General features: G+C 38.0%; 2 protein-coding genes and 1 pseudogene across 2 annotated transcripts; 2 read left to right on the top strand and 1 right to left on the bottom strand.

The window, feature by feature from the left end:
- Positions 1–19,708: 19,708 nt before the first annotated feature.
- LOC134378958 (olfactory receptor 2W1-like) lies at positions 19,709–20,656 on the top strand (annotated as a pseudogene).
- Positions 20,657–48,927: 28,271 nt separating this feature from the next.
- Positions 48,928–49,845, top strand: LOC134378620 (putative olfactory receptor 2W6). Its single transcript, XM_063097914.1, has one exon. It carries the CDS (start codon positions 48,928–48,930, stop codon positions 49,843–49,845), a length of 918 nt encoding a protein of 305 aa, XP_062953984.1.
- Positions 49,846–60,532: 10,687 nt separating this feature from the next.
- On the bottom strand, positions 60,533–71,709 carry LOC134378957 (zinc finger protein 737-like). Its single transcript, XM_063098240.1, has 6 exons — positions 71,464–71,709; positions 70,931–71,138; positions 65,862–65,950; positions 65,407–65,533; positions 63,627–63,743; positions 60,533–62,088 (listed from the first exon to the last, which is right to left on the bottom strand). Exons 1-6 carry the CDS (start codon positions 71,707–71,709, stop codon positions 60,533–60,535), a joined length of 2,343 nt encoding a protein of 780 aa, XP_062954310.1.
- Positions 71,710–72,089: the final 380 nt, after the last annotated feature.

Here is a 72,089-nt window from a genome sequence, read left to right as displayed (position 1 = left end):
GGAGCTAGTGTTGAGTGAGTTCAGAAGCGGGTCCCCGAATGACTGGGGAGACCCCCTGAGGCGGGGAGCTCTGGCATTTGTGGTGGTGGTGGAAATAGCTGGGGTCTCTTCCAGGTTACCTTCTCTCTGTCTGGTTCCTGGCCAGTCCCCGGGGTGGGGCTGAGACTGGATGACCTCTTCTGCTCTCTGTGGTGCCGTTGCCTTTTTCTGCACTTCACAAGAATCTCCTCACTCTTCCGGTGCTCTGCACTGTGTTTCCTCAGGTTCCAGTCAAAACATATTTGTTTTTCTGTTGTTTTGGTCTAATTTTTTTTCCTATTATTTTGTTAAAAAAGCTTTTGGTGCCTTTTCCCTTCTCTTCCTCTTCCAGAACTCTCATCATATGGGTGCTTGAACACTTAAAGTTCTCTATAGATCTCATAGATTTTCTTCATTTCTTTTTCTTCTTCTTCTTTTTTTTTTTTTTTTTTGTGTGTGTGTGTGTGTGTGTGTGTGTGTGTGTCTGATTGGGTGTTTCAAAAGCCTATCTTTAAATTCAGAAGTTCTTTCTTCTTCTTGATCTAGCTTGTTGCTTAATCTCTCAGTTGCATTTTTCATTTCTGTTAATGAATTCTTCAGTTCCAAGATTTCTGTTTGGTTCTTTTTTATATCTATCTTTTTTTTGAATTTCTCCTCCAGATCATGAATTGTTTTTCTGACCTTGCTGTGTTGTCTATCTGTATTTTCTTGCATCTCATTGAATTTCTTTAAGATTATTATTTGGAATTCCCTTTCAGGAATTTCATAGATTTTGTTTTCTCTGGGATCTGTTTTTGGAGAATATTGTATTCATTTGTGGGTGTTGTGCTTCCTTGTTTTTTCATGTTTCTAATATCCCTACATTGATGACTGGGCATCTAGTGGAACAGTTTCTTCTTCAAATTCTCTGGAGTAGCTTTGGAAGGGAGAGGATCTTTCTTGCAGATGTGTTCTATAGTGTCAATTGGGCAAGGTGTTTTAGGTTTGGTTCCAAGTAGCGTAGTACAGTGCAGTAGTGTAGTCTCCATGTGATTTCTTCCACTGTTTTTCTCATCAGATCCATCTGTGAGTGCCTCTGTGACCTAGGTGCTGGAGTGCTTGGCAACCTCTCGCTGGAGTGGGCTATACTGGGTTGAGTTATTGGGGTCATGGATGAAGTCTTGGTCTTTGGGGAAAAGCATGGGGTTGATCTTCACCTCCTCACCTAGAGTGGGTAACTCTGGGCAGGCTCACTGATGTCCCAGTCAGGATCCTGTACTGGAGTGGGTGATGCTGGGTGGGGTCACTGGGGCTTTGGGCTGGGCCGTTCACCCCCAAAACAGGTGCTGGAGCCCTCTGTAACTCCTTGGCTGGAGTTGGTGACCCTAAGTGGGTTGCTGCCATGATCTAGGACTCCTGACAGTGATTCTGAGGTGCACTGAAGCAACTCAGCTGAGGATTGCAACATTGAGTGAGGTTCCTGGGGTCATCTGTAGGACTTATAGCCTCCAAGAGAGATGCTGGGGCACTCTGTAGCACCCCAGCTTGAACTGGCCTCTCTGGGCAACATCACCAGTGTACTGGATGGTACTCTGCACTCAAAAGAGAGATGCTATGGCTCATTGTAGCTCTGCTGTTGGGGTGGGCCACTCTGGGTGAGATCACCATGGCTGTGGATGGACTCCCTCACTCCTGAGATGGACACTGGGTTGCTCTGCAGCTCCTCAGCTGAAGTGGGCCACCGTGCATAAGGCTGCTATGGGCTGACCCCTGTGCCACCAAGAGAGACACTGAGTTGCCATGCAGCTTCTCAGCTGGAGTGGACCACCCCATGTAAGGTTATTGGGGTTGTGGGCAAGCACCTGTGCCCCCAAAAGACATGCTGGATCACTCTGCAGCACCCCAGTTGGGGGTGGTTAGCCTTGAGTGGGCTCACTGGAGCTACAGATGGGACTCTTTGCCCCTCGGAGAGGTGCATGGTTTCTCGACTGAAGAGAGCAGGGCTACTTGAAGTGACAGGAGACCCTTATTGGTCATATCTTTGTCTCCAGAAAGTGTGAGCACTGGCTCCCTGTGTCCTGGGGTGGCCTTTGCACTGTTCTGGACTGCTGGTTCCCAAGAATACAGGGTGCCCCATTGGCTCTGGTGGCAGAGTTATGGTGTGGGGGCCTTAGGGTTGTGGAGATGCTGGGGCTATTGGGCCCCAGGACAAAATGCTCTTGGATGTGGCTCTGATCTCACAATGGCAACATCCTGCAGCAGTCTGGGACCTGGGGAATGGGGAAGCTCAGCATGAGCTTCAGGGTAGTGCATATATAATTAATCCCTCTCTCAATTAATACAGTTGTGTGGACTCCCTGCAGCTCCCCACACTGGGCTCATGGCCTGCAAGGGCAGCTTGGCTCCTTTGAGCTTGAATTGCAGACATCTGCAATGCAAGTGGGGACCATTTGGGATTCCCTATGCCTACCATTTTTCCTTCAATAAAGAGTTTCCTCTGGCTCTGAGCATATCTTGGTTGGGCACTTCACTTGTCCTTCTGTGCTAACGTTGAGTTCCTAAACCTTAGGAAATCTTCCTCACTCTTTTGTTAAATTCTGGTATTTTCTTCAAGAAACTCTATTCAATGTGTGACTATCCATCTGTTGTTTTGGACTTTCTTTGCATCACAGATGAGAGGTGAGCACATCTAGTCATTCATCTTAAACTGCTGAGAGCACTTCTTAATATGCTCATTTGCTCTCCTTATAAATATTCCAGAGCCACTCCTTGATAACACATTAATCCCTTAACCCATCAATCCTTAAATAGACAAATCCATTCAAGAAGGCATAGTCCTCACAATTCAATCACCTGTGAAGGGCCCCATTTTTCAAATACCATACTGGAAATTAAGTTTCAACATGAGCTTTGGAGGGTACAAACATTCAATCCACAGCAAGGCTAAATCAAGAGGATTCCTTGATATTTTGGCTTCTGGTTGTGTCCTTCCAATGGGAATCATCAGCTGTGGATTAGAGAGTGATTGAGTAGCTAATCTGGAATATGTTCCCCAAGTTCTCTCTCAGCTGGAACACATGAGATTACCTATGTTGCTCTACCTACAGCCACAGCTCCTGGAGGTAGCCATCTACATGCAGATACTCTCTGATTTCCAGTACATCAGGTCTTGGGTTGATAACAGGCTCTACACTGTTGCTAGCTTCAGGGTAGCGCACATGTAACACACCAATAGAAATCCCTTATTGGAGTTCTTAAGTCCTTTTCACGCCTTTGTAAATACTTCCTTTGCTAAACTTCCCTTAATATCTCAGTCAGAGTGTGCCACCTAATTTTCTGCTGGATCCATAGCTGACATAACTTCACATTACAAACAGATTAAGGGCATTTCCTACTTTATGGCTTTTGAATTAGCATTCTCTATAGACCATTATCTCTTAATTTTCAGCAAAAGGCTTGAAGTTATATTCATATTTATTTTGCTTTGTAAGTCTCCTCTTCTGGGATGTAAATTTGATGACAACACTTAGGCTTAGTGATCCCAGTCTTTCCTGGGGTATAAAATCCAGAGTGGAGTGCCTTTGGGGGTCCCTCAGCTGTGGTACAGAGTGCACATAGAGAGAAGATTTCATGAGCCCTGGGCAGCTTTCCTAAACCTTGAAGGACTGGCTCACCTTAGATCTTAGGCTCTGTTGATTCTTGCTGCCCATCTGTGAGTAATAAAGTTGATTTGCCTGGCTTGCAAAAGTGTTCAGTCTTACCAGACTAGACATAAGAATGCAAGTGGTAGAGTATGACTGCTGCGACAGCTGGGTCTGCTTTGAGCACCTTCCAGAGTCAAGAACACTTGCAAAAATCTGGCAGCTAGATTTGTACAAAACCTCCTGTGAGACTTCGGAACATTATCAGAAATCGGTGAGGTGGTTAGAGTCCACCCCTGGGAATGGTAACCAGTGCATGATGTTCCCCTCCCAGGGACTGACACCCTTGCATGGTATTCTGCTTCATATTCATAAAATAGAAACTAAAGGAAACACTAAGAGAAATAGACACATCAAAATAACTTTAAGTTGAAAAAATTGTATGGCTACAGAAAACCATAAAATATATTCAGTAAGGAAAATCTTCTAGAAATATACTGAACACTACACCCTAATAATAAATATTAAATCTTCCCTTCAAATGTACATGGAACATTTATAAAAATTGATTGTATTAGGCCACAAAGAAAAAAACTTCAATACATTCCAAACAGCAGAAATAAAGCAAACATAATTATAAACATGGCTCATAATCGTTTGCAATAATCAAATTGCTAAAGACTGGAAACAACTCAAATATCTATCAATAAAAGACTCATTGAGTAAACTGTGTTATATTCTCATAATTACCAAAGAGCTGTTTTAAAAGGGTAAAAGATTATCTTCATACATGAGTATTGCTATGAAGAGATCAAAGACATATGGTAAAACCAAAAAAAAAAAAAAAAGCAAGTTCTGAACAATCTATAAAGTCTGCTATCTTTTATCTAAGGAAGAGGGAAATACACACACACACACACACACACACACACACACACATGCACACATGAGCCATTACATACACACACTTCAAAAAGCTCTTGAAAAAATGGGCAGAAGATGTCATCGAGATGGCATAATAGACAGTCCCCAGCGTTACTGTTTCCCAGGACTGATCAATATACAACTCTTAAAAAGCAAGACTGCCAATCTGGGACTGCTGGAGCTCAGGGGGAAGAGAAGGAGAGACCCACAGAGATCGTGAAGGTGGGAGAAGCTGTGGTCAGAGAAAAAAAGGGACTGCTCTGGCTGTTTTGAAACCCTGGCCACTTCAGAGCTGGCCCCAGTGAGGGGCAAGATACAGTTGTAGCACACGGAACAGGAGCTGACAAAAGCCACAGCTGTGCCCTTTGTGTGAAGTTTTCGGAATTGTACAGGGGAGAAGAGGGCCTCAGTAATCACCATGGCAGCCCCTAGGCCAGCAAGACCACTGACAGGGTTCCTGTAGATTCATGTAGGAGTGAGGGGCTGCAGCTGACCAAAGATAGGAGCCACCCAGAGGCCGGTGAGTCATCTCAATGGAGAGTGCATGGCTCCCGTGCATGGCTTACCCCATGAGAAATGTTTAGAGGGCAGGGGTAGGCTGGTCTGCCCAAGGAACATTGGGGCATGGCATAGGCAGCTGATCTTCCTTCCAATTGGCACTGGCCCACTCAGTGGAGACTGGTCAGGGAGATGGAACTGCAGGGGGTGCAGTTTGCTGGAAAGACTCAGTCCCAGGTGAGAATTTCCACACAGCCCAGGTGTATCTGACCTCACAAGACCTGGAAGTGACTAAAAGACCAACAATTAAAATCTGAGATGCACAAAAAGCCTTCCCCAGAGAGTCAGCAGCAAAGCAGCAATTTAGCTCAACCACAGGACTCAAGTGCTAGTCCCCACAAAAAGATCCCCAAAGAACAACAAATTAGTTCCAGTGCAGAGTCAAGCAGTGGTGGTAGATAATAATCTAACATAGAAAAAAGAAACACATAATAAGAGACAGAGCTCTGATATTAACCAGTAAAGATCTAACACCACCACAAAATATCTGTAAAACATAGAACAGGTAGCAGTCTCCTCAAATGCCCAGGCATCAACATAAAGACAGAAAGACTGAAAAAGAACAGAGAAATATAATACCAGCAAAAGAAACAAACCAAGCACCAGCAGTGGACCCAGAAGAACAGTGGATTTATGAAATGTCTGACAGAGAATTCAGAATAACTCTCTTAAGGATGTTCAGGGAGTCACAAGAAAATACAGATAGAAAATTAAGTGATATGTGGAAAACAATCAAGGAGCAGAATAAGAAATTTGACAAAGGAATTGAATCAATTTTTAAAAAATAGAAATTCTACAAATAGAGAATACATTATCTGAACTGAAAAACTCAACAGAAAGCTCCAACAGCAGACTTAATCAAACTGGGGAAAGAATCAATGAGCTCAAAGATAAAATATATGTAATTATCAAATCAGAGGAGCAAAAAGAAAAAAAATAAGAAAAAATGAATCAGAAATACAGCAAATGTGGGGCCTCTCAAGTGAAATAACCTCTGCATAATTGGCATACCTGAAGGATAAGAAAAAGGAAGAGATGTAGAAAGCACATTCAAGGAAATAATAGCTGAAAATTTCCCAAGTGTGGAAAAAGATGGCATCATCCAGGTGCAGGAAGCTCAGAGGTCTCCAAATTTGATCCGACAAGGAACACCCATGGTACATCATAATCAAATTATCAAAAACCAAAGACAGAGAAAGAATACTGAAAGCAACAAGGGAAAAGAAATACGTGACATTCAACAAAGCCCCAATATGTCTCTCAGTGGATTTCTCAGTAGAAATCCTACTGGCCAGAAAAGAATGGGATGATATACTCAGAATGCTGAAGGAAAAAGACTGTCAGCCAAGAATTCTCTGCCCAGCAAAACGAACCTTCAAATGTGAAGGAGAAATAAAGTCTTTCCCAGACAAACAAAAGCTAAAGGAATTCACCAACACTAAACCTGCCTTACAAGAAATGTTAAAAGAATTTCATCACTCTCAAAGAAGATGATGCTAAGGAGTAGCAAGAAAACATTTGAAGGTGCGTAGATCATTAGTAAACTAATTTCACAGAAAACCTCAGAATACTCCAATGTTGTAAAAGGAATGAATAAACCACTTACATCCTTAGTATGAAGATTAAAGGACAAACCTAACAAGAGAACAACAAATACAATAACCATGTAAGCGATAGGAAGTATTAAAAGATGTAACTTGAAACAACAAAATGTCAAAAAGTGGGGAGAATGATGCCAAAGCATAGAGTTGGCTTTGGTTCTTCCTTTTTTCTTAGATATCAAAGTTAAGTTATTATTAGTATTAAAAATCTATTATAACTATAACATGTTTTTTGTAAGCCTCATGGTACCATAACACAAAATCTTATGAGACATGCTAAAAATAAATAGCAATCTTCTTCCCTCCCCCCCCCGATTTGTGTGTGTGTGTGTGTATGTGTGTGTGTGAATTTATATATTAATGTTTAGCTCCCTCCAATAAGTGAGAACATGTGGTATTTCTCTTTCTGTGCCTGACTTGTTTCACTTAATATAATTCTCTCAAGGTCCATCCATGTTGTTGCAAATGGCAGTATTTCATTCGTTTTTATAGCTGAGTAGTATTCCATTGTGTAGATGTACCACATTTTCCGACCACAATTATTTGAAGTTGATACAACAAGCAAACAGAAAGGACATTGTTGGGGGGGAGGGGGGGAGAGAAGGGAGGGAGGTTTTGGTGATGGGGAGCATTAATCAGCTACAATGTATATTGACAAAATAAAATTAAAAAGAAAAAAAAAAGAAAAAAAAACATTAAAAAAAAAAGAAAAAATAAAGATACACTGTGGAGATCCAGGAAAAAAAAAATAATAAAAATAAAAAATAAAAAATAAAATAAAATAAAAATAAATAGCAAGAAATCAAAATATGCTTCTAGAGAAAATCACTCAATCACAAAGGAAGATAGTACGATCAGGGGGAAAAAAAGAATCAACAAAACAAACAGAAAAAAAGTAACAAAATGGTAGTAACAAGTCTCTATATATCGATAATGACTCTAAATGTAAATGTATTAAATGCCCCAATTAAAAGACAGAGTGGCTGGATGGAGTATAAAACAAGAACCAATCATATATTGCCTATAAGAAACTCACTTAAATGATAAAGACACATACTACCTGAAAGTGAAGGGATGGAAAAAGATAGTGCATGCAAATAGAAACCAAAAAAGAGCAGGAGTAGCTATACTTATACCAGATAAAATAGACTTCAAGCCAAGGAAATTTTTTCTAAAAGATAAGGAAGGTCATTAAATAATAAGGGGATCGACTCAACAAGAGGACATAATAACCCTAAATAATACACACCTAAATCTGGAGCACTCAGCTACATAAAGCAATTACTATTAAACCTAATGGGAAAAATAGACTCCTCCAACACAATAGCAGCTGGGGACGTTAACACACATCTGTCAGCAGACGACACATCATCCAGAAAGAAAATTACCCAAAAAACATCAGAATTAATCTCTACTCTAGGTCAGTTGGACCTAACAGATATACAAGGAACATTTCATCAAGCAGGCATAGAATACACATTCATCTCAGTAGCACATGGAACATTCTCTAGAATAAGCCATATGTTAGGTCACAAAACAAGACAACAAATATTAAAAAATTGAAATCATATCAACTACCTTGTCCAACCACAATAGAATAAAACTAGAAATCAACACCAAAAGGAACACTAGAAACCACACAAATCCATGGAAATTAAACAAAATGCTCCTAAACAGTGAATGGGTCAAAGAAGAAATCAAAAAGGAAATTAAAATATTCCTGGAAACAAAATAAATGAAAATACAACATATCAGAACCTATGGCATACAGCAAAGGCAGTTCTAACAGGGAAAATGATAGCAATAAACACCTACATCAAAAAAAGAAGAAAAACTTCAAATAAACAACCTAACATTGGACCTCATGGAACTGGAAAAACAAGAACAAACCAAACCCCAAATCACTAAAAGGAGAGAAATAACAAAGATCAGAGAAAAAATAAATGGATTAGAATTTTTTTAAAAAATACTAAAGATTGATGAAACAAAGAGTTGTTTTTTGAAAAGATAAGCAAAATTGATGTCTTTAGCTAGACTAATGAAGAAAAAAAGAGAGAAGACTCAAACAGATAAAATCAGAAACAAAAAAGGAGACATTACAACTGATACTCCAAACCACTACAAATAACTATATGTGAATAAACTGGAAAATCTAGAAGAAAAAGTTAAATTCCTGGACACACACAACTTGCCAAGATTAAATTATGAAGAACTAGAAAATCTAAACAGACCTATAACAAGTAATGAGATTGGAGCAGTAATAAAAAGTCTCCCAACAAAGAAAACCCTAAGACCAGATGGCTTTACTGCCAAATTATAATAAACATTTATAGAATACCAATTCTTCTCAAATTCTTCCAAAAAACTGAAGAGAAGGAAATACTTCCAAACTCATTCTAAAAGGCTAACATTAACCTTATACCAAAACTGGAAAAACAATAACAACAAAAAGAATACAGACCAATATCCCTAATGAACACAGATGCAGGGATCCTCAACGAAATACTACCAAGCTGAATCCAACATCACATTCACAAGGTCAAGTGGGATCCCACCATGATCAAGTGGGATTCATTCCAGTGATGTAAGGATGGATTAATATATGCAAATCCATAAATGTGATACATCACATCTACAGAATGAAGGATAAAATCATACAATCATTTCAATAGATGCAGAAAAAGCATTTGATAAAATCCAACACACCTTCATGAAAAAAAATTCAACAAATTAGGTATAGAAGGAATGTACCTCAACACAATAAAGGTCATATATGGCAAACCCTCAGCTAATATCATACTAAACGGACAAAAATTGGAGACATTTCCTCTAAGATCTGGAATAAAACAAGGATGCTCACTTTCCCCACTCTTATTCAACATAGTACTAGAAGTTTAGCCTGTGCAATAGACAAGACAAAGTAATAAAGGGCATCCAAATAGGAAAGGTGGAAGTCAAAAATCCCTATTTGCGGGTGACATAATCCTATACATAAAAAACATAAAGCCTCTGCCAAAAAATTGCTAGAACTAATAAACGAATTCAGTAAAGTGGCAGGATACAAAATCAACACAAAAAACCAATAGCCTTCATATAAGCCAACAATGAAATAGCATAAAAAGAATCAAGAAAGCAATCCCATTCAAAATAGCTACCAAAAAAAGAAATACCTAGGAGTAAGTTTCATGAAGGAAGTGAAAGATTTCTACAGTAAAAATTATAAAACATTGGTGAAAAAAATTGAAGAGGACACAAATAAATGGAAAGATATCCCATGTTCATGGGTTGGATTGAAAGAATTAACATCATCATAATGTCCATATTACCAAAGCAATCTATGCATTTAATACAATCCCTATCAAAATATCAATGGCATTCTTCACAGAAATAGAAAAAAGGACCTTAAAATCTGTATGGAACTACAAAAGACCCATACAGCAAAAGCAATCTTGAACAACAACAAAAAAAAACAGTAGGATGCATCACACTTGCTGACTTCAAAATATACTATGAAGCAATAGTAACCAAAACAGCATGGTACTGGCATAAAAACAGACAAATTGACCAATGGAATAGAATAGAAAGCCCTGAAATAAACCCACACACTTACAGCCAACTGATTTTTGACAAAAGTGTCAAAAATATACAATGGGGAAAGGACGGCCTCTTCAACAAATGGTGCTTGGAAAACTGGATATCCACATGCAGATGATTGAAAGTAGACTGCTATCTTTTACCATACACAAAAATCAGTTCAATATGGATCAAAGACCTAAATTTAATAAGACCTGAAAATATGAAACTACTAGAAGAAAAACATAGAGGAAACATTACACAAAATGGAGTGGGCAGAGCTCTTTTGAGAAAGACTACAAAGGCACAGGCAACTAAAGCAAAAATACATAAATGGGACTATATCAAAATAAAAATCTTCTCCACTAAAAAATACAGGACACTGTGAACAAAATGAAGAGACATCCTATAGAATGGGAGAAAGTGTTTGCAAATTACACATCAGACAAGGTGCTAATATCCAGAATACATAAGGAACTCAAACAACTCAACAGCAAAAAAAAAAAAAAAAAATCCAATTTAAAAATGGGAAGAGGACCTGAATAGATATTTCTTAAAAGATGACATACAAATGGCTAACAAGCACATGAAAAAAATGCTTAAAATCGCTAATCACCAGGGAAATGCAAACTAACACCAAAGTGAGATATCTTTTTACTCTAGTTAGAATGGCTATTATCAACAAGACAAAAAACTGGAAATGCTGGCGAGGATGTGGAGAAAAGGGAACCCTCCTACATTGTTGGTGGGAATGTAAATTGTTACGGCCATTGTGGAAAACACTATGAAAGTTCCTCAGAGAACTAAAAATACATCTATCCAATGACCCAACCATCCCACTACTGGGTATAAACCCAAAGGAAATGAAAACAATATATTGAAAAGATCTCTGCATTTTCATGTTCATCACAACACTATTCACAATAGCCAAGAGATGTAATCAACCTAAATGTCAGTCAACAGACGAATGTATAAAAAAACAAACAAACAGAGGTATATATACAAAATGGAATACTACTCAGCTGTAAAAATAAATGATATCCTATCATTTCCGGCAACATGAATGGAACTAGAAACCATCACGTTAAGTGAAGTAAGTCTGGCACAGAAAGACAAATACCATGTGGTCTCATTCATATGTGGAATCTTAAAAAACAAAAAAACAAAACAAAACAAAAAAGTGGTTCTTGTAGAAGAAGAGAGTAGAATAATGGTTACCAGAGGCTGGGAGGGGAGGAGGTTGGGGGTGAAGACAAGGGGTGGACTGACAGGTACAAAACTATGCTATCTATCCTGAGTGAATCATTGTGAAGTATACGCATATATTGAAACAACAAACTGTACTTCCCCCCAAAATAAATAAAATTGAAAAAAAAAGTTCATGGAGAAATGTAATTAAAAGATAATATAGTTCTTTCCATGAACTTTTTAAAGATCCTTCATATACACACACATACATGCACACACATACTAAAGTCTAATTTTAAAAATGATTAAACATAAAGGAAGAAGGAAAAAGAGTAAGAGATGAAAGCTAATTTTTTCTGAATGTGCCATCTTTAATGGCTTTGACTTTGTGATCATGTAAATGTTTTAAATAATTATAAAATAAAACTAAATTAACACACACATACAAATTCCTAAAAATCAATAAAATAAATGACTCTAATGGTATATCAAATTGGTGTTTTAACCACACAGAGAAGACTTATTACAAGTGATTGTAAAACACAGTAATTTGACTATATTATCTCCAAGGGTATCCCTAGATATCCTTGTTCGGTTGCCCAGAGTGAGAGCCTGACCTGAGCTGCTCAGAGGCCAGGAGTGTCCCTCCTCATCCTTCTAAGGGGCCAATGCCAAACCATGGGCCAGAAAGAGGGTGTGTGCATCACGGCACCTGATCATTTGTGGGACTTAAACTAACTAAATAAATAAGGCCAACTTTACCTGGAAAAAAACAGTCTGCTATCTTATGCAGGCAGCGTTCATAGGACCACAGAACAATTACAATAGTAACATCAAAGATCACTGATCACAGATCACCAAAAAATATATAATAATGAAAAAGTTTGAAATATTGTGATAGTAACTAAAATGTGGAACAGAGACAGGCAGTGAGCACATGCTGTTGGAAAGATGGGACCAACAGACTCGCTCCATGCAGGGTTTCCACAAACTTTCAATTTGTAAAAAACACAGTATGTGCAAAGACCAATAAAGCAAAGTGCAATAAAACGAAGTATACTTGTACTGTGTTTGTCTCTTGGCAAGATTTTTATTGACTGCCATGCTTCCCAGCAACAAATATGTAAATAAATCAAAATTATTTTATTTAACTTCCTGTGACCATAAATCTTTAAATGTTCAAAATCTTCTTCTGGGTTATTATTAAAATTATTAATTGTACAAAAATTGATGAAAACACAAAAAATATTTACAAACTGTAATAAATAAAAATAATTGTGTCAGTATTGATATATTAATGAGAAGAATGGGGTAGGGTGTCTTGATTAAAGGTGGGCTGCCTGGCACCAACATTTTGAGTTGTCGCTTTGGTGTACCAATGGTTTTCACACCTTGGATGATGTGTAAGATCAGTAGAAGTGGGAGTTATGCCCTTTTTTGTACAGGAGGAGAGAGGTTTTGTGAATGTGAAGGTCAGAAAGAGAACCTGTCTGACCCATCACACTTAAGAAGATTTCTTTCATTTCCTTAAGAAAATGTTAGGGATAAGAATGAATAGAAGAGGAGAATCTGGAAGTTTTTTTTCTTAAAACTAACTTTATAACCTTAGGAAACTCTCTCTGCATCCCAGTGTATATACTCTTATTTAAGCCCATTATCTTGGACTATGGCCCTCTTGTATCAAGCCATACAAATATTTATAGCAATTCTTGCATTGTTTTGTAACTATTACTTATAGAACTGATAAGCCTTTAGCCAACGTAATCATAAATTCCTTGAAGGCAGTAATGGTCCTTTCTTGATTCACCATCACATAATGCATATCCGTGACCCCTAGTAGACACTGCATATTTTTAATGATTTGGATGAATTTTCTGTGTTCATTCAAATGTTTGTAAACAGAGCTAAAATCAGCTTAATATATTTTTTTAACTGAAGGACAATGAGTAAAGATGAGTTAAACAGAATATCCCATGCCTTCAGGGAGCACGTCCTAGAAAATGTCTGAATGCCTCATTGACCTGCATTATTACCTTTGTGGGTCACTAGTCCCAAAGGCCTTAACAACACCTAGAAACTACATCATCAGCTTTCTTATATATACTGCACAAATCATGTCTTGCTCACCACATTAACCTTTTTCTAAGGTTAGCCCTTGGCTTGGGCAGCAAAATGTTTCTGCCACCTACAAAATGCCCAGCAAACAAGTAATTATTAAAATCCCATATGCCCAGTATGGGAAAATGCAATACAATATAATAACCTTTATTCCATATTTCCCTTTCATAAAGTCATCTCCAGATTTTTCTGCAAGAAGCTCACCTCTGATTGGACCCAATTAACCACCGAGACAGTATATATTGACTGGTTCACACAAGGAAATTCATAATGACTTAGGTTTAAGGATAAAAGCAACCCTTCTAATGGAGCCGACCATAACAACTTGGGGAAGTGGTGGACCAAGAAAACCACAGTAGAAAACAGACATAATGACGTCTCCCTGTGCAGGTAAAATGATTAATTCTTTCAATATCTGTCTTTTTTAGAATCTAAACAATACATTATTGAAATTCAGAGAATCACAAGTATCTAGGGAAAATGAAAGGCCATTTTGAATATAATTGGCTTTATTCATAACTATTCTTAATTTTCTGCCGCCTGTTAAACAAAAACCTTTCATAAATGGGTAAAAGTTGAAGAGGCTATGACACTTAATTGTCGTAAAGTGATAAATTTTAAAGTGCAACAACTACTAGAAGTCAAATGCACATATACACACTCCTTGGCCAGTTTTAATCCCATTATATTAACTGACTTACTTGTGTATCTTTGCAAATACATATATTTGCCTACCTTACAGTAAATATTTATTTACATTTTTAAGAAATTTGCTGACTTATTATTGAAGTAGTTACATAAAAATAATATGGCATATCAAATTTTCAAACATCATTATAAAATTTTTACTAATTACTAGTTGGCAACTTTTTTCAAGCAGTACCTGGGTATAGATGCCAATAATTTATAAGTCTAAATATGTACCCACCTTACTGAATTACATTGACTCATTGTACAACCATTAAAGACACCAGTTCATCCAGGATCCTGGCATTTCTGGCATTGTCCTTTGCACTAACACCCAGCAAAAGTTAAATAAAGCCCCCATTCTACTTTCTAAAGGCATCGCATCACTCTCCACTGTATTTCCAAAAAATATTTACTATGCGAGAAGGATTCTATTGCTTTTGAGAACTTTTGTTTAAAACATTGCTCCTGATGAGTTTTAACTTCCTCTCACAATTGAGCCCCTGTGGCCACTGTCCTCCCAGTCTGTACTTCTGTGAGAAATAGCTTCTTGTTCATTAAGGACTATTTCTTATCTACTTAACAGAGGACCAAGCCTATTACTCCTTTATTTTCTAAAATGCCATTAATAAAAGTGGGATGTACTTAATAGGACTTTCATAAAGTATTGGGAATAATATAGGAGGATTATACGGCAAGATAAAAAGGAAAACATTGTCTAATGAATATTTGACTTCTTAAAATTCCTTAGCAATCCCTACCACAGAGCTTTGCTCTCTGGTTGGCTGTTTTATTAGGTCCCACCTGCCCCATGATTTGAAGGACCTTATTCACTCTTGGTCTCAACTTCTATACCAATCTGCCTTTGTCTCTGTCTCGAAGACCTCCATCTCTCTCAATTGTAGTGTCTGTGAAGGAATAACATACAAAAGCCTGTCATTATCACTTCGAGAAAAGTATTTGTTTGGCTCTAACCATCTTTCATAAACACTAGAATAAGGGGGAAGGACGGACTTGCCTTTCATTGAAATGGTTATAAATTGTTGTCTTAAGTAAAAGAACACCTTTTCTGCTGCTCCATCCTTCAGAATGCAGACGCAATTAAAACAATTCCAATCTTCCATTTTTTGCCAATTTTTTCCATTACATCCTTTAAAGAGCGTGCAATCCTGATTTATGTGATTATAAGGAGCATATATTTACTGTCTTATCATTAAGAACCTTTCTGTATTAAAAACGCTTGTTTCTAGCTCACACTTTTAGAATTTAATTTATACAAATTTTTCTACAAATCAGTGATTTCTCTTTTATTTTTATGTCTTGAATAGAACTGAACAAGTTTATGCTTTAATGAATTAATTTTGAAATCAAAACATAGTACACTTTTAAAAACTATCTAGGTAGAAGAGTAATATGGAAAGGTTTTTAAAGGAGAAGTTACTTCCATGGCCCAAAATCCTGAAGTAATATTTGATGCAGGTCTTAGAGTAATTGTGGAGAATATTTCCTAGTACCAATAAGTACCCATTTATGAATATTTGAGTACATTCCCAGCACTGGAATAATTTCATTACTTGTTTTCACTATCCTTATTCCCAAATTCCAAATCATTGTATAGAAGTTATTTCTACTAGGTAATTAACTCTTTGTCAAATTCATCCTGTTCAAAATGGGTTGGGCTGAAGCATTCTTTGGCAGCTCTTTTTATTATGTTTTATTACCAATCTCTATTCTTCATAGACAAATTTCTTCAGAAAAAAGCATTGCCATGATAACTGTAGTATACTTTAAAATATTTTATCATGCAATTAATATAAGTGCATTTATTCATTACATTATGCTACATTCTATGGGTATAAGTTGTTCTAATCATTAAGTACACACTGCTAGTTGGGGAAGTCAATTACCCTTTAATGGGGAAGGCTATCCTGCAAGACAGCTACCACAAGTTCTTCAGTTATCCATCTCTTGATCAATTGATGCCTGGGTAAGTCACATAATAATGAACATTTAAATAGGTTATCATTATAAATTAGTGGTACCAAATATATAAAGAATGTCTAAGACATTTTAGAAACATTCCCTATTCTTGTATGAAGGGCATTAGAAGCTAGCAAGATGCGTAGCCTGAACCTTAGGAGTAGTGCTCAATACTTGTTCCCTAAATAGACCTCTGTCTAGCCATGGATGAGTTCAACTTTCTTGATGCCAAAATGAAAGTAACTAAAATCATGCCTCTGTTGTCTCACCTTCTTCAAATAAACCTTCTTTGCAAGATGGCATTTGAGTATCTTAAAGGACAGAGAGCTGACACTTTATTAAATTTACAGAGTGGATGACATAAACTGTCTTATGTCCACTTGCTAATGTCTGCTTAACGAATCTTTGTATGAGTGGCAGAATTTGGTCAACACTTTCGTTATAACCTGGACACAAGATTGGTGGGAGGGGGGAATGCTAACCCCACACTCACCTCAAGTTTTTCAGGGACTACAATTATTTACCAGAAATGACTTGGAAGTTGAGTATGACTAAATTGGCTTGGGTTAGTTCAGACACATTTCTCTCATTAATACTACTTATTCTTTTTTAAATTTATTATACCTACTTTCTGCCTCCTGTAGTAATAAGGATCTGAACTAAAACGTTTGAGTAAATATTAACAAGACATTTCACTCTGTTGTTTTACATTGGCTGAAAGATGTACACACACATCCCCCTAAAATAAGAAACAAAATTATCTTTATTTTAAGATAACAGAATTCACTCCATTTTAAATACAAAAAAATCTTATGAAAATGATTAGAAATACCTACAGATTAGGTGAGAAGGAAATATACAAAATAAATATTTAAAATCTATAGCTTTACTAAAAACAATAAGCAATGAGCAATTAAATAAAATATATCAATAAAGATAAATTTAATGAGATATGTAAAACATTTTTATTAAAAAACATTATTAATCTTTACCAAAACAAGGGAAAACTTGAACAAAATAACACATGCCATATTCTTCAAAAATAAAAATAACTTTTAAATGTAAACTTAAATGCAGACATTTCAAACAATTTTCTGTATTTTGCTTACATTGTAACAGATTGATTTTAAGATTTACTTAAACAAATAACAGCTTAGAAGAGTCAAGCCATTTTTATAAAAACGAGTAATAAGGAAGTATTTGCTCTGCCAGGCATTAAAATACTATCAAACATAATTATTAAAAGTTTGAATTGCAGATGACTGAAACAAAATAGGCAGCCCCAAAACAGACCCGAGATAATTTTACATATGATTATTGAATATAAAAAGAGTAACATTACAAATTAAGCCTATTTCATAAACAGCCTGAAAAAATTGAAAATTGATGAAATATCTAGAAACACTGGTCAAATGAAATCCATACCTCAAAAATATACATTGACATAAATTTTAAATGGATAAAAAAGTGTGGAAAAGATTAATGCATAAAAAGGAAGTAAATGTGTACTTGCCTATTTATTTTCCCAAGTGGAAGGATTTTCTAAGCAAACAATAAAAAAATTACAATGAAAACAATAAACATTGCAGCATAAACTTAATGGAAACACTTCTGTTGGTCAAAAGACACCATAAACATTTAACAAAATCCAAACCAGCAAAAATTTACACTATCTATAACAGACAAATCAGTGCTATCCTTTACAAAAATCAAAAAGAAAACCTCTAAAACTCAGTGAAAAAAAAATGAGCAAACATAATAAATATATAAAAGACAGAAGAAGTAAAAAATGGCTAAATCCAACAAATGTTCAGTGCCACTGGAGTCAGAGGAGTAAAAACTATGAAAATAGTAAGATTTTTTTCACCTATCAAACACACAAAAAAATTTTAAAAGTAAAAATTATGCATGTTGATAAAAAAAAAATGGTGATGGGCATACTCCCACGTGCCAATCACGTCAATCAAAATGGTGTGATGGTTCCAAATCAAGTGAAAAACACATAACAAGGAGCATAAAACATTGTCACCCATTAGCCCAAGGATTCTCTATGTTGAAGCCTACCCTTAAAAACTAACCAGAAAAATGTGCAATGGTTTGTGATATATTTTCTTCATTATGGTTTTCACAAACAGCCACAAACGGAAAGATGATCCATGGGCTAGGGAAAGTGTTGCTTGAATCTCCTTCTCACACACCATTGGGTTGCAGATTGATGTTCCGGAAAAATAGAATTGAAAGATAACATGAATCTTTCCATGACCTTTTTAAGTACCCTTGTATATATCTAGCAGTCATTCAAGATTGCTGCACGGGGAGGGGATATCTTCCAACTAAACAGCTCAGTTTGAGGGTATTTTGAACTGATGGAGTTGACAGAGGGCTAGCCAAAGTGATTTCTGCCACAAAGACTCTTCAGATCATCATTTCCTATGACAGTATGGGTAATTCACTACGACCACACCTCCCAGGATACAATATGCCACCTGCAGTCTATATCATCAACTCCACTCCCGTTCCAACTTTATATCTTACCATTTCCAAAGTGCACAAAGGACATTTGTAAAAGAACCTTACACATTAGGAATCATAGACACAGTGCATAGGTCCCATGCCCTTTTCCACACACCTATGGAAATGGTTGAGATATGAAAAAGAAGTTCATTCACTCCAAAGTAAAATACATATATTTTAAATATTTAATTAAATAGGAAATACAGTATTAGACAACTGCAATACCTATGAATTCTTAACAGAAGTAAAAATAAAAATTTAATAGCATATTATATATACATATAAACATATATATATTAAATGCATGTATGTGTTTTTAATATGAGACTGTACTTGTATTTTAATATATTGGATATAATGTGTGGTGTATTCTCCAAAAGCAAAAGTGTCTAGGGCTTTGAAAGTTCTACAAAAATAGTCCTGGACATACTGATCAAAGAGACAAGGGTAGGCAGAAGGGAGTTCAGAACACTAGTTGGGCTTCTATAAAGAGCAATCAATAAACATGAAGAGGGTCTCCCAGTTCTCACACTCACTACCGCTCCCATTGGGAAGTGGCAAAGCAGCTCTGCTCCCAACATTTCAAGCCAGTTGTTTTACCATGTTTCATAAGAAAAAATGTATGTATTATTTTTAGATATTGATTCTCAGGTTGGCCTTTTCGGTTCTGGCAGTAAGGTGGCAGATCACTTTAGCTAACCAAATGACAGAACACAATTCTCTATGCAGCTTGTTTTTTGAGCACAAAGTGTCAGGTAAGATGTTTTTCATAATTTCAGTGCTTTGGGGAAGAATGGGGTACTATTCTTTCACAATATTGAGTCATCTACGTGAACAATAAATATTTTATAATCAATCATTTTCACTTTCTTCCAACGAAAGGGTTCCTTCGTTACCCTTTTCTACGGAAATCAAGAATTGAAAACAATGATCGCATTGAATGCCAGCTCAGGTGCTGGCTTCATCTTGCTGGACTTTCCCAATCAATCCCAACTAGAGCCCATCGTCTCTTTGGCCGTCTTGCTCTTCTATCTCATAACTCTCCTAAGTAACACAGCAATTATTCTTGTGTCTTTGCTGGACAGCCGACTTCATACGCCAACGTACTTCTTCCTTGGTAACCTCTCATTTGGGGGCATTCGTTATACAACTAGTGTTGTTCCCCAGATGTTAGTAAATCTGTGGGGACCAAACAAATTGATTACTATGTGGGGTGCATTCTACAGTTCTTCTTTGCCTGTGACTTTGGTGCAATAGAATGCCTTTTATTGGCTGTCATGGCCTATGACTGCTATGCAGCAGTCTGCCAACCCCTGCACTAAAAGGTTATCATGCATCCTCCACTTTGTAAGAAGATAGCAGCAGCATCATGGTTGACTGGCCTGTGTCGTGCCCTATGTATGAGCTCCTTTACTTTTACATTGCCATAATGTAGTCAAAACACAGTGGGTAACTTCTTTTGTGAGATGTCTGCCTATCTTAAGATAGCTTGTGAGTACACCAAAGTAATGGATGTAACCATTTACATGTTTGGTGTGGTTTACCTTCTTCTGCCACTATTTTTCATCCTCATCTCCTATGGGATTATCATTCAAGCTGTGACTAGGCTCAAGTCAGGTAAAAGTTGGAAAAAGTTGCTCAAAACCTGTGGCTCTCACCTGACTGTGGTCAGCCTCTTTTATGGCAGTGCTATCTACATGCACTTACAACCAAAGAAAAGTTCCTCTTGTGATGTGAATAAATTTCTTACCCTCCTTTATAATCACCCCAAGCCTGAACCCTCTAATATACACCCTGAGGAATAAAGGTGTCAAAGGAGAATTAAAATGGCTATTTATAAGAATTCAGGGTTCAGAACAAACATCAACTGAATAGGAAGACTAATAATAACACCCATTAATACTCATTTATGTGTGGTATCTTATTCACTCCTCACAATGAAACTCAGGCATCATTGTTCACATTTTACAGGTAAGACCCAAGTCAGAGAAGTTCATTAACTTGCACAGGTAATAGTACTTCTAAGTGAAAATGAAGGATTAAAATAAAAATCTCTCTGACTTCAATACCCTGACCTTTTTGAAATATCACACTGCTCCAATATAAAGGTCATTTAAGGTTGTGAATGCAACAAATCATAAGAGACTGACACTTTTGGCTTATGTATAAAGCAACTAATAAAAATCCTTTCCTGAGTTTAAAAATGTTTTTCAATTTACATAACCTTTAATTCTGAAGGTTGAAGTAAGTTATTATCAGTGAGATTCTAGCATTACTTCTCTTTAAAAATGTCTGAAATGATTCATTTCTCCCTTCAGATTAACTGCTACTTGTTTTCTGACAAATAAAGAATTTACCCAAACTAGTTTAAACTTTGGTACAAGTTAAATTTTGTTATTTGTTATGACAATGTGTAACATTTATGAATAAAAATTAGGAGGCCAATTCTTTACTAAAGTTACTGGTGAACCTATACTGGTATAAAATAACTAAAATATGTTATGGTTGCTCAAATGTGTTAAAATGTATTTTTAAATTTACCTGTAAGGTGTGTCTATTGAACAGTCTTTTTCCATATCATTATGAGTGAGAATAGGTATAAAAAATCAAGAATAAAATCTATTAGTGAAAAATGTGTTTGATTTGCCTGAAGAGCTATTTGTTTAGTCAATTATAAAAGAACTAATCCACTCTTAAAATCAAAAGTTTTATTATTTTGAAATGATATAATGAGTTTACACCTAAAATGGCAAGTTTAGTGAAAGCATTCTAATGAACACACTTCCACAGACAGTTTCAAAGTAATCAATTGAGAAGTAAAATGTTAAGTCATTTAGTTAGGAGTTTATTATGCTATTTCAGTTTAACTGAGCCATTGCTGAACAAGATTAAATTTCTCCATAAGTAGACTGAGAGGGTGCCCAGGTGAGTGCCAGTCCCATGCACTGACCCCAACACAGCCACTGGCCCGTGCCCAAGCCCTGGAGAGGCCCACCCACTGACCAAAAAGGAGCCAAGGCAGCCCATTGTACACTCAACTGCACTGATACAAGAGTCACCAGCAAAGCCTGCAAATATAGGAGGAAGTCTTCCCCTCATAGCCCACTCCATAGTAACAGAAGAAACAAGTGTCCTACCAGATGACAAAGCATCAATGACAAAATACTAGAACTACAAATAAAAAGAAGATATGACACCACCAAAGAAATACAGTAATTTTCAAGTACCAGATCCAATAAAGCCAGAAACCCTTGAGATGTCTGAAAAGGAATTCTGAGCACTGACCTTAAGAAAACTGAAAGAGATAAGAGAAGAATCAATTAGAGAACACAATGAAACAAGGAAAAATATCCAGGATATGAAGGAGGAAATTTACAAAGAGATTAATACCTTAAAAAAGAATGTAACAGAATTCCTAGAACTGAAGGATTCACTCAATGAAATAAAACACAAAACAGAAAGCTTGAGCAGCAGGCTACAGCAAGCAGAAGACAGAATTTCAGACCTCGAAGATTGTCTTTTTGAAATAATCCAGGCAGACAAAAAAAAGAAAACAAAAAAAGAATTTTAAAAAATGAAGAAAATCTAAGACAGCTAGGAGACGACTTCAAGCACACAAACATCCAAATCATGGGTATTCCAGAAGGGGAGGAGAAAGAAACAGGCATTGAAAACCTACTCAAGGAAATAATAACAGAAAACTTCCCAGGTATAGGGAGACATGCAGACCTTCAGATCCAGGAAACCCAAAGATCCCCAAACAGAAAAGATCCTCAATCCAAAAAGATCCTCTCCAAGATAAATTATAGTCAAACTGGCAAAACTCAAAGACAAAGAGAAAATTCTAAAAGCAGCAAGAGAAAAGCATCAAGTCAACTAGAAGGGAGCCCCCATCGCACTAACATCAGACTTCTCAACTGAAACCTACAGGCCAAAAGAAAATGAGATGATATACTAAATTTTTCCATAAATAAATTTTGTCTGCATAAAAACTTGCAGGGGCCTCAGCCCTGCCCCCATCTGCAACCAGGCAAGCAACTGAGCCAGCCACCCAGAGACCTGAGACAGGGGCCCATGGGCCTCAGCCCTACTTCTGCCTGCAACGAGGCAAGCAACAGAGCAAGCCATCCAGGGTCCAGAGACAGGAGCCAAGGGCCAGCCCCACTCCCCATCCCCCGCAACAACATCATAGAATGTACTTATTAGCCACATGTGTTTCTTTGGAGTGTGTGATTTATGTCCTTCGCCAAATTTCTGCTTAGATTTTTCTAATTCATTTTTAAGTGTTCTTTTTGCATTAAGGATGTTCATCTTTGTGTGTTAAGTGTATTCCTTATCAATTGACTTTAGGTTTAATTTGGAGTGTTTTCCTTTGTTCCTATATTGAGAAAATAATTTTCTATCTAAACATTAAGTAAATAAATAAAAAGGTGTTTGCACTCACTACATCAACACATAAAGATTAAATTAGAATAGTACTAAAAATTGAAAATATTTTAAATAAACCTTGAAATACTCACCATCTCAGTTACATTTATACTTTAAGATACTTTTTTAACTGTTGTATTCATCCAAAAACTTCATATTTCTTGAATAGTAAAATCTTCGTTTTAAATATGCTTCCAAAAATTTTTTCTTCTCGTTAAGAACTAGTGGTGCCTCCCAAAAATCATAAAACTTCAAATACATATACATTTTTTATACACTGTAAGTGAAAGTTATGCTCAGTCATACTTTACATTACAAGGCAGATGACAAGATAGAAATTAAAGAATAAATGATTTTTTCTGTTCCTTGATCTTCACTGGCTGATAAATCTACTTTGTCTCTTAGAAGGTAATGAAGACAAAAACAAAACTCACTCTTTTTTTCTAATCTCTTAATCCCTATGTTTTTTAAAAGCTTAATTCAGTAGAAATATATTTAAGACCAAGAGCTGTATTTGGTAGTGTTGGAAGAAAACTACCTAATATTTATATAACTATAACCAAAAAAGTTATGAGAAGATGAAATGAGAATACAGATAAAGCAACAAGTGCACTAAAATTATTGTAATACATACATATCCTTGGTGACTACCAAACTTCAACTATTATCATGAGGTTGAATATAGATATACTATTTAACAGATACCCATTTTTGATTATGTGGCTTTTTCAAATAAGAATTTAATTATTAAACTATTCTCCAAAATTCTTCAATATAGCACATCACCACTATCATTCATAAGAGTCCTAGTACAAACTGACTATGTATGTATATACGTATATATTTATCTATTTAATCCCCCCATAAACTTGAACACAATTTTGGTAGTGTGCTACATGATTGTGCCTGTCAAATAGACTTCAGTGGAGTAGCTTGGTACTGTCTGAAAAAAATAATAATAAAAATAAAACTTGCAAAGTACTTTGTTATCATAAAATGAATATTTTATTAAATTAATTATCTCTTGAAGGAGGTCAGCATTTAAGTTGGTATGAAAAAGACCACAATTTTCTCTCTGGCAGTCTTGGGTCCAAGAAGTTTTGTAGTAGATATGCATCAGGCATAAAACTGTTGATGTAATGACTTTCTGTAGTTAATATAATCATGTGCCATTTCCTCAAATTAATAGCTAATCTCAGAAAAGAAGCACAATTATAATTTGCCAAATTGAACTTCATTAGCTGCACTATGTGCCTTCAAGTGATGCTTTATTCAAGTGGCTTTTTTAAAAAGTAAAATAGGGAAATCTATTAATTGATAAATTCTAAAAATAATCCCCAATGATCAAATTCCTTTACTACACTTTTTTCTTTTTACTTGATAAAAATAGGTCATAACAATGTATTCCAATATTAAAAAACAAATAAACATTATAATATATGCATGACTAGTTTTAGCAGAATTGATTTTAATATTATGAAGTATGTAATTATAGTCTTCAACAAACATTAAACAAGTACCTGCTATGTGCCAGCTACTATAATAGATACTGGAGGTCCTACAGGGAACAAAAGATAATCTCCATTCACAGATGTTACAGAAAGTATCATTAAATGACTCAATAGACAATTTCTCTAACTTAGTTGGAAGAAATTTTTTAAATTCCATGTTACAGAGTAGGCTATCGGTAAGTGTAGAGCTACTGCTAGGGTCTGGTGCTCACAGACTCCTCGAGCCTGTTCACCAACCCTTCACACGCAGTTCTATGAGCTAGGTAACCGGCAAAAGGGTCCTTAGAGCCTTGGTTGAAGAAGGAATAGTCTTTATTCAGCACACACACGTCTAAAAGCCAGGCAGTACAAAGGAGAAACTCAGACACTCAACTGCTACTGGCAAAGTCCAAAGAAAAACTGAAACTGAGCAGCTGCCAGCAGAGTAAACATGCTCTATTGTTAGAGGTGAGCTCTCTGCCACCAGCCTGCTTCACAAACTGCAGAACACACAAAAGCAATTAACTAGAAATATACATGGGTGTACATGCACACTAACTCCACCCATACACAACTTGTTTACAAGAAATGTTGAGGGAGCCTGACTAAATTATCCTATTTTCCCCACAATCCACCCCTTCGGGGTCCCTCTCCATACAATCTATGCATTAAAAATCTTCCATGATGTTCTCTTAGCGAGGATAAATGAAGCTTTTATTTATACAACCTGTTGTCTGTTCCATATGGCTTAAGGCTTGTCCTGTAGTCTGTCCTTTAGTTACACATGTCTTGTTAGTAGTCATCATTGTTGTGATTTTCCATGGGAATCTTGTAGTCATACTGATGTGAAGTTCAGTGCATATTCAGTACATGATCATGACAACGTATGTATGTACCCAGTCAACTCTGGTGTAATGCCTGCAGCCAGAACACTATGGGCAAAAAGACAGAAGGGTTACTGGTACCAATAGGAGAAGTTCTCGCCCCTCTTGTATGATACATGCCAGTTTGCCATCCTGAGAAAGGATGGTTGCAGGAATAGGTATCTTACCTGGTTTATGATACCATACTTTATCTGCTAACGCTGTGGGATCTATAGGTTCTACATGTAACAGTATAGGGGAACTCATAATTGGCCATAATGATAATACAAATGTGCCCTTTAGAATAGAGTGCTTATCTGTTCCAGGCCATGTTACCTTTACTCGAGGAGGCCAGGTACTTGTCACCCAAGGTGAAACTTGCAAGCCTTCTTCTAATCCTTTTCCCCAAGGCCCTATTAAGCCAACCCAGCATATATGGGGGGCTTTTATTCTCCAAGGCCATTCCCATTGTACTGTCCATCCCTATTGCAAACAGGTTGGGGCTGGTAAGAAAATATTTCCATTCTTACCATATCCTGGCTTCAAAAGCTCATCTTTAGTAATGACTTGCAATTGTATAGGTGCTGCAGCCCTATGCAACAGAGCTTCCACTGGAGAGGGCCCACCCTTGCAGGGACTCTCATTTAGAATCCTGACTGTCAGCCATAACCACCGTGTCCACCCCTTCAGGGATGGGGGTTGGGTAGATAGCCTTAGGCCCTTTTCTAAAAGACCATTGTACCGTTCAATCATTCCTGCTGCCTGGGGATGATATGGCACATGTAACTTCCACTGAATGGACTACTGGGAGGCCCACCTCTGAACCCCATGTCCAGTAAAGTGGGTTCCATTATCACTTTCTATACCTACAGGCCATCTATACATGCTGTAAGGCTATTCAGTGCCTTCACAGTATTTACCTGGTCTGGGGCCTTACAAGGCCATACAAACAGAAGACCAGTAGCCGTATCAACAGCTGTGAAGATGTATCTGAAATTCTCCGACCTTGGCAGTGGTCCAACAAAGTCCACCTGCCATTGAGTCAGGGGTACCCTTCCTCGAGTTATTTGCCCGTCTGTATGGGGCACCTGCTGGGGGTGTAGACTCTCTTGAGCACATACTGGACAAGCACAACAGGCGTTCACTACATCTTCCCATTTTATAGGCAGGGCCCATCTTTGAGCCGCCATCCACATGGTTTTACTGCCAGCATGCTGCATTCATTGATGTAACCACTGGGCTACATCAGTAGCTGGGGCTCTCTCCAGCCATTTTACCTTAGCCAAGGCATCAGCTTCATCATTTCCTGGACTGGCTAAGGGAAAGTGTCCTGTGACATGGAAAAGAGTTACTTATTTCTCATGTCCCAGTTCCCATAACTCTTGCCACATGGCTTGTACCCACAGGGGTTGGTGGCCTACTGTCCACCATTGATATTTCCAAGAGGAGATCCAAAGGGTTAAACCTTTGAACACAGCCCAGCTGTCAGTACCGATGGTTAACGGCCCAGGCTCATTTTTTATCACCATCCATACTGCTCTCAGTTCAGCCCATTGACTGCTTTGTCCTGTGCCATTTTCATACCACATGGTATCTGTTGAGGGCTGGACACCAACAGCTGTCCGCAATGCTGAAGGTCCCATGCTAAAGCCATCTGTATACAAAGCTTGTTCTGTGATAGGTCCCTGTCCCTCATGGAAAGGTGTAGGCTCCACCTCTAGGGGTATCGGTTGTGTCAAAGTTTCCTCCACAGCATCTACTGGGCCTAGCACAGTTTGCAGCAGTTTGGACAGAGGACTCATTGACACAGTGCTCCTTTGTTCTACATATGCTTCCTATATAGACAGAGTGGAAGCCTGAGCTAAATCCTTTTTAGGGTTGGTGGCCCATGTGCGCAGCCAACCTGTTATGGAGTATGTCATCCTTACTAGGACTTTGGCAGTTCCTGTGATAGCTTCAGTGGCTATCAAGGCACAATACACAGCTGCTAACTGCTTTTCTATTAGGGTGTAACGCACTTCAGCGCCCTTCCAGAGCTGAGACCAGAGTCCTTCAGGTGTGCGGAATTGTTCTTGTCTCTGCCACAAACCCCATCCTAAGCCCTCCTGGGTTATATGTACATCTAACTCAAAAAGCTTAGTGGGATCAGCCACTTGTAAAGCCTGTACTTGCTGTATTGCCCTTTTTGTAGCCAATAAGCTTGTTCTACTTCCTCAGTCCAATCCCAAGCAGCTCCTTTCTTTGTTGATGCATACGGTGGGTGTGCCATTTGGGCCACATGGGGTACAATAGCTCTCCAATACCACAGAAGTCCCAAATATGTCTGTAGCTGAGCTACAGTTGTGGGTCGAGGGTATGTCTGTATCTTATCTATAATAGCTTCTGGGATGACTCTTGTCTTACCAGACCACTCCCAGGAATTTGACTGACAGCCCAGGTCCTTGTACCTTGGCTGTGTTCACGGCCCACCCACATTGTTCCAAATGACTTAGCAGCATTGGAGCTGCCTGGGTTAAATCTGCAAGAGAATCAGAGGTTAATAACACATCATCAATGCAGTGAAAAATTGTAACTGTGCTGGGCCTAGTCCACTTGGCTAGGTCCCCAGCCACCAAACCATGACAGATGGTTGGACTATGCAGATAACCTTGGGGCAATACTTGAAAGGTCCACTGTTTCCCTTCCCACATGAAGGCAAACTGATCTTGGCTATCAGCTGAGACTGAAATGGAGAAAAAAGCATTTGCAAGGTCCAGTACATAATAATAAGTCACCAGCTGAGTCATCAGCTGATCCATCAAGTTGTGAACTGAAGACACAGCTGCATGCAAAGGAGGCACTACTTTGTTCAGTTCTCAATAATGTACAGTCACTCTCCAGGTACCATCAGGCTTTTTCACTGGCCATACCGGAGCATTAAATAGGCTCTGAGCCAGATGAATAATGCCATTTTTCTCTAATTCCAATATAGTGGCACTTATCTCTGCATGTTCTCCTGGTAGGAGATACTGCTTTACATTAACTACACATCTTGGTTTGGGTAACATCTGTGGGTCATGTTTAGCATATCCTAGTAACACAGGCTTTACTGTCCATATCCGCAGCTGAAACTCTCCAACTGTTATTTGCAAGTGCAAACCATAAAGTACATCCATACCCAAGATGTATTCAGCTACAGGGGATATATATACAGTGTATACATGAGAGGGTAATCTTCCTATGCCCAATGGCAATGACACAGATTTGACCTCAACAGTATATCCTCCATAGCCATCTATACAAACTGTGGCCCCTAGAAACTTATCTGGAGTGCAATAGATCAGGCTACATTCTGCACCTATATCCACCAATGCCAAAACACACTGCACATTTGTCCTCGACCAATGTATTGCCAATTCAACATGAGGCCTCCGGTCCTCGCCTGCCCCCAAAAGACGAGTACCTTGGCCTACTCCCTATTTGAAACTGAACAGTTCATCCACCTCCTTGGGAGCAACCAAAAAATCTTTTAAATCCACTGAGCATACCTTGTTACCTGCTTCCAGACGTTTAACAAAATGCTGTTCAGGGCGCAATTGCTGCCACAAAGCAAACAGAACTGCATTTGGCTGCCGGGCAATTTTCTTTTTATCAACCCCTGCTGCAAGCAAGTGAACCCACATCTGCTTATGGCTAGTCTTGCTTGGTCCCTTTGGGATAACACCCAGAGCATTTCTTGGGGGTTTGGTCTTAGCCACCTTTCGGACCCCTTTTGCTTGCCTCTGCTTCACCCAAGCTGGCTATCATGTTCATGTATAGAAGGATAACCAATGTATGGGGCCAGCAGGGCCATCAGTGACCCAAAGGATATTGATGGGGTGTTCTTCAGCACTATGTCTCTCACGCTGCCTGTAAAATTTTCATCGTCTGAGCCACAAGTGTTCACATTAAACATGGACTACCAAATCCCCAGCTCTCAAATTATTTGAACTAACTCAGCATACCTTTGCCATTTACTAACAATCTTGGGCAGTTCTCCAGCATCTGCCCACATGGTTCAGGCAGCTGCACTAACCCATTCCATTAAGGAGTGATTACCTGGCTCTTGTGTATACCTACGGCTATTCTGCAGCTGCTGCCTCCGGGACGGGTGCATGGTGATGGAGGCCAATTTTTCCATCTCCTCACCAGAGCATTCCACACTATGCACCCCTAGGTCCCATAACCACAACAGCCAAGCAGCCAGGGACTCCCCCTGTTTCTGCCGAAACTGTCTCCCCAAGTCAACTAACTCAACCTGGGTACATGGCACATAGGTGGTAAATTGGGTCACCTGTGGATTGCCCACTTATTGTCTGCCTGGTCCCATAGGCTGCTTGCATTTCACTTTCTGGTGCATGACAGGTTGTGCCTGGGGACACACGGTCTCCCCCAACTCACCACTGGGTTCGTTGTCCTCCCTGGTGTGAGAAGCAGGAGTGGCCAGTCGCTGCACGTCATCCTCCAGGACATCTATCTGTGCTTCCAAAAACTCTGCTTTCTGCTTCGAATCTTCCAGTAGCTAGGACTGTATGATAAAGAAAAAGATACATATCTTTTTCACAAAAGATAGTTGAAGAAGATGGAGATTAGATAGATAGATAATAAAACCCTAAACAAAATGTTGGCAAGCTAAATACAATAGTGCATAAAAATGATAACAGACTGTAACAAAGTTGAATTGATCTATACAAAACAAAGATGATTTTTTTTTAATGCATATCAACTTTAATGTGATATTGGCCACCCAACCTGAGCTGTAGAAAATTGGGCTTTGCAATCAAATGAACACTGGACTTTTCTGTTCTAGGGGAAGAGAACTGTCATTTTGGAAACATTAAAGAATCCCTACATCACCACAGCATGTCAGTTCCTCTCAAATTTTGTAAAAAGGGTTCATAACATGCAGAACAGAATACATATTACTAGGAATCTAAATTAATTCATTTTAAAAGTTAGAGTATGAATCTCTTATTCATGAGGAAAACTAAATAATAGGCCAGAAATCCAGAATCTGAAGTTGTGGTATTAACTAGCTTTTTTACCTTCCAAAACATGTTAACAAGTGTAAAACTTCATGTCTTTTTTTTTTTTTTTCCTTTTTCTTAATTTTATTTTGTTGATATACAATGTGGTTGATTATTGTGGCCCATTACTGAAACGCCCCTCCCTCCTCCCTCTTCCCCCTCCCACCCAACAATGTCCTTTCTGTTTCCTTGTCGTATCAACTTCAAGGAATTGTAGTTGTTATATCTTCTTCCCCCACCCCCCCGGTTTTTGTGTGTGTGTGTGTGTGTGTGTGTGTGTGTGTGTGTGTGTGAATTTATTTATTTATTTTTAGCTCCCACCAATAAGTGAGAACATGTGGTATTTCTCTTTCTGTGCCTGACTTGTTTCACTTAATATAATTCTCTCAAGGTCCATCCATGTTGTTGCAAATGGCAGTATTTCATTCGTTTTTATAGCTGAGTACTATTCCATTGCATAGATACACCACATTTTCTGTATCCACTCATCCGATGATGGACATTTGGGCTAGTTCCAACTCGTGGCTATAGTAAAGAGTGCTGTGATGAACATTGGGAAACAGGTATACCTTCGACTTGATGATTTCCATTCCTCTGGGTATATTCCCAGCAGTGGGATAGCTGGGTCATATGGCAGATCTATCTGCAATTGTTTGAGGAACCTCCATACCATTTTCCATAGAGGCTGCACCATTTTGCAGTCCCACCAACAATGTATGAGAGTTCCTTTTTCTCCGCAACCTCGCCAGCATTTATCGTTCACAGTCTTTTGGATATTAGCCATCCTGAGGTGAGATGGTATCTCAGTGTAGTTTTGATTTGCATTTCCCAAATGCTGAGTGATGTTGAGCATTTTTTCATATGTCTGTTGGCCATTTGTATATCTCCCTTAGAGAAATGCCTACTTAGCTCTTTTGCCCATTTTTTAATTGGGTTGCTTGTTTTTTTCTTGTAAAGTTGTTTGAGTTCCTTTTATATTCTGGATATTAATCCTTTGTCAGATGTATATTTTGCAAATATTTTCTCCCACTCTGTTGGTTGTCTTTTAACTCTGTTAATTGTTTCTTTTGCTGTGCAGAAGCTCTTTAGTTTGATATAATCCCATTTGTTTATTTTTCCTTTGGTTGCCCGTGCTTTTGGGGTCGTATTCATGAAGTCTGTGTCCAGTCCTATTTCCTGAAGTGTTTCTCCTATGTTTTCTTTAAGAAGTTTTATTGTTTCAGGGTGTATATTTACTTCTTTAATCCATTTTGAGTTGACTTTAGCGTATGGTGAAAGGTATGGGTCTAGTTTCATTCTCCTGCATATTGATATCCAGTTCTCCCAGCACCATTTGGGCAGTCTCTTCCCCAGTGTATAGGCTTGGTGCCTTTGTCAAAGATCAGATGGCTGTAGGTGTGTGGGTTGATTTCTGGATTCTCTATTCTATTCCATTGGTCAGTGTGTCTGTTTTTATGCCAGTACCATACTGTTTTGGTTATTATAGCTTTGTAGTATAGCTTAAAGTCAGGTAGTGTTATGCCTCCAGCTTTATTTTTTTTTGCTCAGCATTGCTTTGGCTATGCACGGTCTTTTGTTATTCCATATAAATGTCTGGATAGTTCTTTCCATTTCTGAGAAAAATGTCATTAGAATTTTGATGGGGATTGCACTGAATTTGTATATCACTTTGGGTAGTATGGACATTTTCACTATGTTGATTCTTCCAATCCAAGAGCATGGGATATCTTTCCATCTTCTTCTATCCTCTCTAATTTCTCTCAGGAGTGGTTTGTAGTTCTCATTATAGAGATTTTTCACATCCTTGGTTAACTCAGTTCCTAAGTATTTTATTTTTTTGGTGGCTACTGTAAATGGGCAGGCTTTCTTGATTTCTTGTTCTGCATGTTCACTATTGCAGAATAGAAATGCTACTGGTTTTTTTGTATTGATTTTGTATTCTGCCACTGTGCTGAAGTCATTTATCATGTCCAAGAGTTTTTTTGCAGAGGCTTTAGGCTGTTCGATATATAGGATCATGTCATCTGCAAACAAGGATAGTTTGACTTCATCTTTTCCAATCTGGATGCCCTTTATTTCTTCTCTACTCTAATTGCTCTGGCTAGTACTTCCAACACCATGTTGAATAGGAGTGGTGAGAGTGGGCATCCTTGTCTAGTTCCTGTTCTTAAAGGAAAAGCTTTCAGCTTTTCCCCATTCAGGATGATATTGGCAGTGGGTTTATCATATATGGCTTTGATTATGTTGAGATATTATCCATCTATACCTAACTTATAGAAGGTCTTTGTCATGAATGACTGTTGAATTTTATCAAATGCTTTTTCAGCATCTATAGAGATGATCATATGGTCCTTGTGTTTGATTTTATTAATATGGTGTATCACATTTATTAATTTGCATATGTAGAACCAACCTTGCATCCCTGGGAGGAATCCCACTTGATCGTGGTGAATAATTTTACGTATGTGTTGCTGTATTCTGTTTGATAGTATTTTAGTGAGGATTTTTGCATCTATATTCATCAAGGATATAGACCTGTAGTTTTCTTTTTTGGTTATATCTTTACCTCGTTTTGGTATCAGGAGGATGTTTGCTTCATAGAATGAGTTTGGGAGATTTGCGTCCGTTTCAATCTTTTGGAATAGTTTGTAAAGAATCGGTGTCGATTCCTCTTTGAATGTTTGGTAAAATTCTGCTGTGAATCCATCTGGTCCTGGGCTTTTCTTTGTTGGGAGCCTTCTGATAACAGCTTCAATCTCCTTTATTGTTATTGGCCTCTTCAGATTTTCTGCATCTTCATGGCTCAGTTTTGGGAGCTTGTGTGTCTCCGGAAATTTATCCATTTCCTCCAGATTTTCAAACTTGTTGGCATATAGTTGTTTATAGTAGTCTCGAATGATTCCTTGTATTTCAGATGAATCGGTTGTAATATCACCTTTTTCATTTCTAATTTTTGTTATTTGAATCTTCTCTCTTCTTTTCTTTGTTAGCCATGCTAATGGTTTGTCAATTTTATTTATCTTTTCAAAAAACCAACTTTTTGATTTATTGATCTTTTGTATTGTTTTTTGGGTTTCAATTTCATTAAGTTCTGCTCTGATCTTAATAATTTCTTTCCGTCTGCTAACTTTAGGTTTGGATTGTTCCTGTTTTTCTAGATCTTTAATGTGAAGTGTTAGGTTGTTCACTTGCCATCTTTCCATTCTTCTGAGGTGAGCATTTAATGCAATAAATTTCCCCCTTAGTACTGCTTTTGCAGTGTCCCAGAGGTTTTCTTATGATGTATCATTATTTTCATTTGTTTCAATAAATTTTTTGATTTCCTGCTTGATTTCTTCTTGGACCCATAAGTCATTAAGTAGAATCCTGTTTAATTTCCATGTGTTTGTATAGTTTCCAGAATTTCATTTGCTGTTGATTTCTAGTTTTAATCCATTATGGTCTGAGAAAATACATGGGATAATTCCAATTTTTTTGAATTTGTTGAGACTTGATGTGTGACCTAATATGTGATCTACCCTGGAGAATGATCCATGTGCTGATGAGAAGAAAGAATATTCTGAGGTTGTTGGATGGAATGTTCTTTAGATATCTGCCATGTCCAATTGGTCTAGAGTATTGTTTAGATGTTGTGTTTCTCTGCTGATTCTTTGCCTAGATGATCTGTCCAATATTGACAGTGGGGTGTTCAGGTCCCCTGCTATTATGGTATTAGTGTCTATTTCCTTCTTTAGGTCTAATAGAGTTTGTTTTATAAATCTGGCTGCTCCAACATTAGGTGCGTACATATTTATGATTGTTATGTCTTCTTGATGGATCAGTCCTTTTATCATTATGTAGTGTCTTTCATTGTCTCTTTTTACAGTTTTTAGTTTAAAGTCTATCTTGTAAGATATAAGAATAGCTACTCCAGCTCATTTTTCTTTTCTGTTTGCATGGTAAATCTTTTTCAATCCTTTCACTCTTAGTCTATGTGAGTCTTTATGGGTGAGGTGGGTCTCTTGTAGGCAGCATATAGTTGGGTCCTCCTTTTTAATCCAGTCAGCCAGTTTGTGTCTTTTGATTGGGGAATTTAAGCCTTTTACATTAAGAGTTGTTATTGAAAAGTGTTGATTTATTCCTAGCATTTTATTGACTGTTGTTTAGTTGTCTTAGATGTCTTTTGTTCCTTGCTTTCTGATTTACTGTTTGTTTTCTGTGTTTGTTGGTTCCTTAGGTTGTAGATAGCCTTTTTGTTTGCTCGTTTTCTCTTCATGAATGCCATTTTTATTATACTAGTGGGTTTAGATATTCCTGGGTTATTATGGCAGTGGTAGTTATTTTTCAGGAACCAAACCCAGTACTCCCTTGAGAATTTCTTGTAAGGGTAGTCGTGTGGTGGTGAACTCCTGCAGTTTTTCTTTGTCTGAGAAATATACTATTTGCCCTTCATTTCAGAAGGATAGCCTTGCAGGGTAGAGTATTCTTGGCTGACAATGTCTGTCTTTTAGTATTTTGAATATATCATCCCATTCCTTTCTGGCTTTTAGGGTTTGTGATGAAAAGTCTGATGATAGCCTTGATTGGGGCTCCCTTATAGGTGATTTGATGCTTCTCTCTTGCAGCTTTTAAGATTCTCTCTTTGTCTCTGAGTTTTGCCAATTTGACTATAACATGTCTTGGAGAAGGCCTTTTTGGGTTGAATATGTTTGGAGATCGTTGAGCTTCCTGGATCTGAAGATCTGTGATTTTTCCTATACCTGGGAAGTTTTCTGCCACTATTTTGTTGAATATGTTTTCAATGCAATCTCCGTTTTCCTCCCCTTCTGGAATACCCATGCCTTGGATATTTGAGTGCTTAAGGTTGTCTGATATCTCTCTCAGATTTTCTTCAATGCCTTTGATTATTTTTTCTTTTCTTTTCTTTTTTTTTTTTTTGTCTGCTTGTGTTATTTCAAACAGCCCATCTTCAAGTTCAGAGGTTCTCTCTTCAACTTTGACAAGCCTGCTGGTTAAACTCTCTGTTGTGTTTTTTATTTTGCTGAATAACTTCTTCAGTTCAGCAAGTTCTGCTACATTTTTTTTCAGGGCATTGATTTCCTTGTACATTTCCTCTTTCAGGTCCTATATACTTTTCCTCTTTTCATCATGATGTCTGACTGAGTTTTCTTGTATCTCATTCAGTTTCCTTAGAATTACCACTCGAAATTCCTTGTCAGTCATTACAAGGGCTTCTTGTTCTATAGGATCTAGAGCTTGAGATTTATTATCTTTGAGTGGTGTACTTTCTTGATTTTTCGTATTTCTGGTATCTTTCCTTTGATGTTTATTCATTGTGGCAGGGGGTTTCACAGTCCACAGGTTTGACACTATTGTCTGACTAAGATGTTGCTGGGGTTGCCAATTTGCTATGGCTACCTCAGTGACTACTCAGTTGGCCACTAGTGCCTTGCATGTGTGGTTGCCTAGGGTCTTGAGCCTCTCTGGGGAGCCACCTCTCTGGTCAGCTTGGACTCTGCCAGGCTGCTGGGTGAGGGGGTGGTACCTAAGGGTGTTGCTCCTGCCGCTGCCGCTTCCCCCCTTACTGCCGCTTCCACCACTCACGCTGCTGCCCGCCGCTCACGCCACTACCACCGCTCATGCCACTGCCGTGCTTCCCCCACTCCCGCCGCTACCGCTGGTGCTGCTTCCCCCGCTGCTGCCGCTGGTGCCGCTTCCACCACTGCCGCTGATGTCAAGGCCGCCGCTGCTGCTGCTGCTGCTGCTGCTGCTGCAGCCGGCTCCTCTGCTGCCCCCCGGTTCCTCTGCTGCTGCCGCTGCCGCTTCCGCGGGCGGGCGCAGAGTTGCGTGGTCACCGACTGCAAGCGGCGGCGGCTCCAACCTTTTTGGGGTCCTGTTCTGGGGTTGGGCTGGGGCAAGTCACTACCTTTTCTTCTTTCCAAGTAGGCACTGTGATTTCTTCCAGTCCCTGGGGCTCCCAAGTCTTGAGTTTCCACCGCTGCCGCTGCCTTCAGACCGCCATCTTGCCACTGGAAGTCCTATTTCCAAAACTTCATGTCTTAAGGAGAAAGGAAAGTTCTGGCAGGAAACTTCATTGTTGGATTTGACCAGGGTAATACCACTTAGCTTCGGCTCTCATTCCTCGGAGGTCGGGGTGCGCTTCATGCTGCCTCTAAAGCCGCCTTCGCCACTGCCCAAAGATGATTTTTTTAAATCTCTTAAGAAACAAGAAATAGAAAGGAATATCCTTAACCAGTTAAAGGGTATCTTTTTAAAATTTCTATGATAGACATTCTAAATAAGAAAGTGTTCAAAGCGGATATCCAGTGTGACCACATTTTCAACAGTGTGCTAGATTTCAAGAAAATCAAATCTCACTTATAAGTAGAATCTAAAAAAGTTGAACTCTCAATTGTGAAAGCATGATGATGATAACACCAAGGTCAAGGGTTCAGATCACCATACCAACCAGCCACCAAAAAAAATTAAATTAAATTTTTTTAAAAAATGAAAAAGTCAAACTCATAGAAGAAGAAAGTAGAACAGTGGTTACCAGAGGCTGTGTGTGGAGAGTTGGGGGGGTGGTGAATAAAGGGGAGACATTGGTCAAAGGGTACAAAGTTTCATTTAGAGAGGAAGAATATGATCTAGTGATCTATTGCACACCATGGTCACTATAGTTAATAATAATGTATTGTATTTTTCCAAATTGCTAATAGAGTGGATTTTAAATGTTTTCACCTCAAAGAATGATAAGTATGTGAGGTGATGGATATGTTTATTAGCCTGATTTGATTATCCCATAATGTATACATGTATAGAAACATCACATTGTACTCCATATATACAATTATTATTAGTCAATTAAAAATAAAGTAAAATGAAAAATAAAAACTGTGTGCTAGATTTCCCAGCCAAGAACAATTAACAAGAAAATGAACTTGAAGTTATAGAAGTTGGAAAGCAGAAAATAAAAGTATCATTATTCAGTTTATATGATTGTCTATGTAGAAAACCCAAAAGAATCTACAAGTTATTAAAATGATTTTTTAAAAGTTTAGCAGGATGGCTAAATTTAATGGCAACAATTAGAGGATGCAAGTATTTTTAAAAGAGACAAGTTTTATACTAGCAACAAAATCTAGGAACAAATCTTACAAAATATGTGCAAGACCTGTACATAGGAAATTATAACATTTTACCAAAAGACATTAAGGACGACGTCAGTAAATGAAGCTATAGCTCATGTCTAAAAGTAGGAATATTTAATATGATAAGTAATCCACTTCCTCCTGTGAATTCAATCCAACTTCAATCAAAATATTAACACTTCGGTGAACTTGAAAAAGGTGAATAGCAAAGGGTTAAGAATGGCAAGACACTGCTGAAGAAGAATATGAAGTCTCCTGCCCTATCAAATATCAGGATTTATAATAAATACATAATAATTGACACAGGCTGGTATTGGTGCAGGAAAAAACAAACTGAGCAATGAAACAGAATATAGGACCCAGATATGTACCATCATCCACACCCATGCACCCACCCATCCACACACACACACACACACACACACACACACAAAAAAAAAAAAAAACTTTGACATATGAAAAGGTATTATGGCATCACTGGGAAAAGAAGAAATATTTTAATAAACTATGCTAAAATCTGGTTATCCATATGAAAAAATTAATTTCAATCGCTATCTTCTACCATTCCCATAAATTAACTCCAGGTGGATTAAGGGTATAACTTTAACTCAAAGAACTCAATAGTAAAAGAAAAAACAACCTGATTAAAATATGGACAAAGAAGTTGAATAGACATTTCTCAAAAGAAGACAAACAAATGGCCAACAGGTATGTGAAAAAATGTTCAACATCACTAATCATCAGGGAAATGCAGATCGAAAGCACAATGAGATAATCTCACCCTAGTTTGACTGGCTACTATCAAAAAGACAGAAAATAACAATTGCTGGCAAAGATGTGGAGAAAGAGGAACCCTTATACGTTGTTGGTGGAATTGTAAATTAGTACAGACATTATGGAAAACAGTATGAAGGTTTCTCAAACAACTACAGGTAAAACTACCATATGATCCAGCGATCCCACTACTGTGTATATAGTCAAAAGAATGGAAATCATCATGCTGAAGGGATACCCACACTCCATGTTTATTGCAGCTCTATTCACAATAGCCAAGATATGGAACCAACCTAAATGTCCATCAACAGATGGTTGGATAAAGAAAATGTGATATATATACACAATGGAATACTACTCAGCCATTAAAAAAAAAAAAAAAGAATGAAATTCTGCCATTTGCAGCAGCATGGATGAGCTAGGAGAAAATTATGTTAAGCGAAATAAGCCAAGCACCGGCCGGCCTCGTGGCTCACTCGGGAGAGTGCAGCGCTGGTAGTGCCGAGGCCGCAGGTTCGGATCCTATATAGGGATGGCTGGTGTGCTCACTGGCTGAGCGTGGTGTGGACCACACTGTGCCAAGGGTTGCAACCCCCTTACTGGTCAGGAAAAAAAAAAAAGAAAAGAAAAGAAATAAGCCAAGCACAGAAAGAGAAATACTGCATGTTCTCACTTATAAGTGGGAGCTAATAGAAAAAAAAGAAAAAAAAACAGCAAATAAATAAATAATGTGAACTGCTAAAAGGAGAAAGAATAACTGTGGTTACTAGCAGTGAGAAAGGGGAGGGGAGCGTGGATAGTGAGAGGCAGGTTAACGAACACAAAGTTACAGCTAGATAGGAACAATAAGTTCTATTGGTGTACAGTCAACCCAGGAATCTATAATTAACAATGATTTACTGCATGTTATAAAATGACTAGAAGGGAAGATGAAAGTTTACATCACAAAGAAATGATTAAATTTTGCAGTAATGAATATGCTAATTACCCTGATTAGATCATCACACATTGTATACATGTATTGAAATATAACTCTGTACCCCATAAATATGTACAATCAATATGTTTCAATAAAAATCTTTCAAGAAAAAATAGAGGTAAATATCCTTCTGACTTTGGAATAGAGAAGGATTTCTTAAAGAAGGCACTAAAGAACAGATGAACAAATTCTTCCACATTAAAATTAAGAATATCTGATATACAAGAGATATATTTTTAAAAGTAAAATAATCCAAGAAATAACTTGAAGAAAATATCTACAGGGTACATAACCAACAGAGAATTTACAGCAAGTATTAAGACTTCCTATAAAAAAGAAAAAAAGAAAAGAAATACAATAGAAAAATTAGCAGAATCTATAAACAGGTTTTTCAAAAAAGGGGAATTGTACATGGAAATAACTGTATGAAGATACATTGGATCTCATTAGTTCACAGAAAAATGAAAATCAAGGCTACAGTTAGCATTTATACACTTTCAGTTGGCAATAATTTAAAAGTCTGCAATACCAGCTTTTGGAAAAAATGTAGATCAGTGAGATATTTATACATAACAAGGGTAGGATAAATTGATGCAACTACTTTGAGGGAAAATGGCTTACAAAGTTTAATATTTACTTATTTCATAACCCAGCAATTCCTCTCCTAAATGTATACACTAAACACATTCTTGCCTATGTGTCCCAAGAGATACATAAAAATTTGTTCATTATAATGCCACATATATGAGCCAAAAACTATAATCTGCAAAAATCCCCATCAACAAGTGAATAGATAAGATCATTGTAATATATCCACACATTGGAATATTATACAGTGTTGAAAATAAACAGACCACAGCTACACATAATACATCAGATAAATCTTAGTAACAAAAATATTAAGTGAGAAAAGAAAGTTCCAAAAATGTATATAATATATGATACCTTGAAATACTTCAGGACTTTGGACTGGGCAAAGATTTTATGAAGAGGATCTCAAAAGCAAAAGCAGACAGATGGGATTATATCAAAATAAAAAGCCTCTGTACAGAAAAGGAAACAATCAACAGAGTGAATAGATAACCTGCAGAATGGGAGAAATAATTTGCAAACTATACATTTGACAAGGGATTAATATCCAGAAGATACAAGGAACTCAAACAACTCAACAGAAAAAAAATAAATAAAGATAAACTGATCAAAAAATAGGTAAATGAGCTGAATAGACATTTCTCGAAAGAAAACATACAAATTGTCAACAAGTCTATGAAAAAATGCTCAGCATTACTAATCAACAGAGAAATGCAAATCAAAACCACAGTGAGATATCATCTTACCACAGTTAGAATGACTATTATCAAAAAGACAAAAAATAACGAATGCTACCAAGGATGAGGAGAAAGGTGAACTCTTATACACTGTTGATGGGAATGTAAATTAGTACAGCCATTATGAAAAACAGTATGGAGTTTTCTCAAACTGCAGATAGAACTACCATATGATCCAGCAATCCCACTGCTGGATATATTTCCTTCCAAAGAGAAGGAAACCAGAATATCGAGATATTTGCACTCCAATGTTTATTGCAGCACTATTCACAATAGCTAAGTCATGGAATCAACCTCAGTGTCCATCAACAGATGAATGGATAAAGAAAACATGGTATATATACACAATGGAATACTATTCAGCCATAAAAAATAATGAAATTCTGTCATTTGCAGCAACATAGAAGAGCATGGAGAACATTATGTTAACTGAAATAAGCCAGGCACAAAAAAATAAATACCACACGTTCTCGCTCATGTGGAAGTTAAAAAGTTGATCTCTTAGAAGTAGAGAGTAGAATGGTGGTTACCAGAGACTGGAAAGGGCAGCGGGGAGTGGGGATAGTGAGAGGTAGGTTAACAGATACAAAATCACAGCTAGATTGGAGGAATAAGATCTAGTGTTCTACAGCACTTGTTGGGTGACTATAACTAACAATTTACTGTATACTTTCAATTAGCTAAAAAAGAGGATTTGAAATGTTCCCAACACAAAGATATGATAAATGTTAGAGGTAATGCTTAAAAAAAAAAAAAAGTAGTGGTTACCGGGGTTTCAGGGGAGAAGAGTAGGAGAGAGAAAGGAAGGGATGAATAAGTGTAGCACAGAGGATTTGTAGGTCAGTGAAACTATTCTGTATACTGCAATGGTAAATAGATGACATTGTTATGCATCATGAGTCCCCTGAGAGGCAGGCAGAAAGAAAGAAGCAGTGTAAAGACATGTAGATAGCTCTAAGCTATTGGTAAGTTTCCAGTCTTTGAATTGGGTGGTAGGCTCAAGAGTGTTTATGGTATTATTTTTAATTCATTGAAAATGGACAATTATGTTCCAATAAAAAGAAGAAAAAATAGAATAATGCTGATATGGTTGATGAACCCCAAATTACGATTACTTCATAATTTTTTAATTAAATATTTTCTGTTCACACCACCTAGATAACTTAACTTCTTCAATTTAATTGACATCTTACCTGTTGAATAAACCAAATTTCAATTAAATGTGCTAATTTTATAATTATGGTTTACATTTATTTTCAATTTTCAACATACATTTGATATAATACATAAATAACTACATTCATCTTTTAAATTAATTTCCAATGAAGAAATCTAAAGTGAAAAAAAAAATAAAACCTAATGTCTTAAGGGAACTTTTCATAAAATTGTTATTTGGATATGCCTCTGACCATAGTCATAGATTTACTTAATCACCTCAGTGGAGCACCAGTCCCCAAGGTCTAAACCACATCAACATAGGTAGCCTTTAGAGTTGTACATAAATACCTTCCTGCTCATGTTAATGATTCTTGGAATATACATTGACCAACATAGTGCTCTCCTTGTTTAATTAGGCAAAAATCTACCTATAAATACAAAATAAGAGTATACATTAAAAGTCTTCACATATTCAACCAAAAATACTTTTAACCAAACCTAGTTCATCAACTTTTCCACCAGTTCCACATCTAGTTTTTCTCCAACATCCACATTAAACAGAGACTTCCATCAAATCTTTGTTCAGCTGTTGTATTTAAATGTGAATAGAATTGTGGTGTCAGTTTAAGAGACTGGTGGTTAATCCAATTCAGGGGAGGACTCAATTACTTGCCCAACAAGAATATTTTTCTGAATTGTTCATGAAATGAAGAATCATCATAATGGGAACATGTGTACATTTGGACTACATGAAAGCATGACAGCTGTGGATTCTTCCCTCATGAAAATATAAATATATTCTAATTTTTTTTTGTTTCTGGTAAGTATTGTCTGCTATTTCCAACATGAGACACAGGGTAGAAAAATTCAAGTTTTAATTAAAATGCAGCATGCTTCTTTTTACTATCTATTCCTTCAGCTCCAGGGCTGAATCCAAAGTCTAGGGTCTTACCAATTTATGTATTGTCTTTGTCTGCTTGGACTTTGTATAACTACAGCAATATACCTCTTGCCTTATGATTAATAAAGATCCATTTAATATATTTTTATTTTTTACAAAATTTTAGACAGTTTTGAAATTTCGTGTTTCTAATTTTCTCTCCATATTATTATGCATATCCAAATTATGTTTAAATATGTTTGGTTCATTTGTCTTAAATTTCACTGAAAAAAGTAAAATGTGAAATTATGCTACATTTTTGGGAACTGAAGTTCATACCATAAAAAATGAAAAACTCAGTTTCAATTAAAATGTAGCATGACTCTTTTTACCATCTATTTCTTCAGCTTCAGGGCTCTAAGTCCCATGATTAGTTACATTAACTTTTTAATTGAATTAAAATAGTATCTAAAGTTTTAGACCCATAGCTTAAATCAATATAGAAAATGTTAAAGAGCATAAAATGAGAAGTCTTATATTTGGGTTCACAACATTAAATTACATAAAGTATAATTTCTGGCTTGACAGCCTTTCTAATAAGCATATCTAGGGTCTTATGCGATCCAAAGTTTAAAGAGAGCCAGTAACATTTTACTCTTGCTAAAAATAACATATACAACATATATAACTAACATATATTTTAGAAAATGTATGCAGGTCATAGACGTTCACTGTTCTCTTCTGTGGTGTTGCACACCTGGAGTATTGTGCTTACTTTTGAACTCACTGATTTCAGGCATTTGATAAACCGTGGTGTGTCCAGTGGAGAGCAACCAGAGAAGCATGGTACTTAAAAATCGTGCAGTGTCAGAAACAGCTGATAATGTGCTTTATCTGGGAAGAGAAATCTAAGAGTATATTTGACAGTATATTCTAATATTAAAAAACTTAAGACATATGAAATTTTTTTAATAAGCCAGATCATACAATGTTGTCTAGAGATGCACATTTGGGTAACTGAGCAACTAAAATGCAAGGAGGTGATTACTGTAAACATCAGGACAGTGGGTACTTCAGCAGACCGGGAAGGGTCATGTATGGCATGAGGCATAGGGAGATGCTCCTGGGGTAGTTGGCAAAGTTCTGTTTCCTGACTTGAGTGATATCTATGAAATTCACCTAACATCATCAAGATTTTACTTTTGTTTGTTGCATGCATTAATGTATGCATGCATTATTTTATAATAAAACTATTTTTTTAATGAAGCCATGTTGAATTGACTTAGTCTGCATTATTTCCAGAATAAAGAATAAGAAAGCCAGTGCCCAGAGGTTACAAGGAGGCATTTTTGAGCTCAATATAAGTAAGAGGCATTGAATAAAGGAAAAAGGCTGCTTCGTGTGCAACTGACTTCCTTGTCACTGAAGTTATGCAAATAGGACTTCTGTGAATATTCTGCAAAGGATCTCCTATGCAGAGCAGGAGGCTGGATTCATGGCTTCTGTACTCCATTTTAATTTTAAAATTTGTGATCTTTTCATTCCCAACACTATCCCAACTTTAAGAGACCAAAAGAGCCAAGGGCATTTTGTAATCAAAGCATTTGAGGAACTCAGCCATTTCCTGCCCCTGAGGCTCAATACTTACATTGTGTTTGTTCATATTTCTATGTTCATAAGTATGTTTGCACACTTAAAAAGTTATGCAAAAATTTTTTTAAAACATTCCAGTTTATCTCTAGAGACCATCATGGTAAAATCACTAGTGTGAAAAATGAAGAGGGTATAAGAGGTAGATAGAATAATAATGATTCAGAGGTAGGTGGATACAGTTTATTTTTAGAATTACAATTACACTGTCAATTAAAATAATTTTTTTAATAAAGAATATGAACCAAGTATAGTTCCAAGTGCTTCCACAAATATTAACCTTCACAACCTACCTTTGAGGAAGGGAATATTATTATATTTGCTCCGCATTTAAAGGACCTGGTATATAAACAGGTTAAATAATTGCTAAAGGACACACAGTTTCCAAGATATGAGGCTGAGATTTGATGCCAGGCACTTTGAGTCCACAATCGGTACACGTAAGCACTATGCTTAACTTAGCTGACATCCTACTACATAAAAATTAGACATCCATTAATTAAATTAAATTTCCATTTTTGTATTGAGAAAATCTACATCTCTATCTCATATTATTTGGTAATAACAGTTTCTTCTTTATTATTATAACATTATTATATTCTAAATAAAATGCTTATAACAATGATATACTATAGATGATTTATCTTTACCTTATTTTAATATATAACTGCAGCAAATAAGGTTTTTATTCCATGGCCCCAAGGGCACTATAAATGTAAAATATCCTAGGGCTGAAGTCCATGGTCAGGAACTATCTGCAGAAAAAACTTTAAAACTAACTTAGTCATTAAATATTCTATCTACTTAATAATATGATACAATAATCAGAAGTAGTGAGACTGATGAAATTTTTATCCCTTTTCTGTATTCATTCAGGTAACTAAAGGGTTCCAAAGCAACCAGAAGATCCACTCATATAATTGGTAAATTCCATGGGGTAAAACAACCTAGTGGTAGTTTAATGAACTGCTTTTTGTTTCAATTTCCTGAGTAATTCTGCTGAATGTCCAGGTGAGTAGGAGCTGACACAGATTGTTGCTTGTGTATGTGGTGGCCAGATGGTTCTGGAATAAGTTCAATTTTTATTTCTGCAACAAATCTATGAGACTATTTAGATGGTATAATTAATTAGTCATTAAAGGCATCCAAAAAACACGGCCTCTATAAGTAACGGTTAATACGGTATTCCCCCCTTATTCATGGTTTCACTTTTACAGTTTCAGTTACCTAATGTTCAACCAAAGTCCGAAAACATTAAGTGGAAAATTCCAGAAATAAAGAATTCATAAGTTTTTGATTGCATGCCATTCTAAGTACCTGTCAGGCCATCCTGTTCTGTCCCGCCAAGGACATGAATCATCCCTTTGTCTAGCATATCCATGTTATATACATTACCTGCCCATTAGTCACTTAGTACTGTCTTCTCGGTTGTGACATCGACTATCGTGCAGGACTTGTGTTCAAGTGACCCTTATTTAATAATGGCCCCAAAGCACAAGACTAGTGATGCCAGCATATTGTTGTAATTGTTTTACTTTATTGTTAATTATTGTTAATCTCTTACTGTGACTAATATATAAATTAATTTTTATCATATGTATGCATGTATAGAAAAAAACATACTATATACAGGGTTTAGTACTATCCACGGTTTCAGGCATCTACTGGAGGTCTTTAAACATATCCACTGCAGATAAAGGGGGACTACTGTAACAAGAAATATTATTTCCTGGCGATCAAAAACACATGCACAAAAAAAGGCAGTGTAATAGGGAACATCAAAATTGATACAATGCCTACAATGTTGAGGAGAAAAAATTGGGGGGGTAGGTTAGTAGTGATTGTGATTATGATTACAATTATAATAATTGGAATGTAGACATTTGGAAATGAATATGGAACGTGATTCTGCTACTAAATGGTGGAGTTTATCCCAAGAAAATGTCATTTAACTTTTTACCTCAAGCTCAGCTCCTTCGATAAGGGAAAAATTTATCATGATCAAGTGATGCTTATGTCACAGTTTCAAGGAAAAACAACTTCTCAAAATATATCCCACTCCAAATTATATAATTGACTTGATGGTTTTATTACTTAATCGAACTACATAGACCCATGGGTAACATAGCATATTAAGGCTTTTTAAAAATACTTTTTGCTGTGTATATTTGAGGTTTATAACATGATGTTATGGGATACATATAAATAGTAAAATAGTTACTATAGTGAAACAGATTAACATATCTGTAATCTCACAGTTACTTTTTTGTGTATGTGACAAGAGCAGCTAAAATCTACTTATTTAACAAAGATCCCCAATACAATTTTATTAACTTTAGTCCTCATGTTGTACATTAGTTCCTTAGACTTGCTCACCTACATATCTGCTATTTTGTATCCTTTGACCTACATCTCCCTATTTCCTCTCCCCCACCCCACCTGTGGTACCCACTGTTTCATTCTCTATCTCTGCGTATTAGAGCTCTTTTTTTTTATATTGCACATATAAGTGAGATCATGCAATATATTTTTTTTCTGTGTCTAGCTAATTTTACTTAGAATAATGTCCTCCAGGCACATCCACGCGTGGCAAAGGGCAGGATCTCCCTTTATAAGGCTGAATAATATTCCATTGTATACTCAAGTGTGCATTTGTATGTATAATATTGTCTTTATCCATTCATCCATTAATGGGCATTTCCATATCTTGGCTACTATGAATTATGCCGCAATGAACATGAAAGTGCAGATATCTTTATGAAGTGGTGATCTCATCTCCTTTGGGTATGTACCCAGAAGAAGGACTGCTGGATCATTGGTAGTTCTATTTTTAATTTCTTTAGAAACCTCCATACTGTTTTCCATAACTGCTATGCCAATTTACATTCTCACCAACGGTGTAATTCCCTTTTCTCTATACCCTCACCTACATTTATCTTTTGTCTTTTGATTACAGCCATCCTTACAGATATGAGGTGATATCTTGTAGTGGTTTTAATTAGCATTTCCCTTATGATTAATGATAGTGAGCACCTTTTCACATACCTGTTAGCCATTTTTATGTCTTTTCTGTAGAAACATCTGTTAAGGTCCTTTGCCCACTTTTTAATTAGGTTATTTGCTTTTCTGTTATTGAGTTGTAAGAGTTCTTTATAAATTTTGTATATTAACCCCTCATCAGATATGTAGTTTGCAATAATTTTTTTCCCAGACCATAGGTTGAGTGTTTCCTTTCCTGTACAGAAGCTTTTTAGTTTGATATAGTCCCATTTATTTATTTCTGTTTTTGTGGCCTGAGCTTTTGGTGTGATAATCAAAAACTCATTGGCAAGGCCAATGTTGAAAAGGTTTTCCCCTTTTTTCTCTTCTAGGATTTTTATGGTGTCAAGTCTTACATTTAGGTCTTTTATCCATTTTGAGTTAATTTTTGTGTATTGTGTAAGATAAGGGTCCACGTTCATTCTTTTGCATGTTGAAATCCAGTTTTCCCAGCACTATTTATTGAAGAGATTGTCTGTTCCCCATTGTGTTCTCTTGGTGCCCTTGTCGAAAACTAGTTGACCATATACATTCGGATCTATTTCTGGGCTCCTTTTTATGTTTCATTGGTCTATGTTTTTATGCCAGTGACAGACTGTTTTGATTGCTATAGCTTTGTAATTTAATTTAAATCAGGAAGTGTGTTGCCTTCAACTTCGTTTTTCTTTCTCAGTATTGCTTTGGCTATTTGGAGTTTTTCTGTAGTTCCATACAAATTCTAGGATTGTTTTTTCTATTTCTGTGAAGAATGTCATTGGAATTTTTATAGGGATTGTGTTAAACCTGTATATTGCTTTGGGTCTTATGAACATTTTAACAATATTAATTCTTCCCACCCATGAACATAAAATATCTTTCCATTTATTTGCGGCTTCTTCAATTTCTTTCATCAATGTTTTATAGTTTTCAGGGTACAGATCTTTCACCTCCTTGGGAAGAATGTGTGTTCTGCTGCTACTGGATGGAATGTTCTGTTATATGTCTGTTAGATCTATTTGTTCTAAAGTGACCCTGGCACCCAAGCCCACACCGCTTCCTGTCCCCCAAAAAACAGGCAGCAGTCCAACACAGCAGGAAAGCCAAGCCCAGGCTGACACAGAAGGCCCACCCCTTGATACTAGAACATATTAAGCTTTTTCAATGATTTATGATTCAGTGTGATTGGGTTTAGCATATTATTATTAGAATCACTTTGGATACTACTAAATATGGAGAGGCTGTGGGCACTATACGCTGGGGTAATGTTCAAAGAGATGTTCCAAATGAGAGAAAGCAGGCAAATAAGTGAGTTTTGGACACCCATGACAGATTTTCATCTCTACGTAAGGCTGATGCTATTTTGTGTTACCACAGTATTGTCCCCTAGCCTTTCATAATGTGCAATGGAAACAAGCAATGGAAGTTCGGGAACAGACTTCATCCTTCTGGGATTTTCTGATCGACCCCAATTAGAGTGCATTATTTCTGTGGTTGTCTTCATCTTCTATATTGTGACTCTGGTAGGAAACACAACCATCATCCTCGTATCGTATCTAGATACACAGCTCCATACCCCCATGTATTTTTTCTTATCCAATTTGTCTTTTTTGGACCTCTGTTATACAACTAGCATTATCCCCCAGATGCTGGTAAATCTATGGGGTCCAAAAAAGTCTATTACATATGGAGGGTGTGTGCTCCAGTTCTTCTTTGCTCTTGACTTGGGAGCCACGGAATGTCTTCTCTTGGCTGTGATGGCCTATGACCGCTATGCTGCTGTCTGTCAACCTCTTCACTATACAGTAATAATGCACCCTCAGCTTTGCCAGAAGATGGTGCTCACTGCCTGGTTGGGTGGTCTTGGCAGTGCCTTAATTCTTTGCTCCTTGACTTTGAAGTTGCCAAGATGTGGGCATCGGGAAGTGAATAATTTTTTCTGTGAGATGCCAGCATTGATCAAGATGGCTTGTGTCTATTCAAAAGTAATTGAGATTGTTGTCTTTGCTCTCGGAGTGGTATTTCTTCTAGTACCTCTATCATTAATTCTCATCTCATATGGAGTTATCACTCAAACTGTAATAAGGATCAAGTCAGCAAAAAGGTGGCAAAAGGTCCTTAATACATGTGGTTCTCACCTCACAGTGGTAACTCTGTTTTATGGAACACTCATTTATATGTACATGAAGCCACAGAATACCATATCCCAGGATGAAGGGAAGTTCTTTACTCTCTTTTACACTATCGTCACACCCAGCCTTAATCCTCTGATATACACTTTAAGAAACAAAGATGTAAAGAGTGCAGTGAAGAGAATACTGTGAATAGAAAAATGTTCAGCAAAGTCATGAGTTAGATGGAAAAAAATCAACCAGAGTGTAGACAGCTAAGAAAGACTGACCTTTATCAACAGAAGCTGAACCAATTCATTTATTCAAAGAGCATTTATTGGGTGTTCATCATGTACCAACGATTGTACTAGGTACAAGTTTTAACTTTGTAAATAAGTAGAAAATAGAGAGAAATAAGGAAATAGAGATACAGATACATAAATAAAATATAAACCCACATGCTTAAAACCTTTAAGACTAATCAGGGACTACAGATAAATATGTAATTATGGAATTTGGTAAGTACAATGATAGAGATATGGACAAAGTATGAAACAAAGATTTCACATGGGCACCTATGCTAATGTAGAATTATACTGGACACTGATTATTTCTTCTCAAACTTAAGAGAAATGACACTCCACTTTATTCATATGACATTCCTGGAGCAGCCTTTGTGGTGGAGACTGACTGCCTACCAACACGCATTCTACCTTCTGCCTCAAGTTTTAAGTGGCATGTGGCCACCATGTTGCAAATTACTTTTGCTCCCCTGGCCTCCATCAACACAATGCCAGGGACGTGATATGTGCCGCTTCTGGGTCATCTGAAATATGAAACTGCTTGCTCTCACCTTCCTGTTAGCTGGAATGTGAATGTGGAGGGTACCAAGATCTGACCATGCAAACAAGAACAAACTCCTGAGAGAGAATGTAACACCAAGACGGAAGCACAGCAACCACACCAGCAGAGCAACACCTCCAGACTCTTACAGGAGAAAAATCTTCCATATTGTGTAACATTAATTAAGCCACCGTATTTTGGGGTCTCTCTATTATATTAACTCTTACCCTTTTGTGGCTCGACATGGAGTTTGGGCTTTATCCTGTAGGAAAGTGTGGCCCCGGGACCAGAAGCATCAGCACTACCTAGCAGCTGATTAGAAATGCAAATTCTTGGGCCCCATCCCAGAACTACTGAATCAACAATCTGAAGATGGACACAGTAATCTACATTTTTTAAAACTCCATTCCAGGTGATTCTGATCAGGCTAAAGTTTGAGAACCACTGTTACAGCGAATAGGGAGATACCGAGTGTCTCTGAACAAAAAAATTAACATGGTTTTATAGATTTTAATTAATTTTCTTCCTGGTAGATATGTGAAACAAGGTAGCTATAGATTTCTCAAAGCTTTTAGGTAAATGCCCTAAATGTCATACTCCACGTTAGAGCCAGTTCACAAAAGACTTTTTTTTTTTTTCACCAATCTGGAGAAATGAGGAAAATAAGAAGTTTGTTTAAGATTAAATAAAGTCAGTGTAAAGTAGCTGGGAATGTCTAATCCACATATTTATCACAGCTAGAGTAATAACCCTTCTCCATTAACTACTGGTGCCATCTGTTGGTACTAGAGGAATGGGCATCCAAATTGGTGGATATTGGGATATTTCTCAAAAGGAAAATCATGTGATTCGCCTTACTGTTTGAAATTTGAAGTTACCATCATCCTACACTTCAGTTCCTTCATGTTTCTACATCATTTCATGAGGCATGACTCAGTCCTGTGGGTACACTCTATTTGGTGGCACAGCTCAGTTTACCCTAATTTTTATCCTAAGTTTTCAGTTCATCCTGAATTTGAATTTGAGGCCACCAAACATAGAGCTTTATGTTTGTTTTCAAATATGTTTTCCAGAAATGTTTAAGATAATGTATCAAATGCATTTTAATATCAACAAAGAGAACATTTTAATCAATGATGTTGCATTTCTTGATTTTAAAATATCATAAATCTTAAATAAAATATTAAATTTAATTTGAAAATTTAAAAAATAAATATATGAATAAATAAAGCCAGTGAAAAAGACAGCTCTTTTTTAATACCATACCCTTCTTGCACTTCAGTTTTATTATGTTCTTTATTTCGTTGAATGATGGTGGTAGTAGATGGTGATTTTTTAAAAAGGAGCTGTGTCCTCTTAACTGACAAAACAAAATTTAGCAATCTCATGTTTGTGCCCTATTTTTTGCTTTGTTTTGCTGATAATTACATTCAAAGTCTGGGAATGCCTGTTCCGGAGAATAAACTACTCCACTTCTCTACAAGTCAGCCATTTCAGACACTGGAAATCCTCTCTGCTAGTGAAAGATTTCTCACACCTGCAGTGCCCTTACGATGTCATTTCAAAGGCAGAGTAAGCCATCACCTACATGAAGTAGACGGTATGGGGCTAGGGAAAGGATTTACAATCTTCTCTTTCCTATCTTTAAACTCTGTGGTTCCCAAATTTCCACAGTGAGAACATTACACCTTTATTTTAAGGTTTGCAGGTAACTTTAAAACTGTCGGTTGTGTAAGCCTTGGTAAAAATGAAGAATACGAGAAAGGCTGATGATATCACAGAGCAGAGAAAGCATGGAGACAATATAAACTTTACGGTGTCATAAAGACTACAGAAAAACAAAAGTATAAAATGACGAAATTGTGTCTTGACTTTTCTTTGTGAGAAGGGCTAATTCCAAATCTTGGTAGGCATTTATCACTTAAAAACCTCCTACTCAATCTTCTATACCCAGTTAAAATCTTACCTCTTATGAAAAGTCCTCAGAAATCTCATCAGTCCATCCTCTGAATTCCCTAAAACTCCAGCCATATCAGTAATATAGTTTTATCTCATTTCATTTGAGTTTGTGTTTGAGGAAAAGGCATTGGTGAGCTTTTCAACATAGAACTTCTTATTCTTGTCTGATTTTGCTGTGTCTAAATTGGTTCCTGATATGAATTACATATTTAGTAAATGTCTTTAGAATGATAAATGAATAGTTTTTATTAAATCTTCATAAAAATGTTATCAGTGCTGCAGGATACGGCAAGTGCTCATTGGGTAATGAATACTGGAGCAACATCTTCAGTTTGTGTTAGCACTTGAGACATATGGAACACCTCTGAGTCAAGAGAAAGGAAAGACAGTTTTTCTTTCACATGCAGAATAATATAGAATCTTCACAACATCTCTCAGAGGCACATATAAGTATATATTTGGAAACCAGACCAACAGGAGGAATAAGAAAAAAATTGCTCATATCTCATACCCCAGAAATAATGACTGAAACTTTTAAATTAATTTCCTTTTAACTTATTCCCATCTATATTAAAGTTTGGATCACATTCAGTTTGGTATCTTGCTTTATTTCTCTCGATTCACACAGGGAATGATATCACCCCCAAGAGGGCAAAAGTTGAGTCTGAAGGGAGCAGCAAAAATCTTAGATGTTGGTTGTTGTCCTCCAAAGAGCCTCTGTACATAAGCAGACATACAATATAACTGCAGTATTAAAAATTTCATTAGGAAGGAGATGGCAATAATGAAAAGAAAAGGTTGAGAAAACAGTGTTGGGCTTTTCCCTATTTGAAAAGATGATAGAAGAATGACCCCACTGGGCCAAATTGATTGACTAGGATACACATGCCCAGGCTCCAGCACCTGGGGAGGTATTAGTAGTCTTCTAGGTTGGCAATTAAAATCTGAATTCAATGATAGCCTTTAGTTAATCAGGTTTAAAATGCTGAAATTTCCCTAGCAATACTACTTTTTTTTTTTAAGTTTGATGACACAATGCATTGTCGGGAATTTAGAGAAACAGACATTTCATTTATTCCTATTAGTACAATATATTGGTTACCTGCTGGTACAGGAACACTTTTTAAAAGAAACAAACAGAACTTCTAGAAATGATAAATACAGGTTGAAAATCCCTTATCCACAATTCTGAACCTAAAGAGCTTAGAAAATTAAAAGTTTTCATGACTCTATAACTTTACTTGAACTGATGTGAACTATTTCTAGTCTTTACCTTCAGTTCTATTAAACAAAAACAGCACCATGTTAAAAGAATGAAATTCGTTTTTAAGAGAGAATGTTAGCTATTTGTCATTTGTCAGAAACAGCAGATTTTTTTAAATGAGGACACATCATTACCACTAATTTATAAAATCACAGATTTTCTTTCTACTTGAAAATTCCAGAGAAATTAGAATGTTTCTGGTTTAGGATACAATAGTCATTAGTTGTAGCATTAAATGAAAAACTATCAAAAAATAATAAAAATTTAACTTATTTTTATCCGAGATCTTAAGTGCGCATTTACAGTGGCCATATGAAAATGATGGGCCACGTCTTCTGCTCTTATGAGTCAACTGAAACATCAAAAGTCTCCTTCCTTGCTGTCATTGTGTCTTACTGGCAAGAAATGTTCTACTAACTCTGAGCACAAATATGGCCCATTTCTTTTCTTTATGGTTGATATTTTCTATTAATTTAACATCCCCCACGTTAACAGAATGTCTACTGTCCCCATTCTGGGCTCCCGTTCCCCGTGAATGATCTCCAAATTTCTGATTCCAAAAGTGAGTTCACATCTCGTTGCACAGCCAACTAGGAAAGCATCGAGTCTGAGTCCACTACTGTCATTTCTTCTCAGTGCTACATCGTGGCATTACTGAAACACTGTCCACGATGTGAGCACTGACACTGTAATGAGGACGGTTCCAGATCTCTGCACAAGCTACGGTGGTCTTCTGAGACGGCAGACAACCCTCCGCCCTCTTTCGTGGCAATTGCGTGTTAGTGAGCCCTGCGGTCGGTCCCCAGTCTGAAAAGCACCCTTCTTCCACCAGAGCTTGCACCAATAACTCTGGCAGAATTTAATGGGGCGTGAGGTTTTTGAAACCTTGATCACTGTTCCCCCTTCCTCCTTGGGGACTGCCATTTCCGTAGTGTCGGACAGTTTTCCCCTCATGGATCCTCAAAAAAAACCCCAAAGTGTACGTAACTAATTACGCCCCTTACCCAGAAGAGGGCGCTCCCCAAGCGCGCGCTCTCGGTGCCTCGGGCGGGCCAGGACTCCAGGGCCACTTCCTTCAGGGCGTCGGCATTCGTTTTCCCTCTTAATAGTGATCAAGATGACTTCCCAGTACTGCTTTTTCTGGGACAGTGAGGGGTCAAGAGCCGAGGGGGTGCAGCCCTGAGTGTCGCTTTGACCCACTCCGGAACAGTCCCAACCCTTCCTCGCACGTCTTCCCGGAACCGCTTGCAGAAAAGCGGGGCAGATGCAGTGGAGACGAAAGAGGCGCGCTGTCCAGGGCCGGCAGGCGGACAGCGACCGCTAACACGGCCCTGATAAAGCAAGACCAGCGTGGCGGAGCAGAATTGAATCCTTTTACCCTCCAGAGCTCTCTAAGCTCCTGACGGACAGAAGCGAAGCCCACTCTGGGACATACAGAATTAGTGAGCTTGACCCAGTGAGACGCCCTGCCACACAAAAATGTTCCCTGAGGGAACAGAGCCCATCCCACACACTCTGGTACCTAAGGAGGTGCGGCCTGGTATGGGACACTGAATTAAGACAGAACCGAATCGTAGGCCCCCTCGACCCAGACTGGTATTGGGAGGGTGTAAAGGACTGCAGGAAAAAGGGAGCGTCAGGGAGAAAGAATCCCGTTTACATTAATTCAAAAGCACTACCACCTAGGCAGGGGTTAGCTTTGGATACCAATGATTCAGTTCTGTGACTAGGAAAATACACAAGGAGGCTTATTAGAAAAGTTTCAAGTAATAATAAAGGTATCTGAGAAACAGCATTAGCATCTGTCATGTCAGTTAAATAGAAATTTTAGTATTATTTGATTCATTAAAGACATTTCTGCCTAGTTCCTGATTATAGAATGAGTTTATGAGAATTTGGATAGAATAAACTAAATATTCTATTGGAATGGGAACAGGTGCAAGTGCTGACAATTCTCTATGAAACTTTTGAAATTATTATTCCGAAGTCCTATTTGCAATCAGCTGGATTACAGCCTCTTGAGATACACCCTCCTGATTCTGGCCCTGAACCAGATTTGTCAAGAAATTAATAAAAGGTGCATGATCTTTCTGCCCTTCCAGTTTTTGCTTAATTGGCATAGAAAAATCAGTGAGATGAGGAAATGATTATACAATTAATCTTGTGGTATGACTGAGTATATGCTTTAAAAACCCATTCTGATGGCTGGAAGCAGGGGCAGGGGAATGAGGGGGGATTCAAATCCTTCTGCCCACACCAGGCCTGCCTCAGTTTAATCCTTCCTTAGCCACTCTTTCAACAGACAGATATCATTAATCTCATTGGTCAAATTCTAGGACATCAACTAGGTCTTGATTACTGATGGAAACTGTAAACCACGTTTTAAAAGGCACAAACCTATCTTCCATGTTTTGTCTTGCTTTTCCTCTCCTCTAGGCCCACAAGGAATGAGACAGTAAGCTTAGGTCTCCTCTGTAGACCCAGCCATCTTGCTTCCTTCCTTTTCTCAAGTTATTTTCTCCATGTAGCTGGCCAGGAGGTGACATAAGCCTAAGACTTAGGAGAAAGTAAAAAGCACCACAGCAGACTAAATATAGGCTACGTGCTCCAACTGAGATTTAATCTCTGCATGAGATTTGAACTTCTCCATGGATGCTTCTTTGAATAATTGAGCACTCATTCACTTTATAAATTGGCCATTCCATTTGCTTAACAAAGTTTTTGAGATCATAGGCTCAGAAATCAGAAACTTGGTTTCAAATCCTACCGCTTACTAGCAATGTGACCTTCTCTGTGTCTCACATTCTTCCTGCCTAAAATAGAAAGAGTAATTTCTAACTCATATATTTGCTGCAAGAAAAAGGATGGAACTGGAGCATCGGGCCCCTAAATTTGCTGCAAGGATGTGCTGCAATGAGTCTTGGGATAAATTCTATAACATCACGAAGTATAAACTAAGATTAAGATGTATTGTGGAAACTTAGAAACCAAGAGTCAGGCACAAGAGGCATTGGGTCCTCCATCCTCTATAATCCCACAGAGAGGTGAACCAAGTCCAAGGCCAAATTGTTTGACATGCAGTGAGTTGGTGCTCCAGTCCTGACCCAACTTCTCAAAGGATAAAGTTGAACATTGCTTTTCAGTAAGGTGACAGCAGACTATCTTACTGCCAGACAGTTTGGGTTTAGTTGACAGCACAGCTGAAGAAGCATCTGAGGAAGACCAGCTGCCCAGTCCCTGGAGACCATGGATCCTGTGGAGAGTTGCAGGAGAGTTAAGGATTGCATGCCCCTGGTCCTATGGGATGCTGAGTTTGGGTGCAGCCCCTCTTCTCAGAAGGAGGGGGAAACTCCAGTTCCAGCTAGTTCATTTCCTAGGCAATCTAGAGTGAGATCCCAGACTCATTTTTGAATAATTCTGCTTGTTACCCCCACAGAGGATTAAGCAAAATACAGCACTTCAAGTGTACAGTACAGTGTCTAATAAGTGCTCAATAAATATTAACTACTATAATCAGTCCTATTTTACTCTTGTTCCATTTGTGTAACTTTCTTAGGAATCTCATCTGGAGAGAGTATCAATAGTGACTCACAGGGATGGATTTAGCAAAAAAAAAAAAAATCTAAAAGCACCTCAAACCTCACCCTCAACTCTTAACACTGACTTATAATCACATCAACAGCTACATTAGCCCACAGCTTTAGAACTCGTATCTTTATTTCCAAATAGCTTTCTAACAGGTCTCCCTAACTCGTTTCTCTCCCAACTAATTCAAATTTCACAGTCACCAGTGTTTTCCTCCTGAAATATACTATCTGATAATTAAAAGGTTTTGCTTATTATGTTGGCAAAGCTGTGGGGAAACAGGCTGGACACTTCTGTGTGATGTAGAATATGGTAGGACCACTAGATACCATGATCACATGCCCTTTGTAATATATCCTTCACAGCAAAGTTGGTCCCTTGGTCTGAGATGTTAGGCAAGATCCTATGTCAGTATATCCAAAACTGAGTACTTGGTTGGTAGTGTTAGCTGAGGCTCTAGAGACAGGGAAAGCAAAATTATACCTGGAATACATGTAAATGCCTATAAGGATGAGTCTCTGTCCACTGCAAGGTAGAAAGGGTCCAAAGTGATCAACACGCCACAACATCACTGGTTAACCTCAAGAGATCACACCATTTTGAAGGCACAGTCTCAGTGATACCTATTCTTTCTCGAGAAAATAAAAAGTATCCCAAACCTTACCACACATAAAAGGAAAATATATGTACTATGTGGGGATATGTATTAGTGTCCTAGGGCTGCTGTAACAAGTTACCACAAACTGGTTGGCTTAAGGAAAACAAATGTACTTTCCTGACAGTTCTGGAGGCTAGAAGTCCAAGATCAAGGTGTCAGTAAGTTGGTTCCTTCTCAGGGCTGTGAGGGAAGAATCTAAATCCAGGCCTCTCTCCTAGCTTCCAGAACTTTGCTAGCAATTGTTGAAATCACTTGGCTTGCAGAAGTGTCACCCCAATCTCTGCCTTCATCCTCACATGTCATTCTTTCTGTGTCCAGACATACCATTCTCATAAGTACACCAGTCATACTGAATTGAGGCTCACCCTACTGACCTCATCTTAACTGCATCTACAATGAACCTATTTCCAAATAAAGTAACATTCTGAGGTACTGGGGGTTGGAACTTCAATATATGAATGTGGGGGGAACATAATTCAACCCATAAATCAGAAAGTAAGCAAATATACAACAAAATGTCAAGTAGTCAGAAGTGTTAAGAAAAATAAAGCAAGGTAAGGCGAGAGTGATGAAAAGTGCTAATTCAGAGAAGATGGTCAGGATGGTCTCTCTGAGTATAAGGTATGTACACAGAGACCTAAAATAAATAAATAAATATAAATATAAAATATAAATACAAAGGTAAAATATTAAAAATACAAAATGTAAATATAAAAAATATAAAGTATGGAAATCAGTCTTGTAAAAATTATGGAGATGAGACTTCCCAGGAAATTGCAAAGGAAATGTTTGATGTGTTTACTGAACAGCAAGGAAGTCAGTGCGGAATAAGTGGAAGAATTGTAGGAGACGCTCCCTATAGCTGCAGCAAGGGGAAAAGACAATCTTGAGAGCTTTGTACTTCATATACCAAGATTTTTATCCTAAGAGTGATAATTCAGAATGTGGGATATTCTACAACTTGCCTGGACTCTTCAAAAAGTCAGGGTCATGAAAGAAAAAGATGAATGTACTTTCTAGATTCACAATATCCCATAGAAATACCATGTGAGCAACAAATGCAAGCCACATATGTAGTTTAAGTTTTCTAGTATCATGTTTAAAAAGGCAAAAATAAACACGTGAAATTGGTTTTAAACATATATTTTATTCAACCCACATATCCAAAATTATCATTTCAACACTAATCAATATAAAAATTGAGATATTTTATATTTTCTTCTGAAGTCAAACCTGGTGTGTATTTTACACTTATGGCACATTTCAATTCAGACTAGGCACATTCAAGTGCTCTGTAGCTACATGTGGCTAGTGGTTACTGTACTGGACGTACAGTTCTAGTTTAAAATAGACTAAAAAGATGTAACAATTGCAACATATAAACTTATATGGATTCTGGTTAATGGGGGGAAAAACAGCTATAAAAAAAACTTCAAGGACAATGAGAAAATTTGAATAGGGGCTGGATATTAGATAAACTACTGAATTATCAGTCACTTTCTTAGGTATGATAATGTTATTATGATTATGAAAAAGAATACCCTTATTCTCAGGAGAAGCATGCTGAAGAGTTTAGGGATAAGTATCATAATAACTTCAACTTATTTTCAAGTGGTTCAGAAAGAGATGAAGCATACGTGATGAAATGCTTTATTTAAAAAAAAAAGGGGGGGTAATGGGAAGCCACTGGAGAATTTTAAGTGACATCACCTCACTTGCATTTTTAAATAAAACTGTTGGCTGCGTTGTGGAGTCCGTCTAGAGTCCACACTGTAGGAAGGCAATAGTACAAGCAGAGAGACCAATAGCATGACCTAGATGGTAAGAAATGGATTCAAGAGATATTTTCAATATAGCACTGACATTATTCGATGACATTGTTGAGATAAAAGGAAGAAGACTTCCAAGCAAGAAATTGGTAAAAACACAAATATTTATTTTTCTCCTTCCATGATTTGCCTTGAAATGCCCAACTGAATACAGAAATAGCATGTGTGTAGTTTATTTACATTAAACATATTTTTGACATAGAGGTGATAGCAGAGCATCATTCAGTCAAACAGGATTAGAGCACAGGTCAGAAGAAGGTATAGGCAATTAGGCAATGTAAGCAATGAAGGCTCCTTGCCTAAGGAACAGAGGGTGTGATGCACAGCCACAACTTAGGGAAGAGGGGACCAAGAGGAGTCAGCAAAGGCAAGAGGAAAGGAACAGCCGGAAACACTAAAGAAGAACCCAGAAAAAGTGTATCATGGAAACCAAGTAATTCATTTAATTCAAAAAATATGTAATGTGCTTCCTCCCCTTCCCCCTCAACCACATCCCCACCATTTACCAGGCAAGATTCTAGCTTACAATAACACACCAGTGAACAAGGGACAAAGTTGCCTGCACACATGGAGTTTAAACTCTAGCAGAGGGGTAAGATAATACACATAATAAACATTATAATTAAAGTATATAGTACATTAGAAGTTATTAAGAGCTATGGGAATAAGTAGGATAAGGAAAGAGCAATTGGGAATACAAAGACACAGGATTCAATTTTAAACAGGGTTAAGTTCCCCCAAACAAGTGAGGACTCCCTGGTGTCAAATGCTGCAGGTAGGTAGGTGTGGATGAGACTGAGGAAAGGACACTGGACTTAATGATTTTTCACTTTCATATTCAGGGGGTTTCTCCTCAGTATGCTTTCTTATTTTATGCCCATTGAGATCTGAACTCACTCTGAAAGCTTTCCCACACTTTTCACACTTGTATGGTTTTTCTCCCGTGTGGACCCTTTCGTGTACATTAAGTTCTGAGCTCTGATGAAAGGTCTTCCCACATTCATTACATCTAAAGGGTTTCTCCCCAGTATGGACTTTTTTGTGGTGCCTAAGGCCTGAGCTATAACTAAACACTTTCCCACACTCTTGACACTCATAAGGCTTCTCCCCAGTGTGGATTCGTTTGTGTTTGGTAAGATCTGACTTCCCACCAAAGGCCTTCCCACACTGGAGACAACTATATGGTTTCTCCCCAGTGTGAATTATTTTATGTTTGGTAAGGTCAGAGCTGCAACTGAAAGCCTTCCCACACTCAGCACACTGGTAGGGTTTTTCTCCAGTGTGGATCCTCTTGTGTTTGGTGAGGTCTGAACTCCCACTGAAGGCCTTCCCACATTCTGCACATTCATAGGGTTTCTCTCCAGTGTGGATTCTCTGATGGACAGTAAGACAGTGCCTAAACTGGAAGGCCTTGCCACACTCAGTACATTCATAAGGCTTCTCCCCAGTGTGGATTTTTTGGTGCATGGTAAGGCAGTTCCTGGTCTTGAAGGCTTTCCCACAGTCACCGCATTTATAAGGTTTCCCTCCATTGTGAATTCCTTTATGCTGAGAAAGGGCCGACCTGCTACTGAAGGCTTTCCAGCATTCATTACATTCAAAAGGCTTTTCTCCAGTGTGGATTCGGTGGTGTTCAGTGAGGGCTGAGATATTCCTGAAGGATTTCCCACAGTCCCCACATTCATAAGGTTTCTCTCCAGTGTGAATTCTCTTGTGTTTAATAAGATCTGAGCTCCCATTGAAGGCTTTGTGGCACTGGTCACACATATATGGTTTCTCTCCACTGTGGATTCTTTTGTGCTGGGTTAGGGCAGAGCTCTGGCTGAAGGCCTTCCCACACTCTTCACATGCGTAAGGCTTCTCACCACTGTGGATTCTTTTATGTAGGGTGAGGGCTGAGGTCACCCTGAAAGCTCTTCCACATTCATCACATTCACAAGGTTTCTCTTTGGTATGCATTTTATCATAGAGAATGAGGTCTGACTGCCAACAGACATTTTCATGACCTGCACTACATTCACAGAAACTGTGCTCATTAGGAACTCTCTTGTACATGAGATATTCTGAGCTTATATGTAAATTTTCCTCTAAATCTTTACCCTTTCGTTCTGACACGTCCATCAGAATTTTCTTAGCTCTGTCATTCACCTCCCCAGAATTTCCAGTCTTAATTTTCACTGTTTCTCCTGTGGGTTTTCCACAATGATTCTTCTGGGCATTTTTCCGGATGACCCAGTGTGACTCCTCATTTCCAAAACTTAGTTTTTCAAGTTTCTCAGTTGATTCCTCACCCCCAATCTTAGTCTTAACACTTGACACTTAAAAAAAAGAAAGAACAAAAGGAAAAGGAGGGAAAGGAGGGAGGAAAGGGAAAAGAGAAAAATAGAAAATGTCACTTGTTTACTGCCCTAATGTGGAAAAATAAGTGAATGGTGATCATATGGACGAACAATGAGCTGTGATGAGAAATTTCCTAAGCCTAAAAATTGTTGAAATACTATGGAGCAAGAACCAACAGAAATTTAATAAAAAATATTGCAATAGAGTTATCTAAGAAAGACAAAAAAGAACAAGATGAAGTAAGAAATAAAAGGAAATAAACTATGTAGCAAAACAGTAAATGGAAAAGTCTAAGCTAATAAAGACAGGGATTTATAACTTTAGAGTGCCCTCCAAACTGAACAAAACAGAACTAAGAAAACAGGTTACACCTCCAATAATCCCATCTTAGGGGATCAGGAATGAAATGTAACTCAAGGAAATGTTTAGCCTGGCCCACCGTCATACACCTCACTTTTAACCTATTCTCTTCTAGCTGTTAAGATTATTTTCAATATCTTCTTTCAAGATGATATGAGTATAACTCTAAACTCCTCTCCTACAGGAAAGGAGGGGAGCCTGATTAACTCTGATACAACTCTGATCAGATTTGTCTTTTAATTCTCTGAGAAATTATCATTCACCCTGTACCAATTGCATTGCTATACATGCTATTTTCTTAACTCTTAACCAGGTCACCTATCTATTGTGTTTCCCTAACAAGATTGTAAGGTCTCTCCTGCCATAAACTCTACATATTTTATATCCATGAATAACTATCAAAATCCAAACTAAGTGTATCCTCCATATACGCACAACATTATTGTAACATTATATTGTCTACAAACTCTAGACATAGCTCTGACACCTGAAATGAGAGTCTGGTATACCCATGGGCTTTTTCTGTGATCCTGCAACAAATATTTATTAAACATAAACTATTTATTACCATGTCCTGGGGATAACCACAGGCCTTCACTTCAAGCTCACAGTCTAGTACAATGCTTCTCAAAATTTAGAGGGCACATCACATTGGGAGCTCATAAAAATAAATATTCCAGCCTGACCCCTGGTGACACCCAGGAATCTCTATTTTAATAAGCTCTCCCACTGATTCAAATGCAGGTGGTCCTCGGATGTCACCCAGGAAAATACTTTCTAGTAGACCATTATGTCTTTTGAAAACAAAGCTGAGAGAACATCAAAGAAGATTGGGTTGAAGATACCGCTGTACAGAACTGACAATCACCAGGCCTATGGGAAGACTAAGGATGGTGGTTTAAGAGTACAAAAAAAGGGGAATTATACACTTTTAAGAAAAGCAGTAAAAACAAAGTGAGCCAGGGAGCAAGGGATCCATATGCTTTTGAGTGATGACAGGTTGAAACTCCAGTGTTTAGTTGTTCTGTTTTTCCTTCTGGAAGATTTAAAGTGCAAGATTAGTAACTGGGAATGATCTATATGATGTGTCCTTAAGTTACCAAGATAAAGAAAGAGAGAACATAAGGTACAAACTCTTAGATCCTTTATGACTCACCTGCACAGGAGCTTCTTGGAGTCCCTCTTAAGTCACCTCCCTGTAGATCAAGAACATAGGATTCCTGACCTTGCTCCAGCTGGGAGATCACGGCAGGTTTGGGAAATAGGAATGCTCCTTATAGGGAAGGTAACAGGATATAATTACCTGGAGATTAAAATAAAGCTACTCCTGGGCCGGCCCGTGGCTCACTCGGGAGAGTGTGGTGCTGATAACACCAAGGCCACGGGTTCGGATCCCATATAGGGATGGCCGGTTAGCTCACTGGGTGAGCGTGGTGCTGACAACACCAAGTCAAGTAAGATCCCCTTACCAGTCATCTTTATAAAAAATAAATAAATTAATTAATTTAATTAAATTAAATAAAGCTACTCCAAAGCTTAGTCCTAGATTTATGGTCAGTAAGAGGTCAATAAAGATCAGAGGGAATAGATAAGCAGAGAGTAAGTTAATAGCTGAAATTAAAATGTCCTCAGAGCATCAAAACATATAAATAACTCTTAACATATCAAGAGGAAAAAGGAAGACAACCAATTAAAAGTACAGCAAAAGAACAGGTACTTAACAAAATATGTCTAAACAGCCAGTAAATATTTGAAAAGGTGCGCAACTTCATTAGGCATCAGTGAAATGCAAATCAAAACCACATGAGATACCATTACACACCCACCATAATGGCCAAAATGAAAAGATTCAGCAAACATATGCAGCACTAGAACTCTCAAACACTGCTACTTGGAGTCTAAATTTGTATAACTACTTTGTTTAGCATATTCTATGACCCAGCAATTCCATTCCTAGTCATAAATGCAACAGAAATGCATGCATATTTTCACCAAAAGACATGTACAAAAATGTTCATAGCAGCACTCTGTAATAATCAAATCTGAAAACAACTCAAATGTAGAATGATGAATTGTGATATTTTCACACAACGGAATAATATAATTAATGAGCATAAATGAACTGTAACTACTGGCAAAAAAAATAAACAAACACTACAAGTATAATGTTAAGTGAAAGAAGCCAAACACAAGAGAGGACATACTATTTGATTCCATTTATCTAAAATTGAAAAACAGGCAAAAGTAATCTATCATGTTAGAAGTCAGGAAAATCACTAACTGAAGTGGAGTTAGGGAGACAGAAGTATTCCCTGAAAGGGGCCCAAAGGAGCAGGCATCTGAGGTTCAGATAATGTTCTGTTTCTTAATCTGGGATAGTTATGCGGCAGCTTTTACTTGATGAAAATTCATCAAATTGTACACTTATAACTTGTGTTACTTTTCTGTATACATGTTATTCTCAACAAACTACCCCCCTCCAAAAAAAAAACAATAACGACAACAAAAATATGTAAACACAGCACAGGGATGAAGGGAACCAAATCAGAAAATCAGATTTCTGGTCTCTGAAAGGCAGACATATTTAGGTAGGCTGCCCTCTTTTCACTACAGAAAATGAAATTCTTTCTGATGGATTATGTGCAGTAGGATTCAATAGGAGAGTCTCTAACCTGGTGGAGCTGGCAGGAATTAGAGGATGAGTTTCACCAGAATTCAAGGATGGCAAAGGAAACTGTCTCCATGGGCACATACAACCTAGTTCCACCAAACTAGGCCTGGAGAGAAAAAATTCTATCTCTGAACCTGAAGAAAGTCCCAAGACACTCTTCTCCCAGGAGGCCAAAAAGATGAGGCATGATCCTTATCAAACTAGTACTGGGCATTGACACATGAAGAAGTAAAGCAGAACCAAAAAGAATGAATAGAGTCCTTACCTAGAGAAAGCAAATTCTCATAATTCTCCAGCATCACATTCCTATAGAGGTCCCTCTGAGCAGGGATCAAACACATCCACTCCTTCTGGGTAAAATACACAGCTATGTCTTCAAACATCACCAGCTCCTGAAACAACAAATAGTTTCTGTCCCGGAAATAATACAATAATGACTTCAATAAAATAAACAAGGAGACCTTGCTAGAGTAAAGTGCTATCACCCTCATTAAGATTATGGAAAGAGTGGAGGGGAACAACAGAGAAAACATTAAGGGGGTCAGGGTATAACCTAGAGGCAGGGTTAAACCATCAAATAAACCCCATTTAGTGAGGATTAAACATCTAAATTTTTTAAATGATAGTCAAAGACCACCTTGATTGAGGGTGTAAATTACAAATGGCTTTATTCAGAGAAAATAATCACTCCCAGGAAGAAGAAAGGAAAACAGAGCTCACCTGGGGATAGTTTATCAACGGTACCTCTTCCTGTGTCCTGTCTCCTTGACAATTCACACAATCCGAGGCAGATGCAGGGGAAGCAGATGCTGAGAGAGGAGAAAGTAATCAATGCAGTCAATGAAGGCCAATTCTTCAATAAGACCACCCTCTTCTGCTAATGATTCTTTCCCTGAATCTACGAACCCTATCCAAATGTGTTCTAAGAACAGAAACTAGAACTCCACTGCCATGTTCAACCTGCTCTCAACTCAATTAGCTTCTCTGGTAGCTCTCACCTCATTTTTCATCATCTGTTCAATCTGTGTTAACAAACTAAAATGATCTCTAACCTTCATATATATGCTTAGGGCTTTCCTCCTAAAGTTCTGTTCACAGTCTCACACAGATGCTCTACTGGAGCAGCCCTTAAGCAAATGGCTCATTGGCCAGGCCATTACTTTTGCTTTGTAACATACCGCTGCTGAGAACTGCAGAACTCTCAGCACTAATGACTCCAACCAAACCCCTGCACTAAAAGACATGACCAAACTCTATCATGGCTTCTAGCAGCGGTAAGGCTGTGTTACTAGGATGACCCCATCCCGCTTCTCTCCCCACATCCCCCAACTAAAATGCCAACCTGAGAAAGCTTACCACTACCAGGAAATTTTACTATTTGTTCTGGCCAACACTTGTGATAAGCCCCAACCTCCCTTAGAATATTTACAAAAAGGGGTTACAATTGTAAATAAGGATCTCTTGCAACTCAGAAGTATCTCTCAAGGACCTGACAGCCATTACTTTGAAATGCAATCAAGAAGGATAAGATTTCTGTCTCCCAATCTCCGTGGGAGGACAAAATTCTAACTTTGGGAGTTGCCAGCTAATAAACACAGCTGACCTCAACTTATTTACACCGACCAACTCTGTACTTTTTCACTTCTCTCACTCAACGGAGCCTGGGTATTCCCCGCTCCCCAAATCGGAATGGAACTCAGCTCTTTCCCCTACTGTCAGTATTTACTGAATAAAACCTATTTTCACCACTTTAACTAATGTTTGTCTGTGTTTACCTTTGACATCGTCCATCACAAAAGTTCAAAGACTTCTCAAGTCAAACTTCTGGAATTAACTGCATCCTAGTATTCAGCAATTTCCCCCCTTTATTTTTTTAATCATACTTTTTCCCCTCTATATCTATTATGGCATACCTTTTCTACTACAACCTGAAGAGATACCAAGGTGCAAACTACATACAAGTAGTACGTAATGGATACAGTCATTTGCTACACAAAAAGCCTCACAGAAATTTAAAACATATTTAATAGGTCCTGTAGTGCTTTTATCTACCCATAATCCTGCTGACTGGGCCAACTGTCGAGCTAGGGCTGGGTCTGGAGCTCACAGACCCCTCAAGCCCATGGTCCAGACTGGGTCACAAACACTTCACATGCCAGGTTGGGTCGCCAGACCCCTCACACGCCCGTCTATGAGCTGGGTAATCGGCAAACAGGTCCTTGGAAGCCGTGGGTCGGAGGCCAATGCTGGAGGCAGACGCCAGCCAACACCGCGGCACCGCCCATGCGCACTAACTCCACCCACACACAATTGCGTACAAAGAATGCTGCACCACCCCCAACCTGACCTAAGGTGAGGGGACTTGATAAAGATTTTCATTAGAAACAAAGATCTCAGATTCTGAGTTGCCTGCTCTACCCTCAGTATTCATGTTCCTGAGTATAATCACATACATAACCAGAATTATAGTGACTATAGTGAAAATAAAGGCAAAATGGTATGGGACTCACACCATTAGTAATTAATTTTCTGCAGTCTAGAGACTCTACTTGCTATGTGTTGATCAAGAAGGAATCCTCTAAATCGGGAGCTCTTGACGTGGAAGTCCACTGATAGGCTACAAGGAGCATATGAATCTCTCTAAATGATGTGCAAAATTGTGTGTACAGGCCTATATGCATTTTTTTCTAAGGAAAAGGTCATTATCTTTCATCAGCTTCTTAGAGGTTGTTCCTTTTAAGACAACCACTCCCCTGAAAAAATAGATTACAAATCACTATTCTAATTGCCTATGACATTAGCCTAACGCCTGGGATATGGGCATTCAGAACATGGGCTGAACCTTTAAAAACAAAAACATGGCCAAGTTAAAGACAACAACAAAAAAATGAAATTTAGTAGAAGATTACATATATACACATTATATGTATCTGTATACATAATTTAATACACACACATACAAGATCTTAATTTTTTCACACAAATTATTCTGTCAAGATGAAATCTTTGCCATATGGGGGTGAGAGATAAAAGTGACTTGAACTAGGATGGAGCACAGTTCAGAATTATTTAAAAGGTAAAATTAACAGGCTTTGGAAATTGATTGTACAAGGCAGGTAAGAAAGATGGAGAGGTCATGTATGATCCTAAAGCAGTGCTTCTCACCCAGAGCAACCCAAGATCTTATAGAAGTCCAGGGCTTCTACAATCACTGTAGTTAGTACATGACTCAGAGCAGAAATGTGCTAAAAATAAAAAGTCAGATATGCAGATTGTGATCCCTTTAAGTGCAGCAAAATACAGAAGCAAATGCAAATATCCCGACCATTGAATCTTCACTGTAGCTTTACCATTATTTTGACAGACACCTTAAAGACTTTCTGATGGGGCCGAGCCCGTGGCGCACTTGGTAGAGTGCTGCGCTGGCAGCGCGGCGACGCTCCCGCTGCGGGTTCGGATCCTATATAGGACTGACCAGTGCACTCACTGGCTGAGTGCCGGTCACGAAAAAACGACAAAAAAAAAAAAAAAAAAAAAAGACTTTCTGATGATCCTATCTAAACCTGCACATCTACCACTCTATCTATGAAGAGTACCAGTGTTAGAAAGAAGAAGTGCCACAAGAAGGCTGAGATAACCTAGGCGACACTCACTCCTCCTGCCTGGTAGCCTCCCCATGGCCTCCACTACACCTCAGCCTAATTTATCTTGAACAAGAGAAACCATGGCATTCTTGACTCTTCCCTCAAATATCTATGCTAGCATAGATTCCTTCCTTCTCAATAAACTATAAGCTAATCTTTAGAACTAAAGTCTTGCAATAACAGCCAAGCTATTTAGGCATAACTGTTCTATTCATCATCACTATGTTCTGTTTTATGTCACTGAATAAAAGTAAAGAGCAGAAAGATTTTGCAAGCATTTTCCAATCCAAATACCACATAAGCTTCTATATAGCTAATTCCTTGGTTAAACGTAGAGTAGGCAGGACCTCCATAGCAAACACTAGTATAGTAACAAATCCACACACACTGACCTGAGGTAGTTCAAAGCTGATTTTTTTCAAGATAGCCAGAAAAGAGGATCAAATGATAAAAGTGTAGGTGATAGATATGTTAACTATTCTGATTAGATCATTACACAATACATACCTGTACTGAAACAATAAACTGTAGCCCATAAACACATAGAATGAAAAAAATTTTTTAATTAAAAAAAAGTTGATTTTTCTATTATAACATATTCTTAACCTTCTCCCCAAGCCTCTTTTATAGGCATTTCCTCAGCTCTACCTTGCCTTCCTGGGGTGACTCCATCAAATCCCAGTGATTGCAGCACTTTTGGTATTCCCATTTAAGTTACATCTTTCCTCTTACTCAAGGAAAAACATTTAACTTTTCCTAATCTTTCTGCACTTTTCCCAAACAATACATATAACATTATCAGGTGATTCACCAACTGGGAGTTATTTCCCAAACTCAACTATAAATTGGTAAGAAAAAGGCCTAAGACAGTGGTGAATAGCTCACCCTCTGCAAATTCCAAATCCAGTCTATACAATCAGTAGAAAGAGCAGACCTTTGGAAGCTGAGAAACAGGAGTTCAGGTCTTGGCTCTGCCTACAGAACTATACAAACTAAACTGACCTCACCTCTCTGAGTCTTGGTTTCTTAATCGGACAAAGGGGGTGTTATGAGGATACACCAGGATCATATAAGTTGTTCCTGGCATGTAGCCCTATACCTCGCCTCAAACTTATCTCTGTTCTTTCCCTACTTTCCCACCAATAGCAGCCCCTAGTAGGAGTGGGACAACTCCTCTCCCTCTTCACCCTGAGGCCTAGGTTTTTCTCCATTACTGCCCAGAGCCAGGGATCTAAGTAGGAGATCCCTACCTAAACTAATCTAACAAGCCAAGTAAGGAACAGGGATCTAAGTAGGAGAAGAACTATAAGGATGAAGATGGCCTGGGGAAGACAGCTCCTATTAACTGTGGGTGGGAATCAGTCTACAGGCCCACTGATAGTCTTTCCAACGGTTCATGAGTAGATCCAGGCTTTGGATGCAAGTAAGTTCTTAATATTTAGAGATTTGACCCAGGAAGTTTCACAAGTACTGCCCCAAGCTGTAGCCTGAGAGACTGGTCTCCTTGTCTTCTTCTTGATGGAGCATGCTGCCCACAGAGAGCTTTCTGGGGGAAAGGAGGATAAGTACAGAGCTATGAAGCCTGGAACAGCTGGGAACAGGAAGTTCAATCTCCATGGCAACTTTTAAGAACGGGCTGTGGATCACTCCAGGATGGGAGTAATTGGAAAAGATTTTCTATAAAGTGACAGTTAGTAAATATTTATAGTCTGAAGGCCATACAGTCTCTGTCACTACTACTCAATTCTGCTGTCATAGCACAAAAGCAATATATAAACAAATGAATATGGCTGTGCTCCAATAAAATTTATGGACACTGAAATTAGAAATTTCATAATTTTTAAATGTAATAAAATATTATAATTCTTTTGTGTTTTTTTCAACCATTTAAAAATGTAAAAGCCCTTCTTAGTTCAGGGGCCATTCAAAAACAAGTGATGGGTCCCATTTTGCCTGCAGGCTGGAGCTTGCTGACCCCTGCCTCAGGAGATAAGGTAGCCAGTCTCCTGAGCCACGGTGGGGTGGAACTGCTTCAGGAACAGCTAAGGAGTGGCTTTCAGTCACTTAGAGGACAGCCCAATGTTCACTTAGGTCTATTTAAAAAATACTCAGGTGTATAACATCTAAAAACTAGTTCTTTGGTACCATGCCCTAGCTCATTTTCTACTGAACTGCCCCCCATAAACAGGATGACTGCTAGCTCCCCACCTCTCTTTTGCAGGACCCAAGAAAAGGGAATGACATTTTCAGGCTGGATGACTGTGGGCCACTGTTGGGTAACTGGTGAATCCAAGGTTGATGCCAAAATCTTCTCACGTGCCAATCTCTGCCCTTCCTGGGCACTGGATAAAGCCTAGATGTGAGAATATCATCAAAAGGGAAGAAATGTTCAGATGTTAGACTTAAAATCCCAGGAAAGGCATGAAGAGCAGTCTGATTGGACTGCAGAGATAGGGACAAACCAATTTTCACTCCATTTTAAAAGACAGAGATGGCATACAGACTTCCCTACAAAAGCATGCAACTATAAAGACTATCAATACAGTACAGTCAGTAACAAAGAGGTTAAGGAAGAATCTCAGTTCAGGAGCTTTGCCCCCACTTCCCTTAGCTATTAAGAAATGCACATTTTTCACTGTTTTTCTCCCCTGACCAGTAGAGACACTTCCTCCTTTTACCTGTTCTCCATCCAGATCTCGCTCTCCATCTCTCCTCACTTCTGTGGCCTCTCTGTTAGGAGAGTCATGTACCCACATCCAGTCCTGTCTCTCTCCAGGTAGGACGTCTAGGGCCTGCTTCTCAAGGGGACAGGACTCCTCAAGTGAGCCAAATCCCTGCGAACACTGATCAAAGATAAGTGCCTTCTCCAGAGTTGCTGACATTTTGAGCCAAGGGGCAGGAACTGCTCTGCATTTTGCATCCATCGGTAGTATGTCTTTAGATTCGAGGAAAGTGGTTCAGAGGCCGCACTCTGCATTTCACATTATTAACCTGCAAGAAAAGGTCGGAGAAAGGAAAGAGAAAGAGAGAGAAGGATCCAAGAATGGGAGCAGTACCACATCGATAATTAAAAATCACTAAAGAATCGCGCAGCCTAAAGGGAAAAGAAATTAGCAGAGAGGAAGAAAGTTAAAGCTCTGATCAAAATTTAGGGATTAGTGGGGACGGTCTAGAGTTCTGTTCAAGAAAACAGATGCAGGCACCAAAATGCTTGGGTTCCTATCTTCAACTTACCAGCTGTGACACCGTGGGCAAGTTTATCTTCTCTAGGTCTCAGGTTGCCCATCTAAAATTTGGGATAATG

The sequence above is a fragment of the Cynocephalus volans genome, chromosome 5, assembly GCF_027409185.1.
Source record: "Cynocephalus volans isolate mCynVol1 chromosome 5, mCynVol1.pri, whole genome shotgun sequence".
Classification (NCBI taxonomy): domain Eukaryota; kingdom Metazoa; phylum Chordata; class Mammalia; order Dermoptera; family Cynocephalidae; genus Cynocephalus; species Cynocephalus volans.
Note: the sequence above shows the minus strand (reverse complement) of the source record. Positions and strands in the feature narration are given on the sequence as shown.

Coding starts and splice junctions, on each gene's coding strand:
- LOC134378620 (XM_063097914.1), top strand. CDS start 48,928: ATGGAAACAAGCAATGGAAGTTCGGGAACAGACTTCATCCTTCTGGGA.
- LOC134378957 (XM_063098240.1), bottom strand. CDS start 71,709: ATGGATGCAAAATGCAGAGCAGTTCCTGCCCCTTGGCTCAAAATGTCA. Junction 65,534..65,861: donor CGTTGATAAACTATCCCCAG/GTGAGCTCTGTT, acceptor TTGTTGTTTCAG/GAGCTGGTGATGTTTGAAGA. Junction 63,744..65,406: donor TGAGAATTTGCTTTCTCTAG/GTAAGGACTCTA, acceptor CTTCCCTATAAG/GAGCATTCCTATTTCCCAAA.